Consider the following 72,089-nt stretch of genomic DNA (forward strand, 5'->3'; position numbering starts at 1 on the left):
GTGGTTTTAATTTTCGTTTCCCTAATCATGTCAAGTGACTTTTCATTGGCCATTTATACATTTTCTTTTTTGAAGTCTTTTCTTTTTTCCCAAATAATTCAGTATGTTTAGTGGATTGTCATTTTATTGACAATTTTCAAGATATATACATACATGTGTATACATGTATATTATTGATATATTATTCGGGGTACAGGTGTTTGTCAGATATTTATATGGCAAATATTGTACTATATTACCATAGTGTATGGCTTTTCTTTAGTTTTTAATAACAGTATCTTTTGAAAAACAGAGTTTTTAGTTTTGATGAGATCTGATGCATTATTTCAGTTTCTTTTATCATTAGTGCTTTTTGTGTCCTGGGATATTGCCTAATAATTTTTTCTGAAATCTCCATAATATACATTTAGCTATATGATCAATCTGAACTTAATTTTTTGAATGCTATGAGAAACTGGTCCATATTCTTTTCCTTTTTTTTAAAACTTATTTTGGCCATTTAGTTTGCTGATTACCACTTGATGGAAAGTCTAAGCACATTTGTTTTAAAAAAAAATTACTATACATATGTAAGTTCATTCTGGATGCCCCTCTGTTCCATTAGTAGATTTGTCAGTTCTTTCAACATTAGTACACTGTGGCTTCATAGAAAGTCTTAAAATCCAGTAGCAAAATTCTTCAACTGTATTATTTTTCAAATTTTTTTCAGCTATCCTCTTCATAGAACCAGTTTGTCAACTTCTAGAAAAGAAAACCTTGCTGAGAACTTTGACCGGGGGATGGAAGGAAACAAATCTGTTCCTGGGGCAGGTTAACTCAAAAATTTTAAAGAGGCTCAATTGCACATGCTCAGTTCATTAAAAAAATACATATCATCAAACAGATGTCACTACTCCCACTATGCCTTTTCATTTAAACCTGTCAAAAACAAATTGTTTCTCTGGAATTTCTCTAAGTCAAATGTCTCTTTAACCTTTTGGTTCCTCTGATCTCTTTGGTGCCTTCTGACTTTTCTCCCTCTTTTGATCCCACACATTCATTCTCATTTCATCTTTATTCCAAAAATGAATACCCCATTTCTGGGTTTACCACCTGAGCCCCACTTTAAATTATGACCCCAATCCCTTACCTTTTTAAATGTTCAATTCGATTCTTAAATCCTGCTCTAGCTCCATGATATTTTCTAATATGGTTAATTATTTAAATATTTTATACTGGGCATTATAAAACCATTTTTGTTTCTATATCTATTCCAAAATATATATCTTTACTGCTTTGCAAGTTGTTTGTACCCAAATATCTTAGCTGGGGAATTATTGGAGTCAGGAGGGAATATCGCATCTTCTTGAAATTTGTGTGCTTATTTTTGAAGTCCAGATGAGTAGAAATTGTCTTTTTCACTTTCTGCTAATTTCCCTCTTCATCTGTTCTAAGAGTCTCAGAGTACTGTCTCCATGTACTATTTCATATAAAGTATCAAGTGTTCATAAACAAAAGTAACATGCTCTTCACAAAATCCTGACAACACCATCAACTGAGATACACAGTATTTTCAATCACATCATTGTCTTTTTTCTTTTTCATCTATATCTTCCCAACTCTTCACAGAGAAAACCCCATTATTCAAGCAGATGCTCAAGGATTAGAACTATAACTCTGCAACCAAATCTCATCAATAATCTGTCCCAATTCCCCGGTTCATTTTGTCTCTCTGCTTGAGAAAAGGATACAAAATATCCAGGAAATACCATTACAAACAGTCATTCCCAAACTCCCTCCTTATAAAAACAACATGCCGTTAGTCAGGATTAACTACACATTCATTTTTAAAACTGATGTGCGATCAATTGGGAGGTTGGGACTGACATATACACCCTACTATATATAAAATAGATTAACTAATAAGGACCTGCTGTATAGCACAGGGAACTCTACTTACTACTTTGTAATGGTCTATATGGGAAAAGAATCAAAAAAAAAAAGAGTGGATATATGTATATGTATAACTGAATCACTTTGCTGTACACCTAAAACTAACACAACATTGTAAATCAACTATACTCCAATAAAAATTTAAAAAATAATGATGTGGGGGTCCTAATTACTTAGGATCTGAGCCAATCAGATTTGTAAGGTAACCAGAACCAATCGAATTACTACATGTCATTCCACAGATAACAAGCATTGAATAAATAGTGGCTCAATAAGCACATAGCTTTGGAATTGGTTCCACTGTAGTGAGTGTGGACATATTCAACTGTGAGGATCTAAACTGAACATGAAGCCAATATCCACATGGGGGCAGACATCAGAACCAGAGGAAAATAAAACCAGATTCCAGATCAAACCATATTTGTTTTCTGAAGTACATCTACCCCTTTCAGTTGAACGACCCAATAAATTCTCTTGATTGTTTAAGACGTCTGCTTGGGTTTTCTGTTAGTTGCAACTAAAAACAATCTAATTGGCAATAAATGGTCAATCAAAACACAGATGGCATTGCTTAGTTACCTGTATCTCCTGTAGGACAAAATGTAACCATCTTACAAGTAAAGACTTAGACTAGTTACAAGAAAGAAGAACTGTTCATGTATGAGAAGGCAGGGAATACCTGAAAACACAGTCAATAAATTGGTGGTTGTTTTTGGAAAGACTGTAGAAGATCTCAAATGTCAGTCCAATAAGGATGAACTTAAATATGTACATCTGCTTGTTCATTCACTTGTCAACAAATACTACTTGTGTGCCAACCACATGCAGACTTTGTAGAAGGCCCTGGATATTGGGTTGCAAAGAGGTCCTAACTTCCATAATTAAACATCTAATTTCATTTCTTTTAAGAAGCGATATCTTTGTATACAAAGTAACAAATGCAAGTTATAATTTAATTGCTAGTTGACATTTTTTAAAAGCTCTTTTATGGATATTCCCTTGATAATTCAAAAGTTTTTAATGATCACTTACTAATATTCATTTCTATATCAAAGTTCATGTTAATTAAAATTCTGAATATTATTAGCATTATTATGTTAATTTAGAATATATGATCAATTTTTTGAAACTTGCTAAGTTTGTTGTTTTAATAGTTTCTTTATATATTTGAAAAAGGCAATTATAAACACAAAAATGTTGTTATGCATAGGAACCTAATATTTTGACACTTTATTAAATTTCCATATTGCTATGTTAAATTATATCATTTAACATTGTGCAATGGAAACAGTCTCATGGTGTAAATAAATAAGCTAGTGGGAAATATGCTACAGTATGTTTAGAGTTCAAAAGAATAGTTGGAAAAATATGTCTTAGACTGAAATTTTTAACTAGAATTAGTAGTAATACATTCAGAAAATTAGCTTTTTTATTAAACAATTTTGTTAACCTTAAAACTGAGGGAAAATTATACTAAAAATTCTTTACTCAACATTTGAAAAGACCAGACATATGATAAGATATTTAATAGGTACACTGATTTTTACCTCTATAATTTTAATTTCCATCTATTTTGAATTTTTTTTTGCATTGACATGACATTAGATTCAAATGCAGGTGTAGGAAATAACAGACACCAAATATTCCCTGCACCCAGTTTCCCCCAATGATGGTATCTTGCATAATTATAATATTACAATGAATAAACTGACATTTATATAATTCACAGACCTGATTTTGATTCCACCAGCTTAACATGCACTCCCTTCTGTGTGTGTGTGAGGGTGTGTATGTGTGTGTTTAGTTCTATGTACTCTTGTCAAAAATGTACATTCTTGTGGTTACCACCAAAGTCAAGATACAGAAGAGTTCCATCACAAGAATTAATTGTGCTACCTTCTAGTCACAACATGACCCTCCCTCCACCAATCACTTTACTCTGCTCTCCATCTTATACTTTTGTCGTTTCAAGAATGTTGTATAAGTGGAATCATTTAGTATGTAATATTTTGAAATTGGCTTTTTTCACTTAACATAATTCTGAGTCATCTAAGTTGTTGCATGTATTAATAGTCCTTTTTTAAAAATTATTACTGAGTAGCATTTCATTATTGGAATGTACCATAGTTTGTTTAACATTCACTAATTAAAGGACATTTGGGTTGTCTCCAGGTGTTGAGTGGATGTAAGTTTTTATTTCTCTGGGATAAATGTACAAGAGTACAATTTCTCAGTCCTATTAGAGACACATGTTTAGTTTTGTAAGAAACTGTCCTACGTGTTTCCATAGTGACCAGACACCATTTAACATTCCCACCAGCAATATATGAGTGATCCAGTTTCTCTGCACCCTCACCAGCATTTTGCATTATCATCATTTTTTTGCCTTTGTGAAACATGTGTAATCATCTTTCATTGAGGTTTTAATTGGCATTTTACAAATAGTTAATGATGTTGAATCTCTTTTCCATCTGTATATTTTGTCCACTGAAATATTTGTTCATGTCTTTTGAGCATTTTTAATTGCATCATTTTTTTACTGTTGAATTTTGAGAACTCTTTATATATTCTAGATATAAGACCATTGTCAGATATGTGATTTGTGAATATTTTCTCCCAACTTCTAGTTTGTCTTTTCAGTCTCTTCAAATGGTCCTTTGTGTAGCAAAAATTTTAATTTTCATGAGGTCTAATTTATCTTTTTTTCTTGTATGTGCCATGTTTTGATGCCAATTCCAAGAACTATTCACCTAGCCCCAGGCAGAAGGTTTTCTATATTTATTTCTAAAAGGTTTAGTTTTATCTTTTACACTGAAGTCGGTAATTCATTTTGAGTCAATATTTGTATAAGGTGTGATGTTTAGGTCAAAAGTTTTGTTTTGTTTCATTTTGTTTTATCTATGGATATCTAATTTGCTTCAGCACTAAGTGTTGAAATAATTATTCTTCCTCCGCCACTGAATTGTGCTTTAGCACCTTTGTCAAAAGTTAGTTGGGCTTATTTGTGAGGCTTTACTTGTGGGTTCTCTTCTATTCCACTGATCCATAAATAAATGAAGTAATGAGTATAGACTAATTATTCAAATATTTGTAAAAGCTGTCATACGGAGGTTCAATACCCAAATGTTTAACATTGCAAAAGTAATGGGCTCAGTACCATAATTGTTTGTTTTTACTAAGAACTGTGTCATATCATGTTGCAATTACTGTGGCTATAGTATGCTACTTCCTCAGAAGAAAGAGTATCAAAGAAGTTGGCAAATATATTTAAAGGGTACCACAATTTTAACAATATTGTCATATAAATAGTTGTTATAAACCTATTTAAATTATATAATTATCAATTTCCTTGCCTATGTGCTGAACATTCTCAAAGTGCAGAAAATTCTATTACAGTCCCATCACTAACATGGGCCTCCAGAGACTGGAAGTTGAAAATCAAGGGAGATAGCCAGGGAAGAAAAGAAAATAATTTCATTTCTTATTATTTTTGTATTCACACACAAATTTTTATGTCAGATTAATGTACTCATAACTTGTATTTGACATATTTTGTAAAATTAAATTCAAAAGAAGTTGAAAATCTATTTTAATTCTCCTCTTGGGAGTACATTATAGGTCTAATACATTGAATTATTTTGGGACTTTAGTGATTACACTCTCTTGGACAGAAATCAAGATTTACATATATGATACTAAATTTCAGTTTGTTCTGAGAAATATCACAATGGTGTTCCAGGGTACATATGGCCACATTGCCCGCACTTCTTTAAATATAACTCACAAGAGGAAAGTTAATATAGGTTTGGAGTTCCTTTAACGTATTTTTTTCCACATTAACCTTTGCTTGCATGTTTGATAATTAGAAATAGTTTGTTTTAAATTTTGGTGCATATCTTCTTTTTTGTAACTTTATTATCAACTTTTTGCATTTTATTACTGGAATATGTAAATGTGTCATTTAGGCTCAGAACTTGTAATGGGCTATTTTGGACAATTTGGTTAAATGAAATCAGAGATAGAACATAGAAAAGAAAGTGAACTTGAAGTCCTTAGTATAGAGTATGCTTGGGTAGATATAATAAATCAGAACTTTTTCTGATCACAGAATTAAAAGGTCAACCTACAGTTGAAGACCTATCACTACTTGATCTTAAATTATACTATAAATCTACAATAATCAAGATAGTGTGATATTAGTGAGAGGATCCACACATAGATTAATGGAAGAGTAGATCAAAAATAAACTTAAATATAGTGTGAGAATTTGTTTTATTTTTGCATTGATACCTTTTGTCTTGATTATACAATGAAATGATATTTTGGACATTGGGTTAAATAAAATACTAAAATTAATTACTTAAAATTTTTTTAACCTTTCATTTTAAAATAATCGTAGGTACATAGGAAGTTTCAGAGACCCCATGTACTCTTAGTTTGCTCCAATGGTTACACCTCACTAGTGCAATATCAAAACCAGGAAATTGACATTGATACAATGTGTATGAATAGTTCCACCTCCTCGTATCAGATGTGTAGATTCATGTTACCACCACTGCAATCAAGATGCATAACTATTTCATCATTACAAAGATCTCTCTCATGCTACACTTCATAGTCACATCTGTCCTCTTACCCCACCATCCCTAAACCCTGGCAATGACTGATTTGTTCTCCGTCTCTGTAATTTGTCATTTGGAAAATGTTACAAGATTAGAATCATACAGTACTTAAACTTTTGAGCTTGGCTTTTTATACTCAGCATAATTCTCTTGAGATCCATTCAAGTTGTTATGTGTATCAATACTTCAATTTTCATTACTGCTAGGTAGTATTTCATGGGCTGAATATACCAGTTTGTTTAACAGTTTGCCTATTGTAGGACATTTTGATTGTTTTCAGTTTTTGGCTATTACAAATGAAACTTATATGAACAATCATTTATAAGTTTTTGTGTGGACATAACTTCATTTTTCCACAATAAATGCCCCAAAGGGAGATGGCCAGGCCATGTGGTACATGTATGCTTTATTTTTTTAAGGAATCTACAAAATATTTTTTAGAATTTCTGTATCTTTTTACATCACCAACACCAATGTATGAGAGATCCAGTTTCTCCGTTCTTACCAGTATTTGGTATTGCCACTGTTATTTACTTGTTTGTTTTATGTATTCTAATAGGTATGTATGATATCTCTCTGTGGTTTTGCTTTACATTTCCCTAATGGATAGTGATGTTGCGCATCTTCTCATGTGCTTATTTGGCATCCACATATCCTCTTCAGTAAAATGTCTCTTCATGTCTTTTGCCCATTTTTTGAGTTGGATTTTTTGCTTCGTTGATTTTTACTTGTGAGTTCTGTGAGTTCTTTATGTATTCGAGATATGAGTCCCTTATCAGATATGTGCATTATAAATACTTTCTCCTAGTCTATAGCTTCTCTTAACAGAGTATTTTGCAGAACAAATTTTTGTTTTGGTTTGTTTTTAATAAAGTCCAATGTATTGTGTTTTTTTTAAGGATCTTGTTTCTGGGATCAAGTCTAGGAACTGTTCTCCAAGCCCTAGTTCCCAAAGATTTTCTCCTTTATTTTCTTTTGAAAGTTTTAAAGTTTTTATCTTACATTTAATTCTACAATTCATTTTGACTTATTGTTTTGGTGTGAAGTTTGGGTCAAATTTATTTTATAAGCCTGTGGATATTCAATTGCTCCAGTGCCATTTGTTTTAAAGGCACTCCCTCCTGAGTTGAATCCCTTTTGCATTTCTGTCAAGAATAAGTTGGATGGATCACAAGAAGATTTTTATGGCAGCAAAACAATTCTGTATAATGCTAAAATAATGGACATGTGTCATTATACATTTATCAAACCCCACAGAATACACTTCATCAAGAGCGAACCCTAATGTAAACTATCAACTTTGAATGATAGTGATGTGTCAAGGTAGCTTCATTGATTGTTATGAAAGTAGCACCACTCTCCCAGGAGATGTTGAGAGTGAGGGAAGACTGTGCATGGATGGAATCAGGTGGTATATAGAAACTTTCTGTACTTTCCACCTAATTGTGCTGTGAACCTAAAGCTGCTCTAAAAAAACTTTAAGTCTATTTAAAAAAATAAGTTGAGCATATTTGTGAGGATCTCTTTCTGGGTTCTCTATTCTCTCCCATTGGTCTCTATGGCAAAATGACCATCTAAACTTCTATAGTTATATAATAAATTTTAGAATCTTAAATCTTGATTAAGATACAGTTAATACACTAGATATCAATTACAGGAAAAAATCTGTAAAAAATACAAACACATGGAGGCTAAACAATACGTTACTAAATAAGCAAAAGATCACAGAAGAAATCAAAGAGGAAATCCAAAAATACCTAGAAACAAATGACAATGAAAACACAACGACCCAAAACCTATGGGATACAGCAAAAGTAGTTCTAAGAGGGAAGTTTATAGCAATACAATCCTACCTTAAGAAACAAGAAACATCTCAAATAAACAACCTAACCTTACACCTAAAGCAAGTAGAGAAGGAAGAACAAAAAAACCTCAAAGTTAGCAGAAGGAAAGAAATCATAAAGATCAGATAAGAAATAAATGAAAATGAAATGAAGGAAACGTTAGCAAACATCAATAAAACTAAAAGCTGGTTCTTTGAGAAGATAAACAAAATCGATAAACCATTAGCCAGACTCATCGAGAAAAAAAGGGAGAAGACTCAAATCAATAGAATTAGAAATGAAAAAGGAGAAGTAACAACTGACACTGCAGAAATACAAAGGATCATGAGAGATTACTACAAGCAACTCTATGCCAATAAAATGGACAACCTGGAAGAAATGGACAAATTCTTAGAAATGCACAGCCTTCTGTGACTGAACCAGGAAGACATAGAAAATATGAACAGACCAATCACAGCACTGAAATTGAAACTGTGATTAAAAATCTTCCAACAAACAAAAGCCCAGGACCAGATGGCTTCACAGGCGAATTCTATCAAACATTTAGAGAAGAGCTAATGCGTATCCTTCTCAAACTCTTCCAAAATATAGCAGAGGGAGGAACACTCCCAAACTCATTCTACGAGGCCACTATCACCCTGATACCAAAACCAGACAAAGATGTCACAAAGAAAGAAAACTACAGGCCAAAATCACTGATGAACAAAGATGCAAAAATCCTCAACAAAATACTAGCAAACAGAATCCAACAGCACATTAAAAGGATCATACACCATAATCAAGTGGGGTTTATCCCAGGAATGCAAGGATTCTTCAATATATGCAAATCAATCAATGTGATACACCATATTAACAAACTGAAGAAGAAGAACCATATGATCATCTCAATAGATGCAGAGAAAGCTTTCGACAAAATTCAACACCCATTTATGATAAAACCCTCCAGAAAGTAGGCATAGAGGGAATTTTCCTCAACATAATAAAGGCCATATATGACAAACCCACAGCCAACATCGTCCTCAAAGGTGAAAAACTGAAACGATTTCCACTAAGATCAGGAACACGACAAGGTTGCCCACTCTCATGACTATAATTCAACATAGTTTTGGAAGTTTTAGCCACAACAATCAGAGAGAAAAAGAAATAAAAGGAATCCAAATCGGAAAAGAAAAAGTACAGCTGTCACTGTTTGCAGGTGAGATGATACTATACAAAGAGAATCCTAAAGATGCTACCAGAAAACTACTAGAGCTAATCAATGAATTTGGTAAAGTAGCAGGATACAAAATTAATGCACAGAAATCTCTTGCATTCCTATACACTAATGATGAAAAATCTGAAAGTGAAATTAAGAAAACACTCCAATTTACCATTGCAACAAAAAGAATAAAATATCTAGGAATAAACCTACCTGAGGAGACAAAAGACCTGTATGCAGAAAATTAACAGACACTGATGAAAGAAATTAAAGATGATGCAAATAGATGGAGAGATATACCATGTTCTTGGATTGGAAGAATAAACATTGGGAAAATGACTATACTACCCTTTAAAGCAATCTACAGATTCAATGCAATCCTTATCAAACTACCACTGGCATTTTTCACAGAACTAGAACAAAAAATTTCACAATTTGTATGGAAAAACAAAAGACCCCGAATAGCCAAAGCAATCTTGAGAAAGAAAAATGGAGCTGGAGGAATCAGGCTCCCTGACTTCAGACTACACTACAAAGCTACAGTAATCAAGACAGTATAGTACTGGCACAAAAACAGAAATATAGATCGATGGAACAGGATAGAAAGCCCAGAGATAAACCCATGCACATATGGTCACCTTATCTTTGAGAAAGGAGGCAAGAATATACAGTGGAGAAAAGACAGCCTTTTCCATAAGTGGTGCTGGGAAAACTGGACAGCTACATGTAAAATAATGAAATTAGAACACTCCCTAACACCATACACAAAATGAACTCAAAATGGATTAAAGACCTAAATGTAAGGCCGGACACTATCAAACTCTTAGAGGAAAACATAGGCAGAACACTCTATGACATAAATCACAGCAAGATCCTTTTTGACCCACCTTCTAGAGAAATGGAAATAAACACAAAAATAAACAAATGGGACCTAATGAAACTTAAAAGCATTTGCACAGCAAAGGAAACCATAAATAAGACAAAAAGACAACCCTCAGAATGGGACAAAATATTTGCAAATGAAGCAACTGACAAAGGATTAATCTCCAAAATTTACAAGCAGCCCATGCAGCTCAATATCAAAAAAACAAACAACCCAATCCAAAAGTGGGCAGAAGACCTAAGTAGACATTTCTCTAAAGAAGATACACAGATTGCCAACAAACACATGAAAGAATGCTCAACATCATTAATCATTAGAGAAATGCAAATCAAAAGTACAATGGGATATCATCTCAGACTGGTCAGAATGGCCATCATTCTGTTCCCCTTTGGTAACAATAAATTTGTTTTCTATGTCTGTGAGTCTATTTCTGTTTTGTATATAAGTTCATTTGTATCATTTTTTTTAGATTTTACAAGAGATATCATTTGATATTTGTCTTTCTCTGTCTGTCTTACTTCACTTAGTATAATAATCTCTACGTCCATCCATGTTGCTGCAAATGGCATTATTTCATTCTTTTTTTTATGGCTGAGTTATATTCCATTGTATAAATATACCATATCTTCTTTAACCATTTATCTGTCGATGGACATTTAGGTTGCTTCCATGTCTTGGCTATTGTAAATAGTGCTGCAATGAACATTGGGGTGCATGTATCATTTTGAGTTATGGTTTTCTCCAGATATATGCCAGGAGTGGGATTGCAGGATCATATGGTAGCTCTATTTTTAGTTTTCTAAGGAACCTCCATACTGTTCTCCATAGTGGCTCTACCAATTTACATTCCCACCAACAGTGTAGGAGGGTTCCCTTTTCTCCACACCCCCTCCAGCATTTATTATTTGTAGACTTTTTCATGATGGCCATTCTGGTCGGTGTGAAGTGATGCCTCACTGTAGTTTTGTTAGTAACTGGATAATAAAAATATTCTTGTGGCAATTTGATTTCTATAGCAATTATGGTACACTTCATTACAGCTCTTTTACTAGACTGTGATCTTCCCAACAACATCAGCCATGCTTTCTTTGTCATTTTATATCTGGTGCCTATCTCTGAACAAATATTCAATAAAGGTTTATTAAATGAAGGAAGAAAGAGAAAAGGAAAGACAGAAAGGAATGATCTGTTTCCTTATGTACATTATTGACTTTTAAAGACACTTCTCCTTTGGATTTGTCAACTTTGTTTGTTTTTTCAAAACAAAGTCCTAGATAGTAAATTAATATTTATTAATTTACATAATATATATGTATATAAATTAACATCATAAGAAATGTTTCAAATAATATTTTAAAGATTAAAACAATTTCTGTGGAACTTTCGAAGAAGTTACTCCATTTGGTCCTCCCCAAGTCTAAACGATATTACATACTACTCCTTGGTTGACCTCTTGTGAGTTCATGAACAATTGGTTTTGTTCTTATATGTAATTACATGATGCCTTGCCAACTCTACTGGATGTGTTTATGAACAAGGCATAACGGCTTTTGAAGGTGCCCCCATCATTACCAGCGGCTAATACAATGCTCACCAAGAGAATACTGTTAATAGTTCTAGGTAACTGGTCAGTTGTGCTACATTCTCTAGTCTTATCAGTATCCTGAAATATGGGGTATTACCTTTCTCACATTGGGTCACTCTTAGGTACCTGGGCAGTAGTCAGTCACAGTACATTGTTCTGATAATATACACCTCTACCATTCGTTCCCTCTATTTAGAAGAAAAAATAAGAATAAGTGTATAGTTTGGGGCCACATAAATGTACTCTGAAACAGATTCCCCAAACACCTTTGCCCCCTTTCTGTTTTTTTCTTACAAACATTGTCTGTTGCCCTGGTATCCTATTTGGCATAGAGGCTGTTTATGCCAAGGAAACTGGGTTACAATGAGGAAATAATGTGGTACTGCTGTACTTTATTTTAGGATCTTTGTCAGAGCTGGGTTAGGAGCATCTATCAGATAGATTCATAATTTAATATCAAGATGATCTGAGAGGTTGACTGAAGCTTAGTCATTAGTAAATACCACAGGCTTTCCTGCTTATACTCTCTGTCCTGATTCTGGCACCATTACTTAAAATGGGATTACATAACTAAAACCAAGAGTGTGCCTTAAATCATCCTTTTATTGTTGTACCTAATAATCATCATCATCATGTTCTTGTTATGACGAAAAACTTTTCTAGGTTGAAGAAAAATGCATATGTTTTATTATATTCATAACGTGTTTTTTTAAAAACAGGACTCCAGTGAGAAGCCGAACACTTTCAGGTGCTTTTACCAAGAATAAAACAGTAATAAAATAAGACATTCCAAACCTATTTTTAAAATGACTGCAATTGTGAGAAGGTGAAAAGCCTCTCCCCTACAGATACCCAACTCACTGCTATAAAATATAACCATTATAGTTCTTAAAAGAAGAGGGGGAATTGAAATCAATAATTTTTCTCCTAAACATTATTAAAATTAAGTAGGGAAGTCCACTAGCCACCTACAAAAACGAAATGTGTTTGTTTATTTGGGCTCATTCGTGACATTTAACTTAGGCAATGAATGCCTCAAGGTATGAAAGAAATTTATGTTTTTGAGCTGGTTTAACTTTACCTGAAGTTAAAAGTTTTTGCGGACACTATGAGCAGCCTACTTTTTTTCTTTGTGTTCTTTCTCTCATGCAAATGCCCTTCCTTTTAAACTCCTTTTTTGATATAGTGGAGAGAGTGCCCTCCTACAGCAGAAATCACTCATAACTGGCTCAGGGGAAGCAATTTAGTTGTATTTCTTGAAGGGTAGTCAAAGAAAACAGCTCAGCAAGGCTGAAGGCATGTTTCAGTTTACTCAGAATCAGAGGAAAAAGACAAATGATTCCTTTGTTTTGTTTTCTGAACACATTTGTTACCCATCACTTTTCATTAATCAGCTGAAATCATTAAATTGGCATATTAGCAGTTCTTTGTTGAGAAAATTATTTACTGAGATATATCAGAAAGGATATTATATTTTACATAACTTTAAGAAACCAATTCCATATTTAATCTATATTTAGTTTCCTTTTTACAATGTTGCAATATGCCATTCTGACTTTCTAGATTGAGAACAATAAATGTAAATGATATAATGAATACTTTTTATATTTGTGTACCTTAAATTTCCATTGCTCATGTCCATTCAGAATGCCACATGAATGGGTTTTCTGATCACAATATATGCTTGTTAAATTAATTAGTTGCTTATGCTTCCTGAAATTACTAAATGGAAAGAGGCAGGGGTGGTTTCAAGTGGTTTTAAAGGCTTAAAAGCTAAGTAGACTTGAAGACGTAGCAATAGAAAGTATCCAAAATAAACACAGGGAGAAAAAGACACCCCCTCAAAAAAATTTTAACAGAGTTTCAATGAACTGTGAAACACTCAAGCAGCCATATATGTACATACATAATGTATATATTATATATATTACATATACATATTTATATATAGGTGATTTGAGTATCTAAAAGAGAAGGAAGAGCAAAAATATGTAAAGAAGTAGTGCCTAAGATTTTTCTGAATTTGATTAAAACTATAAACCCACAGATCCAAAAACCTTAATCTTCATCCCAAGAAACACAATGAAAACTATATCAAGCCACATCATATCATAATCAAATCTCCCAAAATTAGGGAAGAAGAGAAAATCCTAAGAGCAGCTAGAGAATAAAAGAAGTCCTGTATTCAGGAACAAATACAAAGATAGCAGTGTATTTCTTGTAAGAAACAATGAAAGTGAGAAGACAGTGGTATAACATCTTTAAAATACTGAAAGAGAAAATATCAAACTTGAATTCTATATCCAGCAAAAATAGCTTTCAAATTTTATTCTGATACCATGCTATATGTATAGACTTATCTAAAGAGCCTGCTATTTTCCCAGGTTATGTTCCAAAGAAGTGCAGTTTTGATTGACTTTATAAAAGTATACCGTATTTATATTAAAATCTACAAATATTTAGTGTACCGATTGTTGAACTTTTACATGCATATAGATTTATGTAACAGATCAAAGTGTAGAGTAACCGCACTATGCTGGAGGGCTCCTTGACGTATGTTAGTGTTAGCTCTAAAGTAACCCCTCTTCTGACTGTGATCACCATAGATTAGCAATTAGTGATGCCTATTTCTGATTCCACATGGATAGAATCATATGGAATACTTTCTTGTGTTGGATTTCTCTAAAGAAAATATTATGAATGTTATCTTCCTATTTGCTTTTATGTGCGTGAGTATTGCTGTGTGGTATTCCTCTGTAAAAAAATAAAATAAAATTACCCAGTCTAGTATTGATGGATATTAGGTTGTTTCTATGTTTTGTCCATTAAAATAAACATCTACGAACATTTTTGTACATTTTTTGTTAGACATTAGAGCTCCCTGTTTTTTAAGTTACGTTCATTTTTTGTTATATATCTAGAAGCAGGTTAGTTAGGTTAATTAGCTCACTTAAAATATCTATCTTTAATTTTTGAAAGTATGTACTTCCAAACATTTGTTCCAAAGTGATTATGTTAAATTATGATGTCACCAACAATTTAACAGTGTCCCAGTTGTTCCACATCCTTAAAGTTATTTTAAACTCTTCCAGAGGGAGTGAAACATTGAAAGACAGAGCGAAACAAGATGAAGAGAGAGAGAAAGAGAAATCAAGAGAGAGAAAAAGAAATTATAACACCAAATTACAATCTATGAAAAACACAAGACACAGAGTTCTGTAAAACCTGGACTGAGGTAAGAGAACATGCTTTGACGCTTACGGATACTGTTTTACATATGGTGAAGAATACAGATTTCCTACAAAATAAAGCAAGAATTTCACGAACCAACCCCAGTGTTTCTTACATGCAGAAATCCCTTCACCATCATTTTGACTTCGAGCCATCACGCTTGAACCCAGATTCTTGCATTTGTCTTTTTCTCACGCTTTTAGCTTGCCCCAAGTACAGTCAGATGGGAAATTATCTTTAATAGATTCCCCATCCTTTTTATTCCCTACCCAAATGCTTTCCTTGGAGTCAATAATAAATTATTTTTAGTAAAGAGAGACACTTTTAAACTATCAAAACACTGGCTTCCTTTGGCAGCATAACACTGCAAACCATGGAAAACAGAACTCAGTGTGACAAAAGGAAATACATATAAGAAAAAAAAACACTAAGAAAAGTAATTTCTAAAATAATAATTCGAAGAAATGGGAGTGGAAAGGGACCTACACTGATACAGATTATAGTTGAGTGTTAAGGAATCTGCGTTAAAAAAAAAAAAAAGACTGAATAAATCAAATCCTTGTCCTAAATTCTTTTAATGAAATATTTTCAGGATAGTGTGGCTTGATTTCACTTAACCTCCCCACTCTATGCTTAAACTACATAGCAAAAATAAACACCAGTTACTACAGGGAAAAAATTGACAGTAAAGTAAGAACAACTTCATCAATTCTAATCTTTGTTTAGCCAAATAATAACCATATTCTGTCTATTTTTGCATCTATATTTGTACTATTAAAATATTAAAAAGTGTTTTATTATTTGTCCTTTCTAAGCAAAACTTTTTTTTTAATTACCGGGGATAATTAAGATGCAATTCTCTATACTTCTAATAATTTTGGGGTTTGTAGATGGTAAATTTGAAAGAAGATAATAAAATTTAATTTTAAATAAATATTTTTAATATGTAGCTTAATAACAAGGAATATTTAAGAAAGAGAAAATGATGGCTAAAATGTACCACATTCAGTGTTCTACTTCTTAAGAAAATTAATTCTATATTTATCATCTTAACTTTATTACTCCTATAGTTTGTAACATAATGTCTTTATTTATCATCTTTCCATGAAAATATGTGCAATTTATTACCTACTAAGAAATCCTAAATTATAATCCATATTGCCATAAGTGTGTGTACACTATCAAGTTATTTTAAAAAAAACAACAAAGAAACCCACCTCTTCCTTTTTACTGTCAAAATAAAGACAAAGTTTCTCTTCCTAGTTGAAAACGGAATGATGGGCATTGAATGAAAATATTAGTTTTACATATTGAGATTTATAATTTGTGATATGCATTGAATTAAACAATTGCTATCTATTGTTGCCATACAATGCCTACAACTTTCTGTTATAGATAACTGTAATGATGGCCAACACAATAATAGTTTGTTTTTTGAATTACATTCCTTTAAGGTTTAAATTTCCAATGTTCTGTTTTTTATTTTTGAAACTATAAGATTTGCTGTAATTTACTACCCATCTAGTAAATACTAAGATGTTATTAAAAACCCTATTCAGAAACCTCACAAATGAAAAATTATTCCTAATTACATGTCAGCGATGAATTTTCAATTTACACCCAGTCTTATTTTATTATCACAAAGAGCTACAATAAATATGAGAATAGTTACCGGAAAGAGTAAATTTCAAATAAAGTAAAATAAAATTATATAGATTTCTTTCAAGTATTTCTCGTTAAATTAGCAATTTATTAATTTCAATACTAAGCACGAGATACTCTAAGATAATATTTCACAATATTTGTTTATATATTCATCTTCCTGCCATTATATATGTGTCCCACGAGGGCAGGGGCTAAACCGGACAATACTTTTCAATTAAAAAAAATGAATACAATCATTTTAATTTATGACTGTATTAATAAATAAGTCACCATTTATGTCACTTTGAAAACTACACAATTTCACACTCATTTTTAAAAATTCTTTCCAACATTATCTGATAATGTTGACTACTCTGTCATCTCACTGGATTTTCAGGACTCCATGCTTTAAGAACACCTACGTAAGTTCAGTCCTTGGCCGTCTGTTGATATTTCTTTATAATAAGGCCCTTAGAGAATCTGTGCTCTCTGACTATATATCTATCAAGAGACAGTTCCAAAAGCTGCCTCTAGCCCAGATATTGTCCTGTCATAATTATATACTCAGTTCCACCTGTGACTTATCCAAAAATTAGACTAGTCATTTTCACTCCAAAATACTTGTTTCCTTCTCTTTTCTCACCTACCACATTAATACTTTAAATATGCCAAGTACTTTTGTCCTCCACAATTTCTTACCAATTGATACTTTCCACTTCTTAGCCATTATCATTGACAGTCAGTAATCTTCTCATGCCTGGACAGTCACATTAGAGTTGTCTGTAGTGTTTCTGCCACTCTCGTTTCTAATATGGTCCATACCAATTAGAATTTCTCAAATATGATTTATACATCTATCACTAAATGTTCTATTTTGTAACATATAAAACACACAATTTAGATTTTATACTTTTAAGCTCTTCTTTAGTTCTCTTTCATTATCTGGATTCCCCTCACATTGTTTTTTCCACATGCATATTTTGGTTTTGTTTAATAGACCAGTCGTTTCATGCAGTCGACTACATTTGCCATTCTTTCAAGAAACATTGTTCATTCAATTTTCCCATATAGAAATCTCTCCCAAATTTTTCACTTTTGCCTATTATTTCCTTTACAATCTTGCCTATTATTTCCTTTACGATCTGTGCTGGTTATTTTGCCTTAAGATTCATTCTGTGACCATCTCCTCTAATAATACTACTCCCTCTGGTAGCACACAGAGTGGGGGAAATGATTCTCACACAGTCGGGGAAATGATTTTCACTATTGCTAGTCCCTGGGCCCTTCTTTATTTTTTGCCATCTATCTCCTGAGGAATCATGATTTAACTCAAACGTTACCTTCTTGTTGTATCTCTTTATTCCTTTTTATAATAGTCATTTCCTTTTTCCCAGTCTGTTTATGTATTTTTGTAACAACTTAGAGTTCTGTCATTTAAAACTGACCCAATCTTACACCACACACTGAAATCAATGTCAGGTGAACAACAGAACTAAATGAAGATCACATAGAAGTATGTGGTATTCCCAATAGTTTACAAATATCTGTTATGGACTTCTCTATTTTTCTTATGCTTCAATTGAAAGAGAGTTTGAAGCTCTATTTTTCATAAGTACTGACAGGACAGAGGAGATAATCAAACCCTGAGAATGTACCTAAGAATGTGATGGAGGATGCAATCAGAACCAGGATGAGAGGAAAGAAAAAGCAACAGTGGCTATGAAGGCAGGTAGCTGTAATTTTGGAGGTAGGAGGAGAGAGATCTTTAAAGAGTGCCCATGTTATAACTTCAATTTTCTCTAAATCAGGAGTCAGTTGAAAGTTCAGATAAAGGGTAGTGACATTTAAAAGAATGGAAACGTTCTAACCATCATAGGGTGGAGAAAACCAAGCAGATACTAACAAGCAATAGTAGTAGATGGGATAAAGAGTCTGATCTAGCAGTGACATTAAACTACTGACAGCTTTAAAACCACACCCCTCCCTCTTTCCCTTCTACCCCCATCTGCCAAGCTAATAAGGAATCCTGGGTACATCCTCCATTGACTTCATGGGCAAGTTTAATCATGTAAGTGCCATCCAGAGTACATGCTGAATCGTCACCCTGGACCCACCCTCTAACCACTATAAAACCTCAAATCAATTTTCAATTTTCTTTCTCTTTTTTTTTTTGGTCGTGCCGGGCTCCTTGTGGGATTTTAGTTCCCCGACCAGGGATCAAACTTGTGCCCCCCTGCAGTGGAAGTGGGGGAGTCCTAACCACTGGACTGCCAAGGAATTTCCTCAAGTCAGTTTTCTTTCCCTGACTTCTTGAGCCATTTTTGGACCAGCTTCAGAGGCCTGCTCTGCTGTCTCCCAGAAAGGACCATTTTGTGAGTAATAAACCTTTCATACCATCTTGGTGCTTGTGTGGCATTATCAGCTTCAATACCCAAACCAAAATTTTGGTGGGGTGGTGGAAAATTAATCCCTTCTCTGTGGGGTGATTGTTACAGTAGGGTTGATGGGTAGCACTGAGGGCCTATCAATGGTGAACACAAAATGAACGTACAATTGCAGTGGTCCCAATGGTTCTAATCTACTGTGTGGAAAAAGGGTCATCGGTCTATGTATAGGTAGGAAGACTGTTGAATTCACTGAAAGTTAAGATTTTACAGGACAGATATGCAAAAAGGACAAACAGTCAGAGGGTAGAAGGTTAACCTAAACTTCCATTTAATGACATCTAAAGATTAAGTAAAGTGACTGATGAATACAGAGAAAGTAAAGGGTCATTGGAGTGAAGGCCCCATGAGAGAGAGGGTAGAGCATTGGAGTATGTGTTAGAGCTAACAACTGCAAATGATATACTATAGTGTCATCCCCCTGAAATATTTGGCTTCTAAAATATTAAATATAGATGTTGGAAGGTATTATAGGAGGAGAGGATGACTTAATTTAATATTTTACAGATGAAATATTTCTAGATATTTGCAGCTAAAGTGGCATAGATGTGGTCACAGGAGATTAAAAAACTGAGAGGTGACAAAATAAAAATAAAAAGAAACTGAGAGGTGAGAATTTTGGTGGATCATTCCTTTGCACTTTGAATCATGTGGTATTATAATATACCTAGGGCAAAAAGCTGATCCTCAGGTCTTTCAGTGCATGAAATGAGCATCAAAATTTTGGATTTCCTTCCCATGTAGGTCACCACAGAGCACCGAGTAGGGTTCCCCATGCTATACAGTAGGTTCTCATTACTTATATATTTTATATATAGTAGTGTATGTATGTCAATCCCAATCTCCCAATTCATCCCACCCCCCTTTTCCCCCCTTGGTGTCCATACATTTGTTCTCTACGTCTGTGTCTCTATTTCTGCTTTACAACGTTCACTTTGCTGTATAGCAGAAACAAACACAACATTGTAAAGCAACTATACTCCAATAAAAATAAAAAATAAAATAAAATATAATGAAATTAGATATAGAGAAAATTTAAAAATTAAAAAAAAAACAAAAGTTTTGGTCCATGAGAGCAGCCCAGTTGAAAAACAAAGTCTCAAAGCAGCAGGTTATGTTAAAACGGTGAGGAGAAAAAGTGTTGAAGTGGGATTGAGGGAAGAAGGGACCTCCAAACTGAACTGCTATGTGTGTAGCATGGGAGATGAAAAACCTTCATTCGAAAAGTGTACACTTGGAGCAGAAATTTGGGGAAAATCGTTTTTCAGTTGTGTTTAGAAATATTAAAGAAGATTGGAAAAATTGTTGAGAAAATAGGGGAGTTCTTAGTTGATGATTGGTAGTGGTAGAGGGCATTGTGAAGAATTTCAGACGGTGAAAATGATTTTGAGGATGTTTCACTAGTGCAAGAAGCACAAAGCAGTGTGGGAATGGCTTGTAACTAATTACAGGGGCCTATATGTGGAAGTTGACTGAAGAATCCAGGCCTGTGAGCCATGAAAGGTTTAAATGGTGAGCTACAATGTGATTTAAATAAATAATCCAGTTTCCTAGGAGATAAGAACTTGAGCTCATTTGAGATTTCTAGAATGGCCACACAGCGTGCTCGACAATGTGACAGAGGTGACATGAAGTGGCATTCCTAATATTCCACAAGATGAATGTCCTCAGACAGCCAGGACAGGTGGCATTATTTCTTGGATTCCATAAGGAACAAACTTCATGCTATTAGAAGGGATTATCAACAGCATGTAAAGGAACTTCAGCTTGGGAGTTCATTGAGAAGGTAAGATGTTTTATATTTGTTTGCAGAATGGGTTCCCTGCCAAGTGAAATTAAGAAAGGCTGGGAAATCAACAGATATCAGTACAATGAAGGTGATGATGGAGCTTAATTTGATCTTTGTGTTGCCAGAACCTAGCACAGATCCATTTAGTAAATAAATCTGAGAAATCTAAGTCACTTATAGATTAAAGCAATAAAGAAATGTGAACATCAGGCTTCTTTTTATTGTAACATAAAAGCTTCATTTGTATTTTAGGTTTGAAAAAAACTGTCAAAACATTTAAAAATTTTTAAACTTCAGTAGAAAGAAGAAAATTGAGTGGACTGTAGTCTCAAACAGCAAGTTCTATGTTGAGATTTATTTTTATTTGAGTTACACACACAAGTGTGTATATGTATGTGTGTAAACGTACACGGACACATATATGTATATATGTACATGGTTTAGAACAGGGGTCCCCAATCCCCGGGGCGCGGACCACTACCGATCCGCGGCCTGTTAGGAACCGGGCTGCACAGGAGGAGGTGAGCGGCGAGGGAGCAAGAGAAGCTTCATCGGCCGCTCCCCATCGCTCACATTACCGCCTGAACCGTCCCCCCCATCCATGGAAAAATCGTCTTCCACGAAACTGGAAGGTTGGGGAGCGCTGGTTTAGAAAATAATAAAATAACATAGTCTCTAAACAGTGTAAGACATATTCTGTAAGATTGTCCTTGAGCACCCAGCTTTGTCCTAGTCAGAGCTTAGGCCTCTCACTTCTCTATTCTGAATAAATGTATGAATGATTCCAGCCTGGCTCTAGCTGGCAAGTCAGTTTTACATGAAAAAGTAGCAGCTATTCCTTTGTGGGAAACAACCCTCTCTAAACCGCCTGAAGCAAAGCCCATGTTTCGTTGGGCTTTCCTCTAAACACCTAGGCGTGGTTAACTAAAAAGCTGAATTCTGAAAATGTCCACTAGGCTGCTGTGGCTGTTCAGCTTCAGTACCAGCTCTGCAGACTGGAAAGGGATGCAGTTGCTCTACTCTGTGGGTGGAATTTAAGGACATTCTCGTAACACTGACCTAAGTTCCCCTTGATGAACCTGGTAATAGTTTTATTGACTCTTGAAATGTTGCCAATAACCCAAGTGATAGTTATTTGGTCTGCCATTTAGAGAACTATATGTTAATGATTAAAGACATCCCTTTTTTGGATCCCATGAATTGTGGGGGAAAAAAATCACAGATACTGATTGAACCATGTGGGTCACTCAAGTAGATGCCCACAGCATGGACCTTTCTGTGAAGGCATCAACTGGAATCAAGATGTTGATGGAAACTGAATCAGGTTGCTCAGTGGCAGACTCAGATTGCTACCATTGCTGCCTGGATCCACCTTGTAATAGGCATGGCAACATTTGCACTATCAAAGGCTAGGCAAAAAGTAAAGGACCCTAGGTTTCAAACCTATAGGCTACCACTCCATACTGGATTCATGATTCCTGCCAAATTTGACCTGGGTGTCCTACAGTGAGGAAGGCTTCACTGCGTGGTGGTGTCCTTGCCTGCTCCTGGCAGACTGACTACCTCAGAGCTTTGATCATTTTTCTCAGGATTATCGGCAGTATGTCACTGCTGTTGACAGCTTTTTTTATTAGCGTCGCTGGTCCAGTCTGATTAATCAGATTGATAGAGAATATTTCTGAGAATGGTATTTTGTAGGTATGATTTGTGTAAACCGTATCAGATTAATAAATTTTCTTCTAAGTATACTAAGGATAATGTTAAAGATTTTCTCTGAGAAAAAAATACAAAGGGCTACTTAATATTGATCTGTATTATCAGTTATACTATTCGTCAGTTTGAAGAAGGTAGGATAAGAATGAGGACTTTGTACAAACAAGAAACATGTATACTTTACGTATATTAAAAATGCTGCATTAACTTTTCATATGTAATTTTATTTTTACCTTTACTTCTATTCTATTCTTTACTTCTATTCTATATAAGCAGCAGGCCATCCCTCAGGTGATTTTTTTCCCTCTATTTGGAAGAAAGCTGAGTTGTGTTGGAGTTATCATGCTTCTTCATTTCAACACCAGCTTAGGAAAGTGTCCCTTTGTACTAATGTGAACCAGCAAATAGTTAGAAATACCCAATTATCTGTTTGATTTTACAAGGCATGAAATTGAGGCTCAAAATCCTGATTTTGACTGTCACTAACTTGTGGTCATAAAAGTGGCCCTAAGTGGAATTATCTCCTTCTGTCACAGCTATCTATTGATATTACTAAAATAATGATGCAAATCAAATAAGCATTATGTGTTAGTGACATACAACAACAAACAGGTATTTAGCTCATGAGTCAGTAAGATTCAGTAGATATGGACTGGGTTTATCTGATCCTGTCCTTTCCCATACTTCTATAATGAGCAATAGTTCAGTAAGGCAGAGCTGCTGATATTAACTAGATTAGTTCACAAACGTAGGGCCAACAAACTCTCGGTTGACATAGGATGACTTCAACTGGAACAACTGGGGCAAGCCGGTTTATTCCACATGTTTTCACCCTCACCAAGGTAGTTCATACATGTTACCACAGAAAAGGTAGACGGCATAAGTGAAAGCAAATCCAATCACAGAAGTACTTTTTAAGTCGTGCTTATATAAAAATTTGCTAGTATCCTATTGACCAGAGCAAATTGCATACCTAAAACTGGAGTTAGAATTGTAGACACAACAAATTTACATTGCAAAGGATGTGAATAAGGTGAAGTATTGAAGCCATTTCTGAATTCTACTACACCATCCATTTTACATAATTATATATTCTCAAGTATCTGTATTTTAAACTAATTGATTAACTACACACGTATTTATTTGTTCATTCACTCAGTGAGCATTTATTGAGCTACTAGCATGTACTAGACATCTTTCCAGGAACTATATATACACAGCAACAAACAAAAGATTTAAAAAAAACATCATAGTGCATAAATTTTATTAGAGTTGTCACAGACAATAAACAAGTAAAAAGTTAAAGTATATGATGCTAGTAAATGTGCTATGAGAAAAATAAAATAGAATGAAAACTTTGTGGGGGAGAATTACAATTTAAATAGTGCTAGTGTTTCTTCCTTCAAGTTTTATTGCACTATAATTGACATACAGCATTGCATAAGTTTACGGTGTACAGCATAATGATCTGACTGACAAAACTCATGGAATGATTATTACAAGTTTAGTAAACATCCATCATCTCATATTGATACAAAATTAAAGAAAAAAAATTCCCTTGTGATGAGAACGCACGGATTACTCTCTTAACAACTTTCATATATACTATACAGCAGTGTTAATTATATTTACCATGTTGTACAATACATCCCTTGTACTTATTTCCCTTATAACTGGTAGTTTGTACCTTTTGACTGCCTTTATCCAATTCCTCCTCCCCACACCCTCTCATCTCTCGTAATCACAAATCTGATCTTTTTTTATGAGTTTGATTGGTAGACGTTGACATGTAATTAACCTACAACACTGTATTCATTCCTGTTATAAAACTTAGTGATTCCATATTTCTATACATTTCAAAATGATCACCATGATAAGCCTAGTTACAATCTGTCATCATCATAAGATATTACATAGTTATTGACTATATTCCCCACACTGTACATTTCATACACATGACTCCTTTATTTTGCAGCTGGAACTTTGTACCCCTTTTTTTTTTCTTTTTAGCATGAGATGCCCCCCCCCACCATTTACTTCTTTTTTTTTTTAATTTTTAAATTTTATTTTATTTAATTTTTTATACAGCAGGTTCTTATTAGTCATCAATAGTATACACATCAGTGGGTACATGTCAATCCCAATTGCCCAATTCATCACACCACCACCACCCGCACCCCCCACTGCTTTCCCCGCTTGGTGTCCATATGTTTGTTCTCTACATCTGTGTCTCGATTTCTGCCCTGCAAACTGGTTCATCTGTATCATTTTTCTAGGTTCCACATACATGCGTTAATATACGATATTTGTTTTTCTCTTTCTGACTTACTTCACTCTGTATGACAGTCTCTAGATCCATCCACGTCTCAAAAAATGACTCAATTTCGTTCCTTTTTATGGCTGAGTAATATTCCAGTGTATATAGGTACCACATCTTCCTTATCCATTTGTCTGTTGATGGGCATTTAGGTTGCTTCCAAGACCTGGCTATTGCAAATAGTGCTGCAATGAACATTGGGGTTCATGTGTCTTTTTGAATTATGGTTTTCTCTGGGTATATGCCCAGTAGTAAGATTGCTGGATCATATGGTAATTCTATTTTTAGTTTTTTAAGTAACCTCCATACTGTTCTCCAGAGTGCCTGTATCAATTTACATTCCCACCAACAGTGCAAGAGGGTTCCCTTTTCTCCACACCCTCTCCAGCATTTGTTGTTTGTAGATTTTCTGATGATGCCATTTCTAACTGGTGTGAGGTGATACCTCATTGTAGTTCTGATTTTCATTTCTCTAATAATTAGTGATGCTGAGCAGCTTTTCATGGGCCATCTGTATGTCTTCTTTGGAGAAATGTCTATTTAGGTCTTCTGCCCATTTTTGGATTGGGTTGTTTGTTTTTTTAATATTGAGCTGCATGAGCTGTTTATATATTTCAGAGATTAATCCATTGTCTGTTGATTCGTTTGCAAATATTTTCTCCCATTCTGAGGGTTGTCTTTTCGTCTTGTTTATGGTTTCCTTTGCTGTCCAAAAGCTTTGAAGTTTCATTAGGTCCCATTTGTTTATTTTTGTTTTTATTTCCATTACTCTAGGAGGTGGATCAAAAAAGATCTTGCTGTGATTTATGTCAAAGAGTGTTCTTCCTATGTTTTCCTCTAAGAGTTTTATAGTATCCTATCTTACATTTAGGTCTCTAATCCATTTTGAGTTTATTTTTGTGTATGGTGTTAGGTAGTGTTCTAATTTCATTCTTTTACATGTAGCTGTCCAGTTTTCCCAGCACCACTTATTGAAAAGGCTGTCTTTTCTCCATTGTATATCCTTGCATCCTTTGTCATAGATTAGTTGACCATAGGTGCGTGGGTTTATCTCTGGGCTTCCTATCTTGTTCCATTGATCTATGTTTCTGCTTTTGTGCCAGTACCATATTCTCTTGATTACTGTAGCTTTATAGTATAGTCTGAAGTCAGGGAGTCGATTCCTCCAGCTCCGTTTTATTCCCTCAAGACTGCTTTGGCTATTCGGGGTCTTTTGTGTCTCCATACAAATTTTCAGATTTTTTGTTCTAGTTCCGTAAAAAATGCCATTGGTAATTTGATAGGGATGGCGTTGAATCTGTAGATTGCTTTGGGTAGTATAGTCATTTTCACAATATTGATTCTTCCAATTCAAGAACATGGTATATCTCTCCATCTGTTGGTATCATCTTTAATTTCTTTCATCAGTGTCTTATAGTTTTCTGCATACAGGTCTTTTGTCTCCCTAGGTAGGTTTATTCCTAGGTATTTTATTCCTGTTGCAATGGTAAATGGGAGTGTTTCCTTAATTTCTCTTTCAGATATTTCATCATTAGTGTACAGGAATGCAAGAGATTTCTGTGCATTAATTTTGTATCCTGCAACTTAACCAAATTCATTGATTAGCTCTAGTACTTTTCTGGTGGCATCTTCAGCATTCTCTATGTATAGTATCATGTCATCTGCAAAGAGTGACAGTTTTACTTCTTCTTTTCCAATTTGTATTCCTTTTATTTCTTTTTCTTCTCTGATTACCGTGGCTAGGATTTCCAAAACTATGTTGAATAATAGTGGTGAGAGTGGAAATCCTTGTCTTGTTCCTGATCTTGGAGGAAGTGCTTTCAGTTTTTCACCATTTAGAATGATGTTTACTGTGGGTTTGTCATATATGGCCTTTATTATGTTGAGGTAGGTTCCCTCTATGCCCACTTTCTGGAGAGTTTTTATCATAAATGGGTGCTGAATTTTGTCAAAAGCTTTTTCTGCATCTATATAGATGATCATATGGTTTTTATTCTTCAGTTTGTTAATATGGTGTATCACATTGATTGATTTGCTTATATTGAAGAATCCTTGCATCCCTGGGATAAATCACACTTGATCATGGTGTATGATCCTTTTAATGTGTCGTTGGATTCTGTTTGCTAGTATTTTGTTGAGGATTTTTGCATCTATATTCATCAGTGATATTGGTCTGTAATTTTCTTTTTTTGTAGTGTCTTTGTCTGGTTTTGGTATTAGGGTGATGGTGGCCTCAAGAATGAGTTTGAGAGTGTTCCTTCCTCTGCAATTTTTTGGAAGAGTTTGAGAAGGATGGGTGTTAGCTCTTCTCTAAATGTTTGATAGAATTCACCTGTGAAGCCATCTGGTCCTGGACTTTTGTTTGTGGGAAGATTTTAAATCTCAGTTTCAATTTCATTACTTGTGATTGGTCTGTTCATATTTTCTATTTCTTCCTGCTTCAGTCTTAGAAGATTATACCTTTCAAAGAATTTGTCCATTTCTTCCAGGTTGTCCATTTTATTGGCATAGAGTTGCTTATAGTAGTCTCTTAGGATGGTTTGTATTTCTGCGATGTCTGTTGTAACTTCTCCTTTTTCATTTCTAATTTTATTGATTTGAGTCCTCTCCCTCTTTTTCTTGATGAGTCTGGCTAATGGTTTATCAATTTTGTTTATCTTCTCAAAGAACAAGCTTTTAGTTTTATTGATCTTTGCTATTGTTTTCTTTGTTTCTATTTCATTTACTTCTGCTCTGATTTTTATGATTTCTTTCCTTCTGCTAACCTTGGGTTTTGTTTGTTCTTCTTTCTCTAGTTCCTTTAGGTGTAAGGTTAGATTGTTTATTTGAGATTTTTCTTGTTTCTTTAGGTAGGCTTGTATAGCTATAAACATCCCTCTTAGAACTCCTTTTGCTGCATCCCATAGGTTTTGGATCGTTGTGTTTTCATTGTCATTTGTCTCTAGGTATTTTTTGATTTCCTCTTTAATTTCTTCAGTGATCTCTTGGTTATTTAGTAACGTATTGTTTAGCCTCCATGTGTTTGTGTTTTTTATGTTTTTTTCCCTGTAATTCATTTCTAATCTCATAGCGTTGTGGTCAGAAAAGATGCTTGATATGATTTCAATTTTCTTAAATTTACTGAGGTTTGATTTGTGACCTGAGATGTGATCTATCCTTGAGAATGTTCCGTGCACACTTGAGAAGAAAGTGTAATCTGCTGTTTTTGGATGGAATGTCCTATAAATATCAATTAAATCTATCTGGTCTATTGTGTCATTTAAAGCTTGTGTTTTCTTATTAATTTTCTGTTTGGATGATCTGTCCATTGCTGTAAGTGGGGTGTTAAAGTCCCCCACTATTATTGCGTTACTGTCGATTGCCTCTTTTATAGCTGTTAGCAGTTGCCTTATGTATTGAGGTGCTCCTATGTTGGGTGCATATATATTTATAATTGTTATATCTTCTTCATGGATTGATCCCTTGATCATTATGTAGTGTCCTTCCTTGTCTCTTGTTACATTCTTTATTTTAAAGTCTATTTTATCTGATATGCGTATTGCTTCTCCAGGTTTCTTTTGATTTCCATTTGCATGGAATATCTTTTTCCGTCTACTCACTTTCAGTCTGAATGTGCCCCTAGGTCTGAAGTGGGTCTCTTGTAGACAGCATATATATGGGACTTGTTTTTGTGTCTATTCAGCAAGCCTGTGTCTTTTGGGTGGAGCATTTAATCCATTCACATTTAAGGTAATTATCAATATTTATGTTCCTATGATCAGTTTCTTAATTGTTTTGGGTTTGTTTTTGTAGGTCCTTTTCTTCTCTTGTGTTTCCCACTTAGAGAAGTTCCTTTATCATTTGTTGTAGAGCTGGTTTGGTGGTGCTGAATTCTCTTAGCTTTTGCTTGTCTCTAAAGCTTTTGATTTCTCCATCAAATCTGAGTGAGATCCTTGCTGGGTAGAGTAATCTTGGTTGTAGGTTCTTCCCTTTCATCACTTTAAGTATATCATGCCACTCCCTTCTGGCTAGTAGAGTTTCTGCTGAGAAATCAGCTGTTAACCTTATGGGAGTTCCCTTGTATGTTATTTGTCCTTTTTCCCTTGCTGCTTTCAATAATTTTTCTTTGTCTTTAATTTTTGCCACTTTGATTACTATGTGTCTCGGCGTGTTTCTCCTTGGGTTTATCCTGTATGGGACTCTCTGCGCTTCCTGGACTTGTGTGGCTATTTCCTTTCCTATGTTAGGGAAGTTTTTGACCATAATCTCTTCAAATATTTTCTTTGGTCCTTTCTCTCTCTCTTCTCCTTCTGGGACCCCTATAATGCGAATATTGTTGCGTTTAATGTTGTCCCAGAGGTCTCTTAGGCTGTCTTCATTTCTTTTCATTCTTTTTTCTTTATTCTGTTCTGTAGCAGGGAATTCCACCATTCTGTCTTCCAGGTCATTTATCTGTTCTTCTGCCTCAGTTATTCTGCTATTGATTCCTTCTAGTGTAGTTTTCATTTCAGTTATTGTATTGTTCATCTCTGTTTGTTTGTTCTTTAATTCTTCTAGGTCTTTGTTAAACATTTCTTTCATCTTGTTGATCTTTGCCTCCATTCTTTTCCTGAGGTCCTGGATCATCTTCACTATCATTATTCTGAATTCTTTTTCTGGAAGGTTGCCTATCTCCACTTCATTTTGTTGTTTTTCTGGGGTTTTATCTTATTCCTTCATCTGGTACATAACCCTCTGCCTTTTCATCTTGTCTATCTTTATGTGAATGTGGTTTTTGTTCCACAGGCTGCAGGATTGTAGTTCTTCTTGCTTCCGCTGCCTGCCCTCTCGGAATTTTGTACCTCTTAATCTCTTTCACTTATTTCTTTCCTCCCCCCACTCCCTCCTTTCTGGTACCTGCCTACTGGTTCTCTGTATCTATAACTTTGTTTCTGTTTTATATTTGTTAATTTGTTTTGTTTCTTAGATTGCACATATAAGTGAAATTATACAGTATTTGTCTTTCTCTGTCTGACTTATTGCACTTAGCATCATACTGTCTAGGTCCAGCCATGTTGTCACAAATGGCAAGATTTCATTCCTTTCTATGGCTGAGCAATATTCATATATATATTATGCATATTAAGGTCCCCCTCTTTTCATTTCTTTCCTTTTGCTTTGTTTTCTTTTCTCTACAAGTCATCTGGGCATACATGTTTCAGTCAGCTGGACTGAATTTTGGACCTTAATATGCATTATATATATATATATATATATATATATATATATATATATATATATATATATATATATATATATATATATATATATACATCTTTATCCATTCATCTATCGATGGGCATTTAGTTTGCTTCCATATCTTGGCTATTGTAAATAATGTTGCAATGAACGTAGGGGTGCATATATCTTTTGAATTTGTGTTTTTGTTTTCTTTTGATAAATACTCAGGAGTGGAATTGCTGGGCCATATGATAGTTCCATTTTTAATTTTTTAAGGAATTTCCATAGTGGCTGAATTTATTTAACTAGGTAAAGCACTACTGGAAATGAGAGAGTGAAGATTGTAATTGGAAGAATGAAAACATCATTTACACAAATAGGAAAGACTTGAAAAGGAGGAGGTTGACCATTCTTCTATTTGGCCATGGCTTTCTCATTTCAAACTCTGGTAGTACCAAGGGTTATCACAGCAAATCTTACATATTGCATATAACCATGTATATTTGTATAATCACTTTGAAAATATTTTGGCATTTTCTAACAAAACCAGAGTTGTTCACAACCCTACAACCTACAAAGTCCATTTCTAGATTAATCCAGTGAAATATCTTGTATGTATGTCCTAGGAACAGGATCAGCTTCGTGGGTGTACAACCTGTGCTTAGAGGAGCTCCACTTTTTGTTTTAATGCCCTTCTGTAATCATCTTCTGATTCTGAATAATTCTGGACCAGGGGCCCTGCATTTTCATTTTGCACTGGGCCCCCTAAATTAAGCATATGGCCCTAGGAGATATGTACACAAAATGAACAGAAATATTGTATATAATAGTAAAATTCTATGATCAACCAAGATGTCTATAACTGTAAAATGAATTTTTACATTTTTTCCTCTCTCATTTTTACATATGAAAGACAGAAACTGAGACAGACACACAACATACACACACACACACACACACACACACAGATATACATGCAACTTGATTTAGCCAGTGGATTCTCAGGTGATGTGACACTAGGCACTCATAATTGCTTGAAAGGTGTTTGTGTGGGAGAGTTTTCTCTCTTGCATTTCAGACTTCTTCATGGAAGTATATATATTTAAAACCTCACTAGTACTAAAAAAGTAAGAATCAGAGTTGTCCTAGCCAAAATTCAGTCTGGCTGACTGCAACATAGATCCCCAGATAACTTGTAGAGAAAAGAAAAGAAATGAAAAAAGGGGGACCTTAAGCCAAAGTAGAAAAGTAGAGAATCTCCTAGAATGATCTTCTATGCCTCTTTTATCCAATTTGCCTGTCTGCCCTCATTCTTGCCTACTGGCTCCCCCCTTCCCTGTTGGGGCGAGATCCATCACCAGTTAACTAAATCCTAACATTTTATACTGATATACTAGTGTTTCAACAGTAAAATCATAGAGCACTTTCTCTCCTAAGTAAATTACAACATGACTTTGAAAAGCAAGCTCTAGTGTCCACAGATTTTATGAGTAGGAGTGAACAATGGAGATCCCTCCCCAACCAAATGTTGCTAGTTGATCTAGAAATCAGAGCTCTGCTATTTAACATGAATATTAATTCTGCAATTTTCATCATCTTTAAAATACTCTTTCTGTATCTCTGAACTGAGTACAGTAAAACTCTCTTCATAGTTTTGTTCTAAGAGCTAAACAACATGATAAGAGTTTATTTCCTTGAAAACTCTAAAGAAATACATATACAAATACAGTGAGTATCTGCAGGGATTTTAAAGTTGTGGACATACATGTAGATTATATGTGGGTTATGTAAGCATGTGGAATACAAGAGCATGATTTGGAATGAGGATTTCACCATGGATCTACAAATATATAGACATATACATATCATGATAGACAGCAAATATAAACACAAAAATGTATATAGATAATTTTCGGTAATCTGAAATTTTTTGTCATCATTCTAGAAGTAATTTGGGTAAATACGAGGTTACAGAAATAAGTAAAAAGTAATATGTAAAAGATAAAACAGAGATAAGATTTAGATACAATAGGTTTGGGATGGTATGAAAATAAAGACTTTGTCTTAAGAAAATATCTCATGGAGAATCAGATCCTCTACTTTTTAACCAGTTGTCAATTCCGAAATCAATGAGTAAGAAAATAAGGAAGAGGATGCAAATCAGTAAAATGAGAAATGAAAAAGGAGAAATCACAACTGACACTGGAGAAATACAGAGGATTATAAGAGGCTAATACAAACAACTATGTGCCAATAGAATGGACAACCATGAAGAAATGGACAAATTCTTAGAAAGGTACAATTTTCCAAGACTGAACCAGGAAGAATTAGAAAATATAAACAACCGTATCAGAAAAATGAAATTGAAACTAATTAAAAATCTTCCAACAAACAAAAGTCCAGGACTAAATGGCTTCACAGGTGAATTCTATAAAACATTTAGAGAAGAGCTAACACCCATCCTTCTCAAACTCTTCCAAAACATTGCAGAGGGAGGAACACTCTCAAATTCATTCTATGAAGCCACAATCACCCTGATACCAAAACCAGAAAAAGATATCCCCCAAAAAGAAAATTATAGACCAATATCGCTGATGAACATAGATGCAAAAATCCTGAACAAAATACTAGCAAACAGAATCCAACAACATATTAAAAGGATCATACACCATGATCAAGTGGGATTTATCCCAGGGATGCAAGGATTCTTCAATATATGTGAATCAATCAATGTGAGACACCACATTAACAATTTAAGGAATAAAAATTATATGATCATCTATATAGATGCAGAAAAAACTTTTGACAAAATTTTACACCCATTTATGATAAAAACTCTCCAGAAAATGGGCATAGAGGGAACCTACCTCAACATAATACTGGCCATATATGACAAACCCACAGTAAACATCATACTCAACGGTGAAAAACTGAAAGCATTTCCTCTAAGATCAGGAATAAGACAAAGATGTCCACTCTCACCACTCTTATTCAACATAGTTTTGGAGGTCCTAGCCACAGCAATCAGAGAAGAAAAAGAGAAAAAAAAAATGAATACAAATTGGAAAAGAAAAAGTAAAACTGTCACTGTTTGCAGATAACATGATACTATACATAGAAAATCGTAAAGATGCCACCAGAAAACTACTAGAACTAATCAATGAATTTGGTAAAGTAGCAGGATACAAAATTAATGCACAGAAATCTCTTGCATTCCTATACACTAACAATGAAAAATCAGAAAGAGAAATTAAGGAAACAATCCCATTTACCATCACAACAAAAAGAATAAAATACCTAGGAATAAACCTACCAAAGGAGGCAAACGACTTGTACTCAGAAAACTATAAGACACTGATGAAAGAAATCAAAGATGACATAAACAGAAGAAAAAATATACCATGTTCTTCGATTAGAAGAATCAATATTGTGAAAATGACTATACTACCCAAAGCAATCTACAGATTCAGTGCAATCCCTATCAAACTACCAATGGCATTTTTCACAGAATTAGAACAAAAATTTTCACAATTCGTATGGAAACACAAAAGACCCCAAATAGCCAAAGCAATCTTTAGGAAGAAAAATGGAGCTAGAGGAATCAGGCTCCCCGACTTCAAACTATACTACAAAGCTACAGTAATCAAGACACTATGGTACTGGCACAAAAACAGAAATATAGATCAATGGTACAGGATAGAAAGCCCAGAGATATACCCATGCACATATAGGCACCTAATTTATGACAAAGGAGGCAAGAACATACAATGGAGAAAAGACAGCCTCTTCAATAAGTGGTGCTGGGAAAACTGGACAGCTACACATAAAAGAATGAAATTAGAATACTACCTAACACCATACAAAAAAATAAACTCCAAATGGATTTAAGACCAGACACTATAAAACTGTTAGAGGAAAACATAGGAAAAACACTCTTTGACATAAACCACAATAAGATCTTTTTTGACCCACCTCATAGAGTAATGGAAATAAAAATAAACAAATGGTACCTAATTAAACTTAAAAGCTTTTGCACAGCAAATGAGATAATAAACAAGGCAAAAAGACAACCCTCAGAATGGGAGAAAATATTTGCAAATGAAGCAATGGACAAAGGATTAGTCTCCAAAATATACAAACAGTTCATGGAGCTCAGTATCAAAAAAACAAACAATTCAATTAAAAAATGGGCAGAAGATCTAAATAGACATTTCATCAAAGAAGGCATACAAAAGGCCAAGAAGCACATGAAAAGATGCTCAACATCACTAATTATTAGAGAGATGAAAATCAAAACTACAATGAGGTATCATCTCACACGAGTCAGAATGGCCATCATCAAAAAATCTAAATGTCCATCAACAGATGAATGGATAAAGAAGATGTGGCACATATATACAATGGAATATTACTCAGCCATAAAAAGAAATGAAATTGAGTTATTTGTAGTGAGGTGGATGGACCTAGAGTCTGTCATACAGAGTGAAGTAAGTCAGAAAGAGAAAAGCAAACACCGTATGCTAACGCAAATATATGGAATCTTAAAAAAAAAAAAATGATACTGATGAACTTAGTGGTAGGGCAGGAATAAAGACGCAGACCTAGAGAATGGACTTGAGGAAACAGCGGGTGGGAGGGGGAAGCTGGGGTGAAGTGAGAGTAGCATCGACGTATATACACTACCAAATGTAAAATAGATAGCTAGTGGGAAGCAGCAGCATAGCACAGGGAGATCAGCTCAGTGCTTTGTGTCCACCTAGAGGGGTGGGATAGGGAGGGTGGGAGGGAGGCTCAAGAGGGAGGAGATATGGAGATATATGTATGCATATGGCTGATTCACTTTGTTGTACAACCAAAACTAACACAGTATTGTGAAGCAATTATTACTCCAATAAATATGTATTTTAAACACAAAAAGAGTAGCAGGAGGGAGATCTTTGTGGTGATCTGATCCTTCAGTATGTCGATTGTGGTGGTGGTAATGTGAATTTATACATGTGATAAAACAGCTTAGAATTACACACCCACATTTTTCTGATGTTAATTTCCTTATTTTGATGTTATTCGATGGTTATGTGAGATATCACTGTTTGAAGAAACTGGATAAAGAACATGGATAACCTCTTTGCAACTTCCTAGGAATTTGCAATTATTTCAAAATAAAGTGTTTTTCTAACGGTTAAAAAAAAAAAAAAAACAATAAGTAGAAGTATTGCCATCCCAACCAACACCTTAGTAGAACAGTTGCTATTTCAAGTACCTGAGGAAGAGTTCTGTTTTAGAGAATTCAGTCACTTTACAAATTAGTGTTCTTTTGAGGGAAAAATTAGTAACCCAGCAGACATTCGACACTAAAAATGTAACTAAGTCCTAAAGAAAAGTCCAAAGCAAAAACAAGAATAAAGAAGCAAGCAAAAACTACTTCTCTAACTTTTCGTGCTAAATGCCAATCTTACTACTTTGTACTTAATATCATTATTTTTCCCCTGATTATTCCAACTTAAACACAGTCTAGTCTATTTTACTGATATTGGCCTTCAGCAGAAAATCTTGCCAATGCATTCCCATCTGCAGGTACATATGCTTTAAGACTTCTTTCTTTCAGGCAACAGAAGGTTAATATATGCTGCTAAAAAAAAAAATGCCTTAATTCTCATTCATTTTTACTGAAGACAGGCAGATAAACACCTATAGGCAGATGTCTACCTGCAGGCATGAGTATGCTTTAAGAGAAATTCTCTTAAGTTATGCAAGATGCTTTTAGAAGGAATTCTTCACGTGTTAGCTAATTACAACCCTGCTCTAAAAAAAATGTTTACTTTGAATATTCTTAGAGCTTTTCCAGTTCCTTTGCTGTATTGCAGTCTGTTTGCTCACACTTTCAGGAGATAAAAGAAATAAATGCAACATTTAAAAAAAGAAAACCTTATTCTAAGATTTTATTAAAAACAGTATCCTTACTCTTGGTTTAAAATCTCAATTGATGGTTGATATAAATATGAGGCTTTTTTAGTCTCAACACAATCTGTTTAAATAATGATTGAAGAAAAACTAACTACATGCCATTTATTTCAGAAATTTTAAAAAAACTTGTTATTGGGGTTGTAAATATTTATACTAAAAATTGAATAGCTTATTTTGATACTTTTATGGAAAAATCACAGAAATCACAAGAAAATGCTACCTCATCATTAGTCCAAAATATTGTTATTATCAAAACTCTTGTTATTAAACAACTCAAACATATAAAATAGTAGAAAATTTGGAGGTAGGCCAAAACATGTATTTACATTTTAAAATTGTAATTGTAAAAAAACAAACAACCCAATCCAAAAATGGGCAGAAGACCTAAACAGACATTTCTCCAAAGAAGATATACAGATTGCCAACAAACACATGAAAGGATGCTCAACATCACTAATCATTAGAGAAATGCAAATCAAAACTACAGTGAGGTATCTCCTCACACCAGTCAGAATGACCATCATCAAAAAATCTACAAACGATAAATGCTGAAGAGGGTGTGGAGAAAAGGGAACCCTCTTGCACTGTTGGTGGAAATGTAAATTGATACAGGCACTATGGAGAACCGTATGGAGGTTCCTTAAAAAACTAAAAATAGAACTACCATATGACCCAGCAATCCCACTACTGAGCATATACCCTGAGAAAACCATAATTCAAAAAGAGTCAAGTACCACAATGTTCATTGCAGCTTTATTTGCAATAGCCAGGACATGGAAGCAACCTAAGTGTCCATTGACAGATGAATGGATAAAGAAGATGTGGCACATAGATATAATGGAATATTACTCAGCCATAAAAAGAACTGAAACTGAGTTATTTGTAGTGACATGGATAGAACTAGAGTCTGTCATACAGAGTGAAATAAGTCAGAAAGAGAAAAACAAATACTGTGTGCTAACACGTATATATGGAATTTAAAAAAAAAAAAAAAGGTTCTGAAGAACCTAGGGGCAGGACAGGAATAAAGATGCAGACATAGAGAATGGACTTGAGGACACAGGGAGGGGGAAGGGTAAACTGGGACGAAGTGAGAGAGTAGAATTGACATATATACACTACCAAATGTAAAATAGATAGCTAGTGGGAAGCAGCCGCATAGCACAGGGAGATCAGCTTGGTGCTTTGTGACCACCTAGAGGGGTGGGATAGGGAGGGTGGGAGGGAGGGAGACGCAAGAGGGAGGAGATATGGGATATATGTATATGTATAGCTGATTCACTTTGTTATACAGCAGAAACTAACACAACACCGTAAAGCAATTATACTCCAATAAATATGTTAAAAAAATTGTAATTGTATTTTGATTCCTCAGTTAATTTAGAGACAAATCTAAGAACTTTACTTTATAAGTATTTCATTGCCAATAAATATTATGATTCCATTTGGCATTAGAACATAACTCTGATCCACATCCTCTGAATCCTAATCTCAGATTGATTTACAATGGATAAAAATGTACAGATTTATTTATAATGGATTAAAATAAACAAATGTTTTACTTATTTTTTCACTCAAATATAACTCCCATTTTTGACAATTTGGCTCAATTTATCATTTGTCATGTAACATTCCCCCCAAAAAGCTATTTGTATCAAGAATCAGAACATTCCCATATTCTCTAAATGCATTATTTTTGACTTAGAATGTTGTTGCAATCTTCAAAAATAATGCTTTCAAGTATTTTATAACTAATTAACATATTTAGTAATGTCAGCCTCAGAGTCAGCGAACTTAACTAGCTCAGAAAACATCCCATCACTAGTGCATGCCCTTGGGAAAATTATTGCCTCTTATTATTCAGGCAAACCATTAATATATGTTGAGTTTTTATTCATCTATAATACCCCAGTGACATTATGAGCATTTTAACTATGACTGGGGCACACAAAGTGTGATATGTCTTATGACATTTGGGCTGCCATAGCAAAATACTGCAAATGGGTAACTTGCAAACAATAAACATTTATTGCTCACAGTTTTGCAAGCAGGAAGTCGGAGAACAGGATACCAGCATTGTTGCTTGAGGGTCACAGACTTCTGGGTCATAGACTGTCATTGTATCTTCACATGGCAAAGGGGTCAGGGATCTCTCTGGAGCCTCTTTTATAAGGCACTAATAGCATTCATCGGTGACCTAACTGTCTCCCCAAAGCCCCGCATTCTAATAACATCACCTTAGAAGGTTAGGATTTCAACATAAGAATTTGGGGAAGACACAAACATTCAGACCAGAGTGATGATATAAACTTCAGGTGTAAGAGGTTGCAAAAGCCTAAAGGTTGAAGGGATCCCTAAGATCTCTAGCCAATTTTGTACTAAGTGACCTTAAAGTAAAATACCCCTCAATAAATCTCTCAGAATACTAATGCTAAATTCTAAGCATTGTTGAGTTCTGTTTTTTAAGGAGAGATTAGGTGAGATGTACTGGATAATATTATAAGTACTCACCTATTTATATATGGAGATAGGAGACCCCAGATAAGGAAACACTGACCATATGCTACCTGGTTGGAGAAAGACGACTATTAACAGTGTTAGTAAAAATAATAAGCCTTTTCATACAAAACCACATGGAGTTTTTTGGGGTTTTTTTTTTAAGCTAATACATGTTAAGAGCCAGTATACAGGGGTAAATTGTCCACTAGAAGTCCATTAAATTTGGGTTCTATTCATAACTTTAATGCTGAAATTTGGTGTCACGACCATTGGCTAAAGAATTTGCCAATTGGGCCTCAGATTGTTCATTTGTAATCAAAAGATTATATGTTGGTCAATACAACACAGAACTATTTTTAAATTTTAGTTTATTTACAAAAGTTCAATACTTTACCTTAACTTTTTTGAAGGTGACTTAGTCCATTCAGGCTGCTATCACAAAAATACCATAGACCAAGTAACTTATACACAACAAGAAATTTATTTCTCACTCTTCCTGAGGCTGGAAAATCCAGGGCATTGGCATTTTGGGTGTCTGGTGAGAGCCTGCCTCCTGGTTCAGAGAAGGCCATCTTTCCACTGTGTCCTCAATGGTGCAAATGGTGAGAGAGCTCTCTAGGGCACTAATCCCATTCATGAGAGCCCCACCCTCGACCTAGTGACCTCCCAAAGGCCCCATCTTCTAATACCATCACACTGGTGGTGAGAATTTCAACGTAGGCATTTGGGGAGCACACAAACATTCAGTTCATATCAGTGTCATAAATTTTTAGGAAATGATCTTATGACTTTATGAATGAAAAGAAGGATATCCAGTTTTTTTTTCTGGACTCATTATATCTTCCTTAGTCTGAAAAACACCTACACACACACAAGGATTGAAAGACATGTTCCACCTAAGGATGGGTTATTACTTCCACTTACCATGTGATATGCTTGTCAACAGTTTTACCAGTAACTGTAAACTTCCTCTCAAAAGAAGGGAGAAATTGGAGACATTAAAGAATTTGGAAGAAAGATCACATAAACATCTAAAGGTGCTTTCCATATACAAGGCTGTAACAAGGGTGCAGTCAGCAGGGACAAATGATCTAGAAGTAATATTAGCTGTGTTGAATTAGAAATGATTAATTTTGATTAAACATAAATAATATTGGTTAAAAAGACAGATTCATAATTGATAAGATAAGTAATACTTATTCTACTTATTCTATTTGTGTTTCAATTTTTACTCCTTACCCCATCTTTTCAACACTACTTTTTCTCAGTTGTTTCCTCAAACAGACAAAATAATCCTTGCCCTTGTGAGGCTCACATTCTACAGTAGAATGTCAGACAGAGAAACATAAACATAATAAATTAACAAATTATGTGCTAAAGTGATTGTTCCAGGAAAACTAGATTTATGAGCATGGTGAGTTCTAGGGAGAGACTGAAACTGGAAAAGAGCTAGATGGAAAAAGCTTCATGGAGAAGGTGACATTTAAGAAAAGGTCTGGAGGAGCAGTGGGAGTGCTCAGTCAGAATGTCTGACTGAAGAGCACTTCGGGAAGAGGATTAAGGTGGGGCAAAGACTCAGAGTGGGGAGTGTGCCTGCTGTGTCACAGCAACAATAAAGGGAAAAGGGACCCCTCCTGCACTGTCGGCAGGAATGTCAATTGGTAGAGCCACTATGGAGAACAGTATAGAGGTTCCTTAAAAAACTAAAACTAGAACTACCATATGATCCTGTAATTCCACTGCTGGGCATATACCCTGAGAAAACCATAATTCAAAAAGAGCCATGCACCACAATGTTCATTGCAGCTCTATTTACAATAGCCAGGGCATGGAAGCAACCTAAGCGTCCAACAACAGATGAATGGATAAAGAAGATGTGGCACATATATACAATGGAATATTACTCAGCCATAAAAAGAAACAAAATTGAGTTATTTGTAGTGAGGTGGATGGACCTAGAGTCTGTCATACAGAGTGAAGTAAGTGAGAAAGAGAAAAACAAATACCGTATGCTAACACATATATATGGAATATAAAAAAAAAATGGTTCTCATGAACCTAGGGGCAAGAGAGGAATAAAGATGCAGACGTAGAGAATGGACTTGAGGACATGGGGAGTGGGGAGGGTAAGCTGGGAGCAAGTGAGAGAGTAGCATGGACATATATACACTACCACATGTAAAATAGATAGCTAGTGGGAAGCAGCCACACAGCACAGGGAGATCAGCTCGGTCCTTTGTGATCACCTAGAGGGGTGGGATAGGGAGGGTGGGAGGGAGGCTCAGCAGGAAGGGGTTATGGGGATACATGTATGCATAAAGCTGATTCACTTTGTTGTACAGCAGAAACTAACACACCATTGTAAAGCAATTATACTCCAATGAAGATTTAAAAAAAAAAAAAAGGAGATGACTGTGGCTAGAGGAGAGCAAGCTGGAGAAATAGAAGGAAATAAGATCAGACAGGAAATGAGTGTCAGATCACCTTGGGCCGTGTATGTCATAGTAAGAAATTTATCATTTATTTGAAGAGAAATAAGGAGTCATGGGTGGGTTTTAAGCAGAAGAGTGACAAGGCTTAGCTTTTGTTGTAACAGGGTTGCTCTGCCTGCACTTCTTTTCGTTTTCATTGAATTATAGTTGATTTACAATGTTGTGTTAGTTTCAGGTGTACAGCAAAGTGATTTATATATATATGTGTGTGGTGTGTATGTGTGTGTGTATACACACACACACGTATATTCTTTTTTAGATGATTTTCCATTATAGGTTATTATAAGATATTGAGTGTAGTTCCCTCTGCTATACAGTAGGTCTTTGCTGGTTATCTATTTTACACATAATAGTGTGTATATTTTAATCCCAAACTCCTAATTTATCCCTCACCCCTCCCTTTCCCCTTTGATAACCATAAGTTTGTTTTCTACATCTGTGAGTCTATTTCTGTTTTGTAAATAAGTTCATTTGTATCATTTTTTTTTAGATTCCACATGTAAGCTGTATTATATGATATTTGTCTTTCTCCGTGTGACTTATTTCACTTAGTATGATAATCTCTAGGTCCATCCATGTTGCTGCAAATGGCATTATTTCCTTCTCTTTCATGGCTGAGTAGTATTCCATTGTGTATATGTACCATATCTTCTTTATCCATTCAGGCTGCACTTCTAAGAGAAGACTGGGTGGGGGCATGTGTTCCAGTTAAAAGCCTATACTAGTTACAATGTATACTGATGGACCAAACAATCCCATCACCTCAGTAAATCACCACAATAAATTTTACTTCTCACACATGTATGTTCAACACAGGTTTACAAGGGTTCTCTGCCCATCCTGGTCATTAAGGGACTCAAACAGGCAGCAGCTGTGTCTTGGTGGCTTCAACAATATATAAGGTAGGAAAAGGGAACGTGGCAAAACATGCATCCACTCTTAAAGTGTCACAGCACTTTACAACTCATTAGCCAAAGCATGTCACAAGGTCAAGTCTAACTTCAAAGGAAATAGAGAGGAGCAAGCCTGTCATAGCCTAGAAGGGGAGAGAAATATTATAGAGACTCTTAAAAAATCTCGAGCAAGAGGTGACAGTGTCTTAGAGGAGGGGGAGAGTGGTGGAGGCAGTGAGAAGTCAGTGGATTCGAACATTTTCGGAATATGTAACCAGCAGTATTCACTGACAAATGGATATTGGGTGTGAGAGAAAGAGAAGAGAGGAGTGATGGCTTTGGGGTATAAACCACTGGGGAAAAGGAGTTTCCATAATTGAGATCAAGGAGACTAAAGGTTTAGCAGAATTTGGAGGGGACTTAGATTTGCATATACTAAGTCTTAGACATTCGGGTGGAGCGCTCAAATAAACCATTGACCATACAAGCTGGAGACTGCAAGGGAGATGTCTGCATTGGAGAAAAAAATAGGAAAATCAGCAGCAGATAGGTGACATTTAAAGCCATGAGATTAGATGAGATCACCAAGGGAGATGACAGTGGTCCAAGGATGGAGCTGTTTGACCAGATGCTACAAAACTGCAGATTTTGGTATCTGAATTCAGAAGTTAATAGTTTTTTCTCTAGATCCATCTGATACAGATAATTCTAGGCCTATATACCTGTACCGTGTTTATCATACCTAAGTGTAACTGGAAATATTTACCTGTAATGAGGTGATATATATGAAGTATACAACCACCAGTACCGCACAGACGCTGATCAAGCACAAAGGATGTTTGCTAGTATGCGGTCACCCTGCCTGTAACACCAACTCCTAACTTCCCTTCAAGAGCCCCACTGTCTAATATGTGAAACTCATCTTCACTTCCATAGGCAGCACTTAATTATTATTTGCCTTCCTATTTTATATAACGTTATACCAAAATGTATTATAGAATTTGGTACTTTATGCAAATGTTTTAAATGTATTTGTTTCTTCTTAAAACATGAATTCAGTGCATCTTTCTAATATCTTTGTAACACCGTGAAGCAGAGGTCTTGAAACAGAGAAGAATCTTGAACAAGAATATTGAAGAAGGATTAAAAATAATCATAATTATACTAACCAAATAAGTTATGACTGTTGGCAATTATCCTAACCCTATTTGACCTCATAATGCACTATATACCAAATAAAGCTTTAAAATTTTTAAAGTAAAAACCAACACAACTTGACAATGTTTTACTAACCTAAAATTTTAAGTACAATAAAAAGAGAAAACTATACAATTGATTGTTTTAACACCAGGATACCCTGCTGTGTGTGAGCTCCTCAGGGACCATATTTCATTCACTTATAGCATAACTATGTAGCATAATTCATGTGACACAGGAAGCATTTGATTCAGGAAATATTTTGAGAATCTATTTTGTGACAGATATTGTCCAAAGATAGGGTAAGAGAAATAAACTGGCAGATTAGTATCCTGCTGTTTACAGTTTACATTCTAGTGGAAGATATAAGAAATAAACACATACCTAAGTCTAAGTTATAGTTTCAGGTCAATGATAAACGACATATATAAAATTAAAGCAAGGTGTGGAATAAAGAGTGAGGGGAAGAGGGAGGTTAGATAGCTGGGGAGAAGATGTCACCTTTCTGAGATGATGACAAAGGATGAGAGACAAGAATACCATAAAGAAACCAGCCAAATAGAGATCTGGGGAAAGATATTCCTGATGGTAAAATTAATAATTGTAAAGGTGTGTGGACAGAAATGACCTAGTGGGTTCAAGGGCAGCAAGGCCAGAGGGACTGAAACAGAGTAGTAGGGAAACAAAAGGTAGGAGACAGGGCCAGAGACCTGGGCAGGGATCGTATCAAGTAGAGCTTTGTAAACTAGAGAATTTGAATTTTACTCTGTGATAGGAAGCCACTGGAGGGTTTTGAGCATGATAGAGATATGATTTGACTTATGTTTCCAAAAGACCACTTTGGATTCTGTGTAGAATATAGGTAATAAATCAGGTGAAATCCCAGAGACCACTTTGTTAATAGGTTTTTAAAGTAATTTGGAAAAGAGATGATGATGGGTTGGACTTGTAGCAGTGTAAGTAACTAGAAGAAGTCAAATTTGAAAGCTTATGCTTAAGCTTACAGACAGTAAGCAACCAGCTTACAGATGGCTGAGCAACCAGACAGTGGTTGATGGACTGCATGTACAATCTCCAGGAATGAGGGCAAGGATAAATCCTGGGGTTTTGGTATCACCTGCTGATACAGGGAATATTGGAGGAGCAGAATTTTGAGCCAAGAAATCCATTTTGACTATGTTAAGTTTTACATGCCGAATTCATATTTAAATGAAGATGTCTAGAAGCAGAAATATCAAATTATGAACTCCTGATATACATTTTAGGATTGTCAGTGTATAAAATGGATTCAAATCCATAGGAATGTGTGTAATCAACTCAAAAGAGAGAAGAAAGGATCTGACAGTGAGCACATAGACTTGGGGAATTGGAGGAGGGGTCATTAATTAGGCTGAAAAGGATTAAGAAGAAAGAAATTCAGTAGAGATTTTTGTTTGGGAATCCACAAAACAAAGTTTTCATGAAAGAAGGAATGGTGTGTTGTATAAAATGGTTCTTAACTTCAAGTATGATGTTGGTTAAAATTGATCATTGGGGTTGGCCAGTGAAGGTTTTGGTAACCTCAATAATAGTAATTTCTTAGTAGTATTAAACCACTCGGTCAAAATTAGTATTTAACTGTGTTTAAAAAAGGACAGGCAAATATGAATGTGGTAATAACCAGTTATGTGAGGGCTCAGGGAATCAAAGAGGCTTTTGTTTGTTTTTAAATTGGAAGGATTTTTGTGATTTGATTGTTTGTAACACATGGGAAATCAGGATATTGATTAGATATATTGATAGATTTGTTAATGGAAAGAAGAATAGGTCTATTTTTATTTCTCTTATTTTCTCAGTGAAGGAAGAATCAGTCACCAGCATTGAGAGATGGGAGAGGTGTGAGGAGAAAGTAAATGGTATAGTCTTTTGAAAAATAATGAGTAATGTAACTATAGAAATGTGAATTTCTACAGAAACCAATCTGGGTGATTAAGGGGTAAAATCTGTAACGGAGTGACAGTGACAATTGCATTGGATCTGAGGGGTCTCCAAACAAACACGATAATAATCTTTAAAAAACTAATTTTTTAAAGCACTGATTTTTTCCAAATAAATCTGGAGTGTGAAGTAAATAATCTAGGGCAGTTTTTCCCCAAACAAATGCTCAGAATAATATTTTTGTTTGATGAAATAGGTTTTCATAAAAAGACGTGTTACATAAGTCCGAGGTTCACTGACTTAACCAAACTGAAACAGAGTTTGGTTGATAGTTGGTTTTGTTTTGTTTTATACTTTTAAACTGTAGGACTTATCAGAGACTTTAATAAGCCACTGGACATCGTGACTCTCCAAGAGGGTGATTTTGAATGTTGCATTTGAGGCTACCCCTTTTGGGGGAAGGGAGAGGATCCCCAAAGAATCTGATTATTTTCCTTTCTCCAGTGCACAGTCACCCTGGTAAATGTCTATAGGTCTCTGGGGGAAAGCTAGGAGAATGATTAAAGTATAAATTTTAGTGTAATTTTGAGAATACAGTTTGGGAAACTCTGCCCTGGTACTTCTGAATTTCAAATATTTTACCACACTCCCTTTTCATTTTATTTCTCCTCCATGACTGCTTTACATAATAACTTCCACTCTCCTTTGTTTTGCTCAGATTAATAAAGTAAGTGTTATGAGATTTATTTTGTGAGATATGCCAGCTAACATATCACTTTTCCTATGGAAATCAGGCACTAACCACCTGTTGTTTTATTGATTGTAACATTATACTTAACTACTGAAGAAGTAGAAACAGCTTGTCTATTTTAATATGATTTTAGATATCAAAGAATGCTTTCCTCTTAAGATTGTTACGTTTTAAGTAAACACAATAAAAAAGCAAAACAACCAAAATTTCAAGTTGTTTCGAGGTGGTACTAATGACAAGGAACTTGAGTAAAATGTGCCACATTGTGCCTCGTAGCTGAAGAGATAATGTGTGAAACTGGGAATGCTATTTTCATAATTCAGAGGCAGGCAGAGACAAAAAAAAAAAAATCTAATTTCATCATTTTGAGAGAAGGCGAAACAAAAATGCTCCTGTGCTTTCATAAGATTTTTCTCCTATTTTAGTCCATACACTGAGGTTTCTGAAAGTTCCATTTGCTAATAACTTAATTAGCAATTCAAGGTAGTTGGGTCTGCAGCCTAATGCTGTTGTTGGAGTTGACTTTGAGAATGAAGGCAGCCCAATTTGTTGAGTGATTCCCATCTCTACCAACTGGCCCGCGAAATCTAGAAGCATCACCTGGGCTTCCCCTTGTTAACTCAAAGCATATCACAAGGCTCAGATTGATGTCTAGGGCCCCTGAGCTCTCTGCTCGCTGCCCACACAGAAGCTATAATCACATTCTGAGCATGGGGAGTTTAGGTTTATCTAAGTGCTCCAAATCCACCATCTCAAAAAGGGATGCTACAGGACAGAAATGTCTTTTATTGAAATGAGCTGAAAGCATTTACATCCACAAGAAAAGCTGTGCTTTCCCAAGGATACTCAGTAATGACTAATTGTGTCTGATGCCAGGTGCATAAAGCAAATAGCATTTGGTTTGGCTTTCACAGTTCTTAAGGGAAAAAAAGGTACATTGTATACAAAGAATCAGCATGTTGCTTTTCAAGATGTATTTATTGTTTCTGGGGATGATACCTGCTTTCTTTCTATTTATGATTCTAGTTCAGTTTCCTTATAGTCTTTTTTCTCTTTCATTCCCAGATTGAATTGTGATCAAAAGAGCAAATGGAATTGCATTCTGCAGAATCCTCTGTTGATTCATATATAAATTTCAGAAAATGTTGAGACTGACTGTCAGGAGATTAGCATTTCTTTCTCGAGATGTTTTTGGTTTGATATCCTTCACAATGAGTGAGATTAATGGGCATCAAGAGATGGGGGCACATAAGGACGCATATTTTAACCCAGCAGTTCTTTTGTTAGTGCAAGTGCCATAAATATTCACAATGTTGTTTGTGTTATTTTTCTTTTCAGTTCTAATTTTTATTCTGCTATGTCTTTTTTTTATCTCAGAAGTGGTATTATATAATTATCATTCTTAGTGTTGTGTGTGCCACATTTAAGTGGTTCATTTTTTCTAACAACTAAAGATTGACCATCACTTAGCTTGCATGGATCTTTTCCAAATATTCCTCAGTTGCCATAATTTGGCAAAATGAGACACCTTCCTAGAAAGCTTTTTTTTTTTAAAGCAAATTAACTATGTCAGCTTTATTTCATTTTGTTTTGATCTATGAATTCGTGTTTTATTTTCTGGTATAAAATAATTAGAAAATGAGCTTAAATGAGCAGACCCATGGAAAATCTATCTATGTAACTCAGTCCAATATTTAGTCTATGAAATATTATTTTGGTTAATTTCATAATATTCCTGTGTTATTATTTCAGTCCTGGGCGTGGCACCAAATATTTAGGAAAATTTTTTAGCCAAGGTTCAATTAGAGAAGCAGAATCAGTAGTAAATATATAAGAAGGGGTTGGCTTTCATGATTGTAAGGGCTGCCTAGGCAAGTCCAAAATCTTTAGGGTTGGCCATCAGGAAGGGAAGAGTGGACCTCTCAGGCTGAATTAAAGATGCAGTACACAGATAGAATTTCTTCCAGGAAACTTCCGTTCTGTTCTAAGGGCTTTCAACTGATTAAATCAGGCCTACCCAGATTATCTAGGATAATCTTTGCTTAAAGTCAACTGATTATAAATGTTAACCGCACCTACAAATGTCTTCACAGCAATATCTAGATTAATTTGACTGAATAACTGGGTACCTTAGCCTAGCCAAATTAACACATAAAACTGACCATTAAAGTCCAACACTTATCAACTTGGCACCCCTACACATCTCCTTGAAGTATGTTTACCCTCCAAATAAAAACAGTAACAAAGCCCTATTTTCCAGCTAACATGACACAGCTATCCTGCGCACTACCAAAAATGCACTAACCATTTCCCAGGAAGAAGATGCACAGTCAATGGGTAATGTTTACTCTTCTCTTTTGATATCCTGTATCTTAAATACTGTGATGTAAAGTTAACTATTACTAATACATCTTATGTTAGATGATAAAAAAATGAATGGGAAGGAAAAGAGAAAAAATGATTAATATGTCTCTATCTATCTATATACAAACACATTCAAGCAAAATGAGGAATAAATGATTAAAGATATTACAGTTCTCATTTCTGCAACTAGTCACAAGGTTATAGCTAATATTTATAACCACATTTCTACTATCATTCCAGTACCACAGGTGGCCATGGCTCTTTGCTTGTTGAGGTGACCTAAATGTTAATTCCTGAAGTGTCTGGGCCATTAGCAGTCTTACCTTAGTTGGGTTGATGCAATTTTCCATTAATTTAATCACAAGACTGGCAATACTAGAAAATAAGTTAGTGATCTCCTGTATTCCAGCCATATTCTTTCTTACCTCCATTGTATAGTGGAAATTAAACTTGTGCAAACCAATCTCCCCTTGGTGGTCAGGATCAATCACTCCTGTCAGTACAGAACTCCTTTCTTTGCTTGTTGATTCAGAGATATGAGGAGAACAAAATGGACCGTGACACTCTTAACTTCTATTTCAATGGGGTCATTGTTGTGCCTCATGGTGGAAGCATTTCTCCCTTTGGGCTAAGACATCTAAACCAGCAGAGCGTAAAGTCACAGACACAGAAAGGAAGGATTTTGCTAATGGCAGTAGTGAGTGGTGCCACTCTCATTTCCACCCCTTGATTCCTAGACATGAATACTGGCTATGGAAAAAAAGAGCACACTATGTGTGCTGTCATTAATTTAGAGGCTATACAGCCTCATGGTGGAGATTGCCACAGCCCTGCAAGGTATTACCACCTGGCTGACACTGCAACTGAATCTTCAAAAGGCTGTAGCTCTGTTCGGTCAAGTCAACTTATACTTGATGATGAGGGACATGGTACAACTGGTAAATTCAATGAACATGGACCCATTGCTAAACTTAATTTGCTGTTTAAGAAGTGATCATTACTTCATTGATCAGAAACAATGCTATCTGGAATACTGCAGTGGTGGCTAGGTATTCTGTGAGTCCGCAAATAGTTTCGACAGAAGCATTGTGTGCAAGACAGGTAAATCCATATTCAGAATCAGTGTCACATAGAACACAGTGCTGCCCCTTCCATGAGAGAAATGGTTCGATGTAATCAATCTGCCAACAGGTAGCTGACTGATCACCCTGGGAAATGGTGCCATATTAGGGAGTCACTGTTAGTCTGTACTGCTGGCATTGGGCACCCAGCAGTAGCTGTAGCCAGTTCTCTTTGGTGAACTGAAGTCCATGTTGCCGAGCCCATGAATCACCTCCATCCCTGTCACCATGCCCACTCTGCTCATAAATTCACTGAGCAATAGCAGGAGTGGCTGAGAAAAGAGGCTAACTGGTATCTGCTGATATGTCATCCTCTCCATTTGATTATTAAAATCCTCCTCTGCAGAGGTCACCTTTTGGTGAACATTCACATGGGACGTAAATATGTTCACAACCTTTGCCCTTTCAGCAAGTCCGTGTGCATCTCTCTTCCCAGCACCTTCCTGTCACCAATTTTCCTATTACATTCCTTCCTCGTCTTTGACTAGTCAGCCAGATCTTTGGCCACAGCCCATAAATCAATACACACTCGCACCTCTGGCACTTGTTCCTTCCAAGCAAAATGCACAGCGAGGTGCACTGCTTCAAGCTCCGTCAACTGGGAAGATTTCCCTTCAGCAAGCAATGTCTCAGGAAGGGCTTGGAGCGCTGCAGCTGCCTGCATGCCATGCAGGACCCTCTGTAAAACATTCCTGACTTTTCTCTTGCTCAGTCGACTAATTATGGGAAACTAGCCAGGCCATAGGTGTGGGCTGAGAAAGAGACGCTAATGAAGCAGGAGTGGGGACTGTGTGCATTTGCACCACTCCGTCGTGTAACTTGGTGTGTCTTCAGGACTTGCTCTAGTTCAATATCATAGATATCACTTTTATTTGAAACCGGAGTGCTGCCGAGAATGCCCAACTTCATGGCTTGGTGGGTCAGAAAATACTCAGTTCATGATGGGCAGCTCAGGTTGTGTTGTAACTTGGTGGCAAAAGCTTAAGCATTCAGTCTCTACTAAGGCCCAGGAGCAGGTCAAGAGGTGTTTCTCAAAAGGAGAGTCATTATCTGCAGAGGATGACAGCACTTTTCTCCAAAATCCTAAGAGTATTCTCTGTGATTCAGCTGTAAGGGCCTGTCAAAGCCTCCATGCAGCATCTCAATCGGCCACATCACACCCTTGCATCTGCCCCAAGTGGCAGATCCATGGCAGCTTGCCACTGTCACAGAGCCTTCCTTTCTTCTGGACTCTAAAGTGGCAGCTGTTCAGGCCACTCGGTAATGGACCGACTAGCATACTTAAAGCAGGAATATGTTGCCTCCAAAATCCAAAGAAGCACACTAAGCCCTGACTCTCTTTTTTGGTTGGGCCAAATGCAACAACTTATCTTTTACCTTAGAAGGGACATCTAACATGCTCACGCCACTGAAGTTCTAGAAATTTAACTAAGGTAGAAGGCCCCTGTGTTTATTTCCCACCTGTTACATGCAAAGTGATTTATTGGAGGGAGCTGGTTTATGTAGCTGTGGAGGCATGTCCAAAATCCACAGAGCAGGGCATCAGGAAAGGCAAGATGAAATTCTCAGGATGAGTTGAGGTCACTGTTCCGTTCTTAAGGACTTTCAGTTGGTTGGATAAGAGCCAGTCATATTACCTAGGATAATCCCCTTTACTTAAAGTCAACTGATTATGACCTTGAATAACATCTAGATAATATCTTCACAACAGCACATAGATTAGTGTTTGATTGAATAATGGGAGATTCTAGCCTATCCAAGTTGACACTCAGCTGAGAGTCACTGTAACCTTTGCACAATAACTTAGGTATCTCTGGAGATTTTTCCTAATTTATAAAATATGGCACTGTGTATATGGTCTTTAAACCTTTCCTAGCTCTGTATCACTTCAGAACTTCCACCTGACACTCCATTAGGTTAGAAGTCATACAAAAGAGCAAATGTAATCACCAACTATTTGAGGTAACCTCTATAAATCTGGTTTACCCTAAATTTTCATCCCTCTTTTTTCAGGTTGAATTTAACTCCCATCCTGGTCTCACCGTATTTACAGTTTATTATTTATAAAATGTTTATTTTGATGCACCAATGAATATGTATTACATCAAGACACTATATGGAGGAGAAAGAATTTAAGCTTGTCAAGTGTAATGACATGGAATTCTAGACAGTTTTCAGGTAGAAAAAGCATACTAGAAAACTGGGTTACTTGAAGTAGGAGGAAAAAGCAGAGTTCTAGGAAAAATTATAGTCAAAAATAAAAGAAAATTATAAAAGGAAGGAAAACACATGTTTTAGCTTCTTCACAATTTTGATTTTGATGGGAGCTTCTTTATAAGCGTGTGGGAATTTTGCTATAATTACTGGATCTTTTGCACATAATTGGACATGAAATATAGAAGTGAAAGGCATTGCTGTTAACCCACAGGTTAGCTGTGTCCTATGCTAGTAGTGTGAGATTCAGTATGTCAAATTAATATGGAGTCTTAAACCACAGACTTTTCTCCAGATTATGTTTCTTAGTCGCCTGTGGTATGAATATAAAAGATTTCTTCTCAGCACTTTTTTTTGACACAGGAAGAAAACAGGAAGAAATGGGACTCTCAGTTGAAGTCAGTGTACCTTAATCTAACCCAAATTACCCCCAAAGGGCTAAACATTCCCGCTAGCCGATAGTAAATCTTTTTGATGTCACCTAAAATAGCTGTGTATTTTTGGAAAATAAGAATATAGAAAAGAGTTTCCTTTGAGTTTTATGTCAAAGGGAGATTTGCTCTGTTAAGCTCATTTAATGCAAAAGCTATTCCTAACTTTTGTAATAATTTTCCCCCTCTATAAGATGATATAACATGCAATTCTCTACATTTTGTTACAGGAACTGACTCTCAGAAATACAAATTTAGATTTGAGTTCAAACCATACAGGAAAGGGATTTATATACAAGACAGAGCAGTGAAAGAATTAAAAAACAGATCATTGATACCCAATATCAAAGCAAGAATATGACTTTAAAAATGTAGGAAAAAATATTTCTTCCAATGTCTGTAGTAATCACATGATCTATATAGGATTTAAAATATGGTATAAAGTTTTGCTATTTAATTTTTGAATTTAAATTTATTCTTCTTTTGAAGTGATGAAAAATACTAGAGGACGTCCTGTACCATTTTATTACCATAATAGTTATTACCTAAGCGAATGAAGCAAAGTAATTTTAGAAAAAATTCTCTTTGTGTATCTTACTCCTAAAGATTCTTTAAAGCAATAGTTTTCAAACACGGTCATTCTTTTTCTCCAAAGAACGTTTGGCAATCTCAAGAGACAGGTTTGGTTATCACAACTGTGGTGAAAATGGCGGGGTATGATGCTGCTGGCATTTAGTGGGTAGAGGCCATGGAGGGTATGTACCATTCCACAGGGCACAAGAAAGTCCCCTACCAACAAAGAATTATCCACCCAAAATATCAGTATTGCTGATATAATTTCTTTAAAGAATGAAACAAAGGCAACCGATGTAAATTTGGATACTGGAGAATTACTATCTACTAATGACAGAATACTATATTCAATTCTGCCTTATAAGGTCTAAATGGCAACCACGTGCATTATAAAAGTTTCCTCCAAATAGATTCTGCTGTTATTTTTAATAATTCTGTCCTCATTTTACCTTTTTATTTCCTCTTTGATCTACTAAGTAGTATCCCATAGGCCATTGCTTCCTAAGTATATATTGCCATGACAACCAGAACATCTCTACACACCCTCCCTTTGCTTACGATTTTCCTTTACTTATACCTAAGTCATTTATGGATGGAAGTTAATTTTATGCCTTCAAAATCTTTGCCCTCTTTAGGGGAGTGCACAACACAACAATTGCAGATCAACAATCATTATCTGCCTTTTGTAGAAAAGAAAAAGAAAAAGGTAAATAAAATTTTTTTAAAGTAAAATAAAAGTTTAACTGCTAAAAAAAAAAAATCTTGTGTGCATGCATTCAGTAACTATTTGTTAGACATATTTTATGATCCAAAGCTATCTGCATTTGCATATTGATTATGAAAGAAATAAGAAGAGAATGTCATAAAGAAGTTGGTAACTTGGGAAGATTTTAGAGGAAATCAGCTATGAACTCGGCCTTGAAGTTGAGATTATAAAATGGAAATGCAAAAGAGGACAGATATCAAGTGAGAAGGAAAGTGTAAGCAAAGGAGGAGAGTGTCATATGAGTGAGATATATGAGGAACAGGACTGTCAGCTTGGATGAATAAACATCGTTTGCAAAAGCACATGGAAAGGTAAGATTGCTAATGATGGCCACGTTAAAAAAGGTCTCAAGTGTCAAACTAAGGAGTCTGGGTTTTGTTTCTATTTTTGTTTTTCAAATGGGAGATATAGACATTTTTTGATGTAGAAAGGTGCCATGGGCAAAGAAATTTTCTAAGTGACTAATCTGTTTGCAAGATGACAAATGGAGTTTGCATGGGGGAAGGGGTCAGGACAAATTCGGTATTAGGGAATGAATTTTAAAAGGAGTAGCAACTCTGGTGATAAATATGGGAAATCAAGACATTAGATTTAACACCCTGAAGAAAATATAGATCAACCTAGGAACAAACTGTAATGACTGAGTACTGATATATACTATACTTGAGAAGTGGGAGGAAAAATAGAGTAGAGTTGATCCAGGTGGCTAAAAAAGATACAGGGAAAAGAAAATGCAGTGTAGAATCAGGAACTAAATCTAAGACCATACTGTATTAATTATTGCAATACCATACTGGTGGTGATTCACATTTATTTTGTTTAGAATTATTTTTTCCATGCTGATAAGCAAGACTGGTTCAGGATTTGCACTGCATATAAACTATCTCTTTACATAATACTAAGATAAAATGGACTTGGAAGTTGTATAACTTTTACCACTGCATTGGAAATTTTTGGATGAAAAGAAATCATTTTGTGCTCAATTTTACTTCAATTTTTACAGAAGATCTTTGTGCAGATACCTTTGTGGGTTAAAAGACTTTGTGGGAGGGCTTGGGCATTTTAGTTTTCTTGTTTGATTAGTTTTTTTGTTTTGTTTTTTTCTTTTTTTTTTTTTTTGCTATTTCACATGTATTGGTCAATTTAGCCTTTCTAAGATAATTTTATGCATATTTGCATAATTCATTTATTTCTTCAAAACTCTATTCCATCTAGATTTCATAATTAATAAGTATGTAATTGAACATAATATCCTTCAAACTGAGCACATTAATGAGGATTAATATACTGGAGTACACGAGCATGCATGTTACAGTCTGTCAGCTCTGTTGTTAATGAAAGTGCTATAGATATAGGACAAAATAGTTTCATTAATATAGCTGTTTCCTCTGTAATTCTTGCTATGGTCATTTTGCCAAAAGATCATATTCAAGTGACCTTATTTTTATGTATCTATGTGTCCATTTTTTGTTCTTCTCCTTTAGTATTCTTGCTTGACACTAAGTAGAACATTTTGACCCAAATAAGATTTTCTTCAGCTCAGAGAAATTGCCCTTGTTTTTTCGATGGCCCTTTTTTCTTGTTTATATGTTGTATTTCTCTAAAATTTCTATGAAATATTTTCTGAATTTTATCTTATGACTTAGATCTTTATATTTGTTAAGTGGAACAAAGAACAACAAATACAGTATGCTAACACATATATATGGAATCTAAGGGAAAATAAAGGTCATGAAGAACCTAGTGGGAAGATGGGAATAAAGACACAGACCTACTAAAGAATGGACTTGAGGACATGGGGAGGGGGGTGGGTGAGATGTGACAGGGTGAGAGAGTGTCATGGACATATATACACTACCAAGTGTAAAATAGATAGCTAGTGGGAAGCAGCCGCATAGCACAGGGAGATCAGCTCAGTGCTTTGTGACCACCTAGAGGGGTGGGATAGGGAGGGTGGGAGGGAGGGAGACGCAAGAGGGAAGAGATATGGGAACATATGTATATGTATAACTGATTCACTTTGTTATAAAGCAGAAACTAACACACCATTGTAAAGCAATTATACTCCAATAAAGATGTTTAAAAAAAGAAAAAGAAAAAGAACCTACCTGAGATGGCCAGTGCATCTCTGGGCGGGTTCGTTTCTGTCTGCAGGATTTGCCTGAATACGGTCTTTTCCTCAAACTGACCGTGTAGGGCAGGGGTTCCCAACCCCGGGGCCGCGGACCGGTGCTGGTCTGCAGCCTGCTAGGAACCGGGCCGCACAGCAGGAGGTGAGCGGCGGGTAAGCCCGCAAAGCTTCGCTGGCCGCTCCCCATCGCTCGCATTGCCGCCTGGACCTTACCCTCTTCCCACCCTCGTCCGGAAAAATCGTCTTCCACAAAACTGGTCCGTGGTGCCAAAAGGTTTGGGGACCGCTGGTGTAGGGCATAGACTGGTAGAGTGAGAATAGCATTTAGTTGAGAAAGTAAAAAATTACATTATCCTGGTAGAAGAATTTAGGACTTTTCTATTCCACCCAGCATCTACAGATGCTATAAAATCTATTTTTCCACCTCTGGCTACTATGATGAGATGGAGCTGCCTGAAGTCTTTTCTGGCTTTTTTATCACCAAAATACCTGTGTTAGGCACTTATATGGCAGACACCAATGCACAGAGGGAACTACACCTAACAGTTTGGAGTAAAAACGACAGCTGCATCCTCTCAGTACAACAATTAAACCCTGGTTAGTTCTTTATCCACTTTAAGCACTCCAGTAAGTACTCTGTAACTTGCTGATAGTTTACTTTGTTTTGGGTTTGTTTTCTTTTATTTTTGGTGTTCTTAAGGAAAAATCAATCAACAACCACCTCAAACAACTTACCTCTCTCCTCTTTTTGTATCTTTGCTCTATTTTGTCGATCTTGTTCTGCTTTAAAATTTGCAAATTTGCTTAACATTTTTATCATCTTTGACACAATTACTTATTTCTAGTGATTGTATGGATTAATTTATATTTTTGTATTTTTTCCATTGTCTCTTTGATTATACCAGTGGGGAGGATAATATATGAATTCAAAACTCACCTCTTGACATGAAGCCTTAATCTTTTATCTCCAATTACTTTTTAATGTACTTTAAAATCTTATACATTCAGATACATCTTACCTTTTTAAACTATCTAGGCTGTTTGTTAATTAAGATCCCCAATAAACTTGATGTTTTAACCATTATCTGAGGTATATATAAGTGCCCTAATATTCTAATGCCTATAAAGCCCGGATTTTGCTGAAACAGTCTTGTTTTCTAATATTTGGCATTGAATCCAACTGGTACACGGGTCTATTCCTTTAACTTGATTATTGATTGGGAATATATGCTCACAATTAAGTAAGATCCTCAATGTTGGTCTCTCAAGATTTAGGACACAACTCACCGGAAGGGAAATAGCCTCTTAGGCCAGCAGAATTTCCATGAGGACATTATCCACAAATCTTCACAGTGGTCTGAAATTTTATTTTAGAACATAAAAATACCACTTTTGAAAGTTAGTAAAACTTTGGGGTTTTAGTTTTTGCTTTCGTAAAGCATCTGCTAGTAATTGAAATAAACAGAAGTCACATACCAATTACTTCATCAAGAAGGTAATCACTTAGTGGGAGAGAAGCATATAAGAATAAACAATAGTTCTTTTTATCCTGAGTTGTAGTTACAGCTCTGCTAGTTAATAAATAATGGCCTTTGGGAAGTAACTCAGTCAGTCAAAGCCTCAGCGTCTGTAAAATTTAGTGAAATGTAGTGACGTACTTCCTGCATAAGAAAACTAGGAAGCTCAAAAGAGAGAATTATATAAATCAGTTTTAAATATGTCAAGAGATTGTACAAAAGTGTATATGATTTTATTAAATGAATATATTTTTAGCTGACTAAACAATTTCTGATTCTGACCTAGTCTTGCATTGGAAAGTGCCTCACAACCGGAGGGTCTGCAGCAAGAGCAATGTAGATACCTAAGAGAATGCAAAGTATTACCTGGTGACTGAGAAACAGAATCAGACATAGTTTCCCACGTGAGTAATTCCAAACCCAGCACACACTTTTGTTTCCCCTATTAATAAGCACATTCTGATATGTGCATGCCTGTGACAGTAGCTATGCTATGTACAAGCTCTTCCTCACATTTCTTTATGATTTAGGAAAGCAAAGAGAATGACATCAAGGGACTGATATCTTGGATCTTACCTTTGCGTCAAAAGTAGCAGATGCCAGTTGGGAGAGTATGGACAAAATATTGAGAAGTGCTTGTCTGCTTACTTCTAAAAAGACAAGTTCTTCTCCCAAAACCATCTGCCATGTAATCAAATTCTCTGGTCATCACACACAGACAAACTCAGTCAAATCAAAGTACAGGTGGTCGTTTATTACAAAACAACACAGGAGGCTTAGAATAGATGATACATTTGGTCATTTTTGCACATAAAGTCTCTGATTAAGTATGAAAAATGTGAACATTTGTTTATCTTGGAAAAACTGCTATTACTTGTCAGGCATGACCAATTAGTTATTTCTAAACTGTTATCCATATAATTAAGAAAAACAGCCATCTGTAAAGTCAGAAGTTTGTGTCTCTTTTCTGATCCACATGTAAATGTAAGTTCCGTAATCTGATTTACTTCAAAGAGAATTATCAGGCACAATACAAGACAGATGATAGAAACTGATGTATTTTATAATTTCTTTCTCTGTTTATTCCTTCACTTAATGGGAGAATATATAGCTATTGTGGCTGGAATAAGGAAAACCAAAAGAGCATTACAAGAAAGCTTATCAGGATACTTATTTTTCAAATGTAAGACATGAGTGCTATAAAGAAAAGTAAAATTGTCACATAAGAAAATTTATATTATTTTATCACACTTAAGCATTTTACACACTTAAGGCAGGAAAAAAATGAAACATGATCAAGTCTTTAAAAATAACCTCACTGGAATTCAATTTTAATGTGCATTTATATGTTACATGTATGTGCTTGATCTTAATGAATATTACTTTATGATACATTAAATATAACTTTTATACTTAGCTAATTAATAAATATTTATAAAATGCTTATTTATATTTCACTTGTAACAACCAGCATTCTTTATCTCAAGCAAAATTCCTACATTATAGATTCAATATCAAATTGTGAACAAATGAACTAGTCACATAAAATGCAATTTTCATGGCTTTTTTTTTTTATTTCCAGTAGTATTCAACACTTTCCTGAATTCCCAGAGTGGCAGTGAAGTATGTCACAAAAAAGAAATTCATGCATCACTTACCAATTCCAGATGTCCCCTGCACCTACTGTTCTCACTATTTAATCATATACCCAGCTGTCTTTTCTTTGTTTCACCTAGAATTTTTTAATGTTAAACATTTTAAAAGACCGTAAACTCTATTTTAATTGAAATTATTAATGCATAAAGCAAAACTACACTCTATCTCTCATAACCAATTACTCTTGAATTACTTAGTATTCTGATTTGAAAGTGCCAGTAAAAAATAAAATTCCATAGGAGATTGTCAGCAGAATAAATTACTTATATAATGACTTTCAAATACTTTTAATTAGTCAGAAAATAGGAAAATTCAAGATTCTGGGAATATGCCATTTTATAGTATATGTGTGAGTAGCAAGTATTTCTGCTACGTATGAATAATCAATAGTGACTATTTCACATTTTAAACTTATAAAACATAATCAGAATACTTGATCAGGTTCCTTTCTGCATTTAATGCCATACAGTATATTTGAAGCTTGCTTATTAAATAGAAGCACTTTTTAAAATATTAAAGCCATCTCTTACTCTTGAGAAAGAAAATATTTAATAATGGGGATATCGATATTAGAGAAAAGACTGAACTCTCACGTTCATGATAGAGACAGGTGCTGCGGAAACTAGACTGACTTTTTGCGACACTTGTCAAATGACTTCCAGAGAAGACTTCAAGTCCAAAAGGCCACAATGCATGTTCATCCTATCTGAGTCAATGTTGAAATAAGCAAGAAAAAATGTTTGTGAACTGAAATTAAGTCATATACAAAAGCTGCAAGATGAGCACTTCTCAATACGAAAGTTATTATGTAAAAGAAAAATTTAATGAGATGAAAGAAATAAGTTTGAATAAAATAAACAGGTAATCTGGTGGTTTTTATGGTTATCATTAGTATTAGTATAGTATTTTAGGTACTGAAAGAAAATTGAAACATTAAAAAATCAATTTCCATGGTTGTCTTCTAGATAAGATTTTTAGTCTTAAGAGCTCTTTTCTCTATTAGAATCTAGTGAGGGTACCAAGGAGCTTTTCTTTATGTGGCTAATATTTACTATACTAGAAATTAAAACAGAAATTTAAAACCACTTATTTATTTATCCACTAAAAGCAACAACAATAAACCTCTTACAAGTTAATGAAAAATAACTATAACGTCTTAGACAATAAAAAAGATGAGAACAGTGACATGGCTTCATATTTTTGCAAATCTTCTTGATGTCTGGCTTAAGAGAAGTCAGCTGAATTCTCATCTCCACTTTTGCATTCAAATCATTGTGATATCACATATGATGTAGCATCTGGAAAAGGGTAGTTGTAAGAGAATGAGAGAGAAAAAGGCAAATAATATCATGGGATTATAGTGAAATTAATATTGGCCTCACTAAGCCACAAAAGGGTTTCAGAATCCCTATAGGACCTCAGAAAACACTGTGAGAACCACTATTATAAAGCATGCATAACACACAAATGGCTTCAAACCAATGGAAAGTACTTGACACTTGACAACACAGTTCAGTCTGTATAATACATGTTGTATATTTGTACCTAATGTTCATGTGTGAGATAAAAGCTATAGTCATGAGTGCACTATATCTGTTATATCCATTAGACATATAACAATACAGAACTGATTACACAAGATATAACACTGAAATATTTTAAAATGAACAATGATGAATAATACAGTGAATGTTTTAATTGTATGATTTTATTAAAAACTAAGAAGATATTGAATTGAGCATAATAAGATTTATCTAAATTAGAAAACAGAGCATTGTAATTTTGGTTTCCCAAATTGATATAGTAGTTTAAATGATATCATCTAGATTATAAAGCAAACTCTCTAGCTAACTGCCTTAGCTTAAAACACTAATCCGCGCTCCTTGTTTTTTTGTAACACCATGCAATATTGATGCACTTTATACTCATTCCTTGGTATAACATTAAAGACAAGTTTGTAAAACTGTCAGATGTAATGAACTATGGTAAAACAGCAACATAGAGCACTTAGAGTCCTACACCTCACAATGCTAAATTTCAGTGAACCAGAGGCATTACGTATAATGTTGAGTAACATTATTTTCACTGCCTGCTGGCCTGCCAAAAAAAACAAATTTGTTGTCAGGTTTTAAAAACGATGAATTAGTTTTTCAGTGAGACATGCAACTGGAAAATAGCATGCATTATTAAATGATTTGCATAGAAATCCCATAGGATAATCCTTATATTAAAATTGTGCAATAAGGCCACACTCATCAGATCAGAGCAACAATGTTTCATAAAGTAAATAATTAGTGAATAAAGTGGTGAACAGATGAAAGACAAATATGGATTTGCTGACTGGATCTGAAACAGGTTGATGAGTAAGTGAGAAATGACCTAGTGTCAAGGAAAAATAGGAAGCAGCAATAGATCTGTGATAACACCTGGAAGAGAGTACATGTGCTAAACTAAGGAAGACTGACTTGGTGAGAGCTTTTCTAGCCAGCCAAGGCAAGCAAAAGCCTCCCAAATGGAAGGTCCACTTCATAGATGAGATCTTGTTCTTTAATCGAATCCAAGACTCACAGCACCAGTTAATTTCTAAACACTAAATTTCTTTTCCATGTTATCCAACCTTTAACTATAGAATGTTTTCCCCTGGGATGAATATCACAGGTCAATATCGCAAAATACCAAAATGATAAGTGAATTTTTCCCATGTAAAAACTAGTTTGAGGGACTTCCCTGGTGGTGCAGTGCTTAAGAATCCACCTGCCAACGCAGGGGACATGGGTTCGATGCCTGGTCTGGGAAGATCCCACATGCCGCGGAGCAACTAAGCCCGTGAGCCACAACTACTGAGCCCGTGTGCCACAACTACTGAAGCCAGCGCACCTAGAGCCGGTGCTCTGCAACAAGAGAAGCCACTGCAATGAGAAGCCCGTGCACCACAACCGAGAGGAGCCCCTGCTCACCGCAACTAGAGAAAGCCCGCGCACAGCAACGAAGACCCAACACAGCCATAAATAAATAAACAAATAAATTTTAAAAATAAATAAATAATAAAACCTTGCTTGACTAATCAATGCACTCATTCCATTTATAAGTTTCAAAATTTAAGTTTTAGAATAAACAATTAAAGTGACTGAATTGATTATCTTTAAAAGTACAAAAGCAGGGCTATTAATTCTATGTATGTTGTTATAATTTGTTCCTTTTAGTATGATTATTATACTTTATACTCATCATTATTAAAATTTAAACAAAATACTCTAAATACAAATTTTAATGTAATAATATATCATTTGTTATGATTTAATATTATTAGCCATAATTGTATTGTTAAAACACACATATATACACTTACATAAATGGTGAGTTAAAAAGCTGGAAATTAAAATATAGCCCCAAAAGTACCTTAATGGATAAGAAAAGACAATGTAAATAAGTATCTGACTGCAGTGATTTCTAGATATAATCACAGTAAGAGTCAGGCTTGGATATTCCAGAAAATGTATGATTATAAAGGGACCAAATTTCAGATGAGCTTATTGACAACAGATTTTCCTTATTACTTCTTCTTACTAAAATTCCAATCAACACCTCCCCTTGTTACATATGCATTGAGGAAGGCAGAAATTAGGGAATCTGCTACCCTCTGTGTTTGGAATGAGGGCATCAGAAAGATTAAAAACTGCAGAACTCTGGGTACATAACAGCTCTGCCCAAACCTTTGCACTAAGACACTTGACCAAACTCTAGCCCAGCTTCTGGCAGCAGAAGCCTGGGTCCCTAGGATGACACTGCAGCACACACACCCCATTAAAATGCCTGCCCGGAAAAGCCCAACATTGCCAATAGTAAATAGGAAACTTTACTATTGTACTATTTGTTCTAGCCGACTCTTTTGACAGGCCCCTGACCTCCCTTTCTTAGAGTGTTTACTAAAAAGGACTTGCAGTTTTGAATATGTGTCTCTTGTAACTCAGAAGCATCTCTCTCCAGGGTTTGGGAACTATTCCTTTGAAATGTAATCATTAAGAAGAAGGCCTCTGCCTCCCAGTCTCTGTGGGAAGATAGAATCCTGACTTGGATAACTACCAGTCTGCAGACATAGCTGGCCTAATCACATTTATACTGACCAACCTGTGTACTTTTTCACCTCTCTAACTCTACTGAGCCCCAAAATTCCCCTCCCTCCTTCTCCCTTTAAATTTCCCAGTCACCTTTGCAGAAATCGGAATGGAGCTCGGCTCTTTCCCTTACTGTCAGAAGTTACTGAGTAAAATCTGTTTTCACTCTTTTAACGAATGCCCCACTGTGTTGATCATTGACAGTTTCACAGGCAATGTGTCAGCATAGGTAGAAATAAATAGATAGAAAGGACAGATACATAGATAGATGATAGATAGATAGATAGATAGATAGATAGATAGATAGATAGATAGATAGATAGAGGAAGGAGAAAGCACATGTGACTCACTTAAGAAACAGGTGAAACCTAGTTTCCATTTCCTAAAGCGTGTAAACAGACCTTGGCTTCATAATCAGTGAAATATCAAGGAGGTGTCCATGTCATTCACTGAATCTCAGATCTTCTCACCACCTAACTAACCCTGGGACCCACACCAACCCTCTTTCTTTTAATATCAAAATCACAATTAAGTGTGATGTTGCAGCATTCCATTATCTTGCAGAACTCTCTGTGTTAGAACAGAAAGGCCTCTTACTGATTTGGATTTGGGAGTTGGAAACATTGGATTTGTAGTCTATCTGATATGTGAAAATTCATGTGTCAGAGAAAAAGGGCATGATAGCTTGCTCTAAAATTACATTTGTTAAAAGCTTTATGCCTTTGGGTGAAATCTTACCTAGACATTCAAATCCTGAAGGAAGATAGAAATCATCAAATTTCCCCAAATAATAGTGAAATAATAGAAGTAACTGGGCTGAAATATGTTCAAATTTCTATTTCATGTTACTACATATAAGTTGAAAAGTAGAAAGTGGTCACATAACGTAGATTTTTACTTTAATAAATATTAATTAATTGATTTATTTAAATAAATATTAATTTATTTATTTATTATTTAATATTAATAAATATTCCTATTAGCTAACAAGTTAACTAAAAGAAGTGAAAAAGAAATCAAATGGAAGTATTTTCTCAATTTTCGTAAGATACACTGATTTACCCCTCACAGTACTGAAGGATAGTCATAGCAGGATAATTTTTGTTAGATTTCTTTATGCACTTATTTGTTTTAGACTAGTTAGGCAACTGGATGCTACAAATATCAAAATCTATAAAAAAGCATAAAATATTATCATTTAAGGATTCATTTCTCTTTTGACTATTACATATGACACAGGGGTAGAATGAGAAAATTCATTTTTGCAAAAAAGGAAATACAAAAATTCCAAATATGGTTACCTGGAGAATATTATATACTGACACAAAAGACAAATATTAATATGAAATGTATTTCTCAATGCCAATTCCATTAGGAGAGCAATTGTTCCATTTCTCAACACTGTCAGTGTTACGAATAGGTAACTTTGTGCATAATGTTATTTCAAAAGACTCCTATTTGCAATCCACAAAAAAGCACCATAAATCTATTCACCCTATTCATCAACGCCTCATATTCTAAGAATAATTTTTGGACAGAATTCTGGGTTCATTAAATGTAGTTACCTTGGGTGGTAGCAAAAATTTAGACTGATCAGTCATTCATACCTTAACGTAAGTGAATTTATAAACTCTTTGTGAAGAGCAGATTTGCATTTAGATACTATGAAAATTGAAAGTAATAATAACCTTTATTTGTTTCAGGGTTCTTTCTTCTCCAATTTATGTGCTCTCCTTGGGTGAAATCTCTGGAAATTGTAAATGCTAATCTCACCTAAATCTGAGGTCTGGTAAAGGTAAGAGAGTGGATATCACTTTCAAAGGAGATTTAATGTTTCCTACATAGTGTAATCTTGTGTGTCACATCCATAATATTCTGTTAAAATTGTAAGTTACGATGCTTAACATTTTAGGCACACCTGCAAAGAAGAAAGGCATGTATGTGAGAGGGGGAAAAATGTGGGAGATATATTTTATACTAACACATATGTGTGTTCTCCCATAATGAAAAGCTCTACAGCAACCAAAACAAAAACAAAAACAGAAACAAGCAGGGGGCAGGGAGAAAGAAAGAAAGAGGAAAGAGAATAGCTCATACCACGGTAAAAGAGAAAACGAAGAAATTCATTTGACACAGTCAATTGTTTTCCATGAATCTGACGGGGGAGTAGCATGAACAATTGTTTTTCATGCCTGTCTTCTGTCCTTATCTCAACCATCATCAAATGGCCTTTCCGGAATGTAGCCTGGTGCTTGGAGGCAGATGGTAGGGCATGTCATTACGATACTGAAGTTCTTATGCCTAGAGAAGATTAATAATAATAATGGTCTCTCATGCCTCCAATTTAAAATACTGAAATTCTTCCATAGAAAGCACACTGGTTTCAATATTTAATGGTGAAAGTAAATATTAGCTTACTATTTCAGCATTAAATGATGAAAATGGTGTTCTTTCACTGATTTATATTTTGGACATCGCAAAATACACAATTTTTTGCATATGATTTTGAAAAATATGGCCACCAGCACAAAATCATTTAGAGCTTTAATTAGAAATAGAGCAGGTTTATAGTTATCTTGTGATCATATTTCTTGCACCTATCTTAATGATAGGTTTTAAAATATTTCTGAATCATAAACTCAATAATTTGAAACACTTTTTAAAATGTATCATTTCTGAGGAAAGGAGAATATACTACTCATTATGTTACATCTATGTCTAATAAAATATCCTGAAAATAATTTGCTATTTTAAAATTAATTGATTTGTAACTGTTTTGTGTTTGGCTCTGGCAAACATCAGTAACATATATGATCTGTTCTTTAATGTGTTCTTTGCCTCCCTGTTTATTCCACAATATCAAACATTTAATAATATATTTACTTACATGTTAATTATTTATATACTACTACAAGAATATAAGCTATACGAGAGCAATGTATGTTTCATTATAACATTCACATCACTTGAGACAATGACTATCTGTAAAATTGACAGAGGATGGCTAATAAGGCAGTTATCATAGACTTTTAGGAATCAGCACACTTGATAGGAGCAAAATTATAACATTAGTATGATAATAGTACCTAACTCAGTTTTTATGAAAATTAAATGATAGTCACATATGATATGTGCATATTAGCTTTTCTAAGCCAAATGTTTCCATTGATTGCTATAGGTAGGTCTGAGCATATCGTATAACTTAGTAGGCAAAAATTCTGGGAATACTTTTTGGCAATACTTGCAGTTCGGGAGACTGGAAGTTCAAGATCAGGGTACCAGCATGACTGAGTTCTGATGAGAGCCCAGTTCCTGGCTTTTAGATAGCTACCTTCTAGCTGTACCCTCACATGAAGGAGAGACAGAGTAAGAGAGAGCGAGAGAGGAATCAAGCTCTCTTGTGCCCCTTCTGATAAGGGCACTAATCCTTTTATGAGGACTCCACCCTCGTGACCTAATTACCTCTCAAATGCCCATTTCCTATTATCATCACACCAGGGGATAGGATTTCAAAATATGAATCTTGGGGAGACAAAAACATTACGTCCATAACACAGGTGGAGTCTATGATCACCTCCCTTTGGATTTAAGTGGGCTCTCTAATTGCTTTGACCAATAGACTGGACCTTTCAGAGACTGGCAGCTCTCACTTCTTGTCTCATGAACCACTTGCTCTTAGAACCCTTAGCTGCCATGTGAGAAAACCACTGACCTGCTAGGGAGACCATATGAGGAGAACTTCAACTATTGGAGAGAGAGAAGGAGAATGGCCTAGCTAATCCCATCCTTCCATCCTTCCAGCCATCCTTGCCAAGGTGCCAAACATACGAGAGAAGGCTTTTTGAAACTTTCAGACCAAGCCAGTAATGAGCTAAATACCACCGCAAAATATGGATAAGAAGAATCACCCCGTTGAGCCTTGCCAGAATTCCTGACTCACAGATAATGAGCATAATAAAATTATTGTTGTTTTAAGCCAGAAAGCCCGGGGTGATTTGTTTTGCAATGATAAATTCAACACAGACCTAGAACAATGTTTGTGAACTACTGAATTAGCCAACTTTCAATTTTCTGTGCTAGTTATATATCGCTGTGTAGCACGAACTTAGCACCTTGAATAACATACATTTATGATGTCACAGTTTCTTTGGGTCAGGCATCTGTGCCCAGCATAGCTGGGTCCTCTGTTTCAGGGTGTCATAAAGCTGCAGCCGAGTTGTGGGGCAGGACTGTGGTCTCATCTGAAGCTTGACTGGGCAGGATCTGCTTTCAGCCTCACATAGTTGTTGGAGGAATCAATCTCCTTTTGGGCTGTCAGACCGAGGCTCTCGGTTGCCTGCTGGCTATTAGCTGGAGGCCACCCACATATTCTTGGTACACTGGCATTACCTGCATGACCACCTGCTTCCTCACAGCCATCAAGGACATAATCTTCTACCTAGATGACTTACAGCAGATGTCATGTAATCATGTGCAGATAATCACATACATCTATCACCTTTGCCTTATTCTATTGATTAGAGATAAGTCACAATTTCTGTTCATACTCAGGAGTGGGGTTCATGCAGGGTGTGAACACCAGGTGGCAGGGACCATGGAGACCACTGCAGAGTCTGTCTGCCATACTATCCTACACCTAGACTTTTTTTTTTAATATGTGATAAATGCTTTGAGATTATAGAACATTTTTTTAATTGAAGTATAGTTGCTGTACAATATGATATGTTATAGGTGTATAATATAGTGATTCACAATTTGTAGTTTATGCTCCATTTATAGTTATGAAATGTTGGCTATATTCCCCATGTTGTACAATATATCCTTGTAATGTATTTTATACCTAATAGTTGGTATCTCTTACTCCCCTACCCCTATATTGCCCCTACCCCTTCCCTCTCCCCACTAGTAACCACTAGTTTGTTTTCTACATCTGTGAGTCAGCTTCTTTTCTGTTACATTCACTAGTTTGTTTTACTTTTTAGATTCCACATATAAGTGATATCATACAGTATTTGTCCTCCTCTGTCTGATTTATTTCACTTAGAAAATTTTTTCATTTGTTACTTGTTGTATCTAGAAGTATCCTCAGTGACACAGCAATCAGAACTAACCTAGATTAACAGAGGACTGGTTAGAAAGTTTTGGCATTTGAAATGTAGTTACAGATTTTGATACTGAAGCATTTGACTAAGGAATTTCCAATTAATAAATTATAATTTTGTCCCCATCAAAATAGGAAGTGATTTGTTCTGATACATGCTCAAAATGACTGTCCTCATTTCCTCTCTGAAATTCTCCTAACTCCTGAATCTGTAAAATTTTAGTAAAAAAATAAGAGAGGCATGGAAGAAAGTGGCTGTTCCCTCAATACAATGAGGACGATCAGAAAAAAAAAAAAACAAAACCAAGTTTGTTTTAGGCAGCAGTTTAGGCCACAGTGGCAAGGGAAGAAAAAACGGGTTCCAGTAAACCATGGATACATGCAGTAAGTCACTTGCAGACTTTTGGAAATCAAGGTGTCAGAACTGCTTTCATGACTCTACCACTGCAGGCTGCCCTAAAGGTCTCCGATGTCCACCCCAAATCGTGGTCTGTCCTTGGCACATTATTGATGGAATATCCTCAAGCACACACGGTAAACGAACTTTGGAGAAAGGCACCAGGCCCTGTGTGAGCAGGAGAGTGAACTGAAACTGTCAAGGAGAGATTATAGAGGTAGTGTTCCCTCTTATTAGTTTCTCTTAAGAAAAGTCAACATTTTAGAAAGAATGTCAACATGAACACATTGGGATTGACATATACATACTACTACATATAAAATAGATAACTAATAAGAACCTACTGTATAGCACAGGGAACTTTGTAATGACCTACACGGGAATAGAATCTAAAGAAGACTGGGTATATGTATATATATAACTGACTTACTTTGCTGTACAGCAGAAACTAACACAACATTGTAAATCAACTCTACTCCAATAAAAATTAATTTTATAAAAAACTAAGGTAGTCTAAGTGGGGGCCGGGAGGTGGTGTCAGGAAACCAGAGAAGCTTCAGCTAGTGAATAAACTGGACTGTATGCCCCCCCCCCATTTTGTCACCTCACCTAGGCAGACAAGATCCTAAATGGGGAAGGACAAATGAAAGTCAAAGCTAACACATCAACATGTTGGTCACTGCTAACGAAGCTTCACTCCTTGACCAAATTTTAGTGAGGCTCCTCCGAACTTACTTCTCAACTAAGCCTCCGTCTTAGCCCCCCATCCTGTCTTTGGCCTGCCTGGCCCTGTTTTAGCAAGAATTCTGCTAAGTTATTGTAGGGAGAACCCCACCTTTGACGTCTGATCGCCCTTGATAGCTGATCACATTCCTCATCGCTCACAGTTGATGTATAAATCCTTGGTTAAGTTGGTTTAGCAAGAATCCTCCCACTTATCTTTGACGTCTAATGGTCTATCCCCTTGATCCCCTCACTCTGCTCATTGGCTGTAAATCCCACTTGTCTTTGTTTCACTCGGAGTAGACCCTAATCCCTCTTCCTACTGTGAGAGTCTTGGTACCTCTCACAACAGTTCTGAATAAAGTCTCCCCTACTGTTTTAACAAGTGTCAGAACAACTTTTTTCTTTAATATTGCTGCCCTGAGAACATGGGCAGGCCCAGAAACACCCGCCCCTGCCATGGGAACCTGAGGCTGGAGGAATGGCTACTTGAATCTCCAAGGGGACACTGATGGAGATGGGTTGGAAAGCTAACTGATATCACCCACCCACATGGACCTTCCACAAGACTCTTTACCTTCAGGCTCATCTCAAGGTTGAGAAGCGCATACAACATCTATGTAAACTCGGAGGGAAGTCGGTCCAATGTTTAGAACCTTGGATGGCTGAGCTCATTTCTGGAGGAAAAATACACTCTAAGGATTGTCTCTCAAAATTAGGAAAAGGGTTCACTTTTTCTTTCTTGGAGAGCATGAGGCAAGGATTACCCCCAAAACTGTATGAGATACCTGTAGGCAAATGTGGATGCTTTTGAGATGGAAAGGGTGTGCTAAGAATAACTAATAAATAAATTTTGAAATAGTTATTTATTGGCCAATAAGTAGGCTTTATTTCATTGATGGATATATAGATATAATAATAATATTTATAATAATATTTAAATAATAATTATTTAAAGTATTTTTACAAATAAATTGATTTATCAATATATAAAATATACATGAAATCATTTTTTCCATTCAAAGTAACTTAGTAGGAAAATTTGCCTGATATATATTCCTGTAATAGAAACTGCTTCTTCACCATATCTGCATTTAATATCTTATTATTTATACTTTTCTCTAGAACTCATATTTTTGTATAGTCTTATTTTTTAATTTTGTCAAAATTACCTACAATCTCTCCAAAGTTATATTTAATGAATAATAAATTTAATATCCTTGGCCATTTTAATAAACCCCACTCTATACCATAATACTATTTTAATTGGAACGTCAGTCTACAGTAGCTGAAGTCTTTGGTAAGCATAGAGAAAATTCTGAAAATGAAAGATATTCTCAATGTCATTTGTATATTGACATTTACATATATTTCAAACAAATTTATTTTCACACATAAATTTTTATCTTTGAATCATGTCAGAGTAGCTTTCTTGGATAAATAACATTACAATAAAACTAATAATATAATACATTAATGATTCTTTAGAATATTTTATCAAATCTTGATTATAAAACCAAAAGCTTTCTAAATTTTACTTTATTCTACTATACAATAAAATATTAATTAAATGTAGAAGCTTCATCAAAAAATCATTCTGGCAAGTTATTTATCAACGTGAATCTATAGAATTCCAAATTTTAAAAAAACTTCAACACATATTTTTCTCTCAATTTATTTGTTTCCTTCCTCCCTTGAACTTTCAGGTGTGTATTTTAATATGTCCCTGTATCATTGCTTTTAATAATTGCATGTTATCACATCCTTCAAAATTGAAATTATTTCTGTTGTTCCATTATTTGAATATTAGACTAAAAGTTTCCAAATAGTTTTGAAGAAAATAAAGCCAAAATTTATTGGAATTATTTTCAAAATGCCAAATATAATAGTAGTAGAACTCTCATTATTTATTTATTTATTATAAAGATTCAAACCCTTCTAAATTAACGATTGGTCACAAAAACAGAAAGCATTTATTATCATGCTGAAACGTACATTTTACATCTGATACCATATTCACACAAAAATTATAGTTCAGTTATTCTCTTTATATATTTTACAGATACATTTTGATAATAGATCTTATTACAAGTGGTACATGACTAATGCTTCTTTAGAAAGAATATGAATTTTGTATACACCACCACCAATTCCAAGTACATTTTTGCTACATGTTTCTTTATTTTATCATAAATATATTGTTTATATTATAGTGCAAAAGTAAATCATTTTATCTTCTATTTAGAATATCTTAACTAAATTTGCAATCACAAATAATTTCATATATTACATATTGATAGAATGAACCTCCAAATATTTTACTTTAATTCTGTGAGGTAGTTAAATAACTAAAATCATGATTGAAACTGATATTCTGTTTGAAGAATCTGATGACACTGTCATAAATTGAACTTCATTTAATATTTGCTTATTTTGCCGTCTCCTGAAGGAGCTGACATAATAAAGACATTGCTTCACTTTTAGTATTTGCAGGAGAAAACTTGGACTTGAAAATGAGTGACACTACTTCAGAGGAATATTTTGACCTAAAATAAAGGCCATGTTTTGTAGAGTAATAAGTAAATGCACATTCTGCAGCTGAACATGTTAAATTATCTTCACTAGGCACAGAATCTCTAAAATGAAGGTTACTTTCAAGTAGTGGTCAATGTATATTCTAAGATTTGTTTCTTCTGGTTTCCACATTGTCAGTGATGAGGACTTGCTTTCCATTCATTTTGCAGATTACTCATACATCATCAAACATTAATATTCCTAAGAAATGGAAATTCAGTACTTACTAATTAAACTTTTTCCTTTAAGTTTAGTATTTAAAAAAGAGTATATTTTAAATTTTTTAATGTGT

This window comes from Eschrichtius robustus, chromosome 4 (genome assembly GCF_028021215.1).
Source record: "Eschrichtius robustus isolate mEscRob2 chromosome 4, mEscRob2.pri, whole genome shotgun sequence".
Lineage (NCBI taxonomy): Eukaryota > Metazoa > Chordata > Mammalia > Artiodactyla > Eschrichtiidae > Eschrichtius > Eschrichtius robustus.